The sequence below is a fragment of the Bubalus bubalis genome, chromosome 5, assembly GCF_019923935.1.
Source record: "Bubalus bubalis isolate 160015118507 breed Murrah chromosome 5, NDDB_SH_1, whole genome shotgun sequence".
Taxonomy (NCBI): domain Eukaryota; kingdom Metazoa; phylum Chordata; class Mammalia; order Artiodactyla; family Bovidae; genus Bubalus; species Bubalus bubalis.
In genome coordinates, this window is record NC_059161.1 from 107,548,380 (window position 1) to 107,620,468 (window position 72,089).

The window sequence follows — 72,089 nt, forward strand, 5'->3', positions numbered from 1 at the left end:
TTCTGATGGTCCCTGAGGGTCCTACTCCCTTATATTGGGAAAAGATCTTTCCCTGCCTTTGAAATCTTGCAGCTATTGCGGTCCTGATAGAAGATGCTTTAAAACTCTCTTTTTGGGGCAAACTAACTATTTTTACCAGCCACCAAGTGAAACAACTCCTGAATGGGAAAGGTCATTTATGAGTGTCTGATCAAAGAATCCTCAGATATCAAGTACTGCTGATGGAAAGTCCAGGCTTCATTATATCCCCTTGTGAGGTTCTTAACCCAGCTACTCTCTTGCCTAGCCCTGAGGACTCTTTCCCCTTTCACTCTTGTCTAAAAACCTTGGACCGCTGGACAAAACCCTGAGAAAGGTTGTCAGAAGATCCTCTGACCAGTCCTGAGGAAATCTGGTACACTAATGGAAGCAGCTTTGTCATGGATGGAAAAAGAAGAGCCGGATATGTAGTAGTCTCATATTTTGAGACCATAGAGGCTAAACCTTTGCCACCAGGTACTTCAGCTCAATTAGCTGAGCTCATAGCCCTAACTCGAGCTTTAGAGCTGGGAAAAGGAAAAAGAGTAGCCATTTACACTGACTCCAAGTATGTCTTTCTGTTGCTACATGCACATGCTACTATTTGGAAAGAAAGAGGCCACTTGACCACCCAAGGGTCCCCAATCAAATATGATGATCAAATCCTTAGGCTCTTGGATGCAGTCCATCTGCCCACTGAGGTTTCAATCTCCCACTGTAAAAGACACCAAAAAGGGAGCACGGAAGTGGCATGAGGGAACCAAGCAGCCGATCAGGCAGCTAAGAGAGCAGCATCACAGAACAATGACCTAATACGGGTTGCCACCTTAGTTACACAGACTAATTTGCCGAAACTCCTTCATATACTGAAGGTGAGACTCTTAAAGCTAAGAGTAAGGGCTTTCAAGAGGATCATATGGGGTGGTGCCAAAAGGAGGGCCTCCTTTTTCTGCCTGGGAACCTCCGATGGAAGTTGGTTAACTCCTTACATGCCACCACTCATTTAAGGGAGAAGGCCCTCCAAAGATTACTAAAAAGGTCCTTCAGAGGAACAGGCCTCCAAACAACTATAAGGCAAGTGATCTCCTCTTGTCCCACTTGCCAATTAAACAACCCCCGAGAAGCTCAAAGACCCTAGCTGCCTCAGCCCATCCAATGACATGGGACCTACCCAGGAGAGGACTGGCAGATGGACTTCACCCAGATGCCAGTTTCTCAAGGGTATAAATACCTATTAGTCATGATAGATACATTCACAGGATGGATTGAAGGTTTTCCCACCCAGACTGAAAAGGAAGGAGTTGGTAAAAAAAAAAAAACTGCTCCATTAAATCATTCCGAGATTTGGTCTGCCCAAGTCATTACAAAGTGACAATGGGACATCATTTACTTCTAAGGTCACTCAAGGGGTATTTAAAACATTGGGTGCTACTTATTATCTCCACTGTGCCCGGAGGCCTCAGTCTTCAGGAAAAGTAGAAAGAGCCAACCAATTCTTAAAATCAGAGATAAAAAGATAATCCAGGAGACCTCCATGTGATGGAAGAAAGCTTTAGTAATAGCTCTCCTCCATACCCATATTGCCCCTAAGGAACAGGTTGGTCTTAGTCCTTTGTTTTTGTCAATGACCTCTTCCTAGATCCAGAGGCTCAGACCCTCTGGTGTTATACCATGGCCATTGGGCAATTCCAACAGCATATACACTGTGGGTATCAACCAGGACCCAGAAGATTCTAAAGAGCCACCACTATATGCTCCAGGGACTCAATTCCTAATTAAAGTCTGGAAAGATGGGTCCCTAAAGGTTCAACTCCAGCCCTCATGGAACGGCCCCTACCCTGTATACTTTCTACCTCCACAGCACTCAAGGTACCAGGACATGACTCCTGGATTCACTACTCATGGGTCAAGTTGTAGAAGAAAACAGAAGAGGACTCTCAATACACCTGTCAGCCCTGGGAGATCTCAGATACATATTCAGGGCTACAAATGAGTGCCATTCTAATGAACACCCCCAAAATTAAGTTTCTGGGGATATGATTTCTCAGGATAGCTCTAAAAAGCAAACACAGCTGGCTAGGGGTTGTACTCCAAAATAGACAGGAGATAGATCTCCTGATCCCTGAACAACGAGGGACTTGAGCCATCTTGAACGAGACTTGTTGTTTCTGGGTAAATACCTCCAGCCAAGTTAAGTCTCACAGTCCTCAAGAAAAACATTCAGATTCTACTGGATCTCAAAGAACAAGCTGGAGAGTTTTCAGGGTGGCTACAATCTCTCTTTGGGGGATCCTTTTCTTGGTGAGGGGGATTTGGGGTTGGCTGTTGTCCCTACTAATCCCTGTTATCGCCATATTGATGCTGCTTATGATTGCTCTATGTATTGCAGTCCATGGGGTCGTGAAGAGTCGGACACGACTGAGCGGCTTTACTTTCACTTTTCACTTTCATGCATTGGAGAAGGAAATGGCAACCCACTCCAGTGTTCTTGCCTGGGGAATCCCAGGGATGGGGGAGCCTGGTGGGCTGCCGTCTATGGGGTTGCACAGAGTCGGACATGACTGAAGTGACCTAGCAGCAGCAGCAGCAGCAGCCAGAAGGGCTATTTGTCTAACCCATTTTGTCTCTGCCCAGGTCAACAAGCTACAACATGCAGTGCCAGTTCAACAAGGATATATAAAGCTACACCTGACCAAGGAAAATATCACTCACCCTTAGATGAACACTGCTATAAGGACTCTGAGGCTTGAGATTAGCAAGAGGAGGAGGTCCAATGCCCCTCGCCATCCCAGTTCAGTAGGAAGTAGCCAGAGAGACCTCAACACCCCTATTCCCAAAGAATTGGGCCTCCCATCTCTTGAGGGGAGAAAGTTAGGTAGTTAGAATAGGAAAAAAGAGTCCATAATGGTGGTGGCTAAAAGACAAAGAAAGGAAAAAGTCCATGAAAATAGAACAAAGGTAGGTCTGAAGACTGGAGTTAGAACCTCAGGTAAAACAAACAGCCCTTCTGGCTGCTGCTGCTGCTAAGTCTCTTCAGTTGTGTCTGACTCTGTGCGACCCCAAAGATGGCAGCCCACCAGGCTCATCCGTCCATAGGATTTTCCAGGCAAGAGTACTGGAGTTGGGTGCCATTGCCTTTAGGGCAGGCTCAGGAGGAGGAGAAAAAAACATATAAAAAGAGAAGACAAATTTGAGCCTGGGGCCTCTTTTCTCTTCGTATCTTTTGGATCGGCCTGCCCTCATGCCTCTAGGATGTATTTTCCCTTCCTTGCCAAATAAAACTGATCTGTAACACTGGTCCATCCGTCAGTTCAAATTTTTGCTGTCGTGAGACATAACCAAGGAAATTACAAACTCCCCTGACAAAACAAACTTTTTAATATATGTATAATAATTTGCATTGCCTGGCTGCATCTAAATATCCAGTCTCTATTTTCCTCTTCAGTCCAAAATTACCAAGCTATTTGCTACTTCTCCAAAAGAAAATGCTATCAAAATTTGATGTCTTTGGAGATGTTGTTCCAAGTCTTTGAAATGCAATTCATTTCTATTTCATCTGCTAACGTTCCTCTGCAAAAAGTCTGACCTGATTCCCACAAGATGACTTGTTTCCTTTGTTCTCTAACTTTAGATTATATATACCCTAATGTTACACAGGTTACATTATATTGTGTCCTCTAAGCTCCTTGGACACTGTGGCTATATTTCTGATTTCTGTGTATAATTCGTATGTGCTGGGTTCACAGAAGGAATTCAACAATTGAGGGAAGAAGAATTGCACCCACATGATCAAATTCTATAGATGTTGACATGAAACAGTGTATTTCAAAATTTTCACATGGTTATATTAAAATTCAGTTCAGTCACTCAGTTGGGTTCAACTACTGTGATGCCATGGACTGCAGCATGCCAGGCTTTCCTGTCCATCACCAACTCCCAGAGTTTACTCAAACTCATGTCCATTGAGCCAGTGATGCCATCCAACAATCTCATCCTCTGTCATCGCCTTCTCCTCTTGCCTTCAATCTTTCCCAGAATTAGGGTCTTTTCAAATGAGTCAGCTCTTCACATCCGGTGGCCAAAGTATTGGAGTTTCAGCTTCAACATCAGTCCTTCCAATGAACACTCAGGACTGATTTCCCTCAGGATAGACTGGTTGGATCTCCTTGCAGTCAAAGGGACTTTCAAGAGTCTTCTCCAACACTACCATTCAAAACCATCAATTTTTCAGCTCTCAGCTTTGTTTATAGTCCAACTCTCACATCCATACATGACTACTAAAAAAACTATAGCCTTGACTAGATGGACCTCTGTTGGCAAAGTAATGTCTCTGCTTTTTAATATGCTGTATAGGTTGGTCATAAATTTCCTTCAAAGGAGTAAGTGTCTTTTAATTTCATGGCTGCAGTAACCATCTGCAGTGATTTTGGAGCCCTAAAAATAAAGTCTGACACTGTTTCCACTGTTTCCCCATCTATTTGCCATGAAGTGATGGGATCAGATGCCATGACTTTAGTTTTCTGAATGTTGAGCTTTAAGCCAACTTTTTCACTCTCCTCTTTGACTTTCATCAAGCGGCTCTTTAGTTCTTCTTCACTTTCTGCCATAAGGGTGGTGTCATCTGCATATCTGAGGTGACTGATATTCCTCCCGCCAATCTTGATTCCAGCTTGTGCTTCATCCAGCCCAGAATTTCTCATGATTTACTCTGCATACAAGTTAAATAAGCACAGTGACAATAAAAATATACAGCTTTGATGCACTCCTTTCCCAATTTGGAACCAGTCTGTTGTTCCATGTCCAGTTCTAACTGTTGCTTCCTGACCTGCATACAAATTTCTCAAGAGGCAGGTCAGGTGGTCTGGTATTCCCATCTCTTTCAGAATTTTCCACAGTTTGTTGTGATCCACAAGTCAAAGGCTTTGGCATGGTCAATAAAGCAGAAATAGATGTTTTTCTGGAACTCTCTTGCTTGTTTGATGATCCAGTGGATGTTGGCAATGTGATCTCTGATTCCTCTGCCTTTTCTAAAACCAGCTTGAACATCTGGAATTTCACAGTTCATGTATTGCTGAAGCCAGTGTAAAACGGAGTAGAATAAGAAGTACCAGAAAATATGATCATTTCAAATATATAATGAAATACCTTAAAGTTCACACAAGATGAAACCAAACTAAGAAGCATAGATGTTTAACATTCACTTTTTATTTTATTTATTTATTTATTTTACTTTACAATATTGTATTGGTTTTGCCATACATCAACATGTTGATGTATGACAAAACATTCACTTTTAAATATAGCAATGTGATATTATGATACTGTTTTACATCTAGTCTGTTTCAGTTCAGTTCAGTTCAGTTGCTCAGTTGTATCTGACTCTTTGCAACCCCATGAACCACAGCACACCAGGTCTCCCTGTCCATCACCAACTCCCAGATTCCACCCAAACCCATGTCCATTGAGTCAGTGATTTAAATAATTAAACTACATATTAACAAGCTCTATATTAACTCTGCTGCTTTTGGTAAGTAATCTTTATCAACTCATCTACAGGTAAACTTTATTGATTCATTCAATAAGTGTTTTTTGAATATCAATTCTATATCCTGCATAGTGATAGGAGTTGGGCTGATGATTCAGATAAGACATTGATTCTGCCCCAAAGTTTATTGCAATGACACATAAATACACAGGATTTTAAGAGAGTACTGAAGAGAGATATTTATTGAAAAATGGGCAAGATGTCAAGAAAAACTTCCAATGTGGAAAGAAACATTAAATGGAATGTTAAGCAGAGAAATAAGAATTAGTCCTGAAATCAAAATAGTTAAGGGATTAAGGGAACAGAATTAACAAAAGCACAGAGCTATAGATAAAATAGCTTAGTTTATTCATGGGATAAACATATTGGCTTAAAACATTTTTCCATCCTCTGAAAAAACAATTTTATAATATAAATCATGATAAATATATTCGTATACAGTTGACTCAAAAAAACACAGGTTTGAACTGCTTATGTTGGCTTATATGCAGTTTTTTTTTTTTTTTCCTTTCCTTCCAGTAATAACTTACTAAGGTACTATATGACCTGAGGCTGGTTTATGAGAATGGCAGACTGATTGTAAAGTCACACCTGGATTTTTCAACTTCTCGTGAGTCAGTATCCCTAACCTCTGCCATTGTGCAAGGGTCAACTATACTTTTGTCCAGTGAGTCAAATGTTGAATGCATGTGGCAAAGAGTATAGAGCAGGAATGCTGGAAAATTCCCCATGTACAAATGTAACAAAACCACTTAGAAGCACAAAACAGGAACCATCAGTCAGTCCATTGCATCTAGGCAAGAAGACATTTTAGTTTCATATGCTGTATCAGAACTCCCCCACATTTTCCCCACTTCACTGTCAAGACGAATATAACTTGCCCTTGCAACTGACCTTCTGGGTCCAAGACTATCACCTGAGTGGTTACCATTTTCAGGCAAATGCTTAGATACTTGAGGCCATAAATGACACATTCATAGCACAGTGGACATACCTTCCTTATTATTTTTATGGTTTTACATTTGATGACTCATTTCATCAATTTCTCCCTCTTCTACTGAACCAGCACTATCTAATAGAATTTTTGGAAATAAGCCTGATGTTCAATATTTGCCTTCTCCAATACAGTAACCATTGGCTATGTGTGACTATTGAGTAATTAAAATAACATAAAAAAATGAATTTTAAATTTGGTGTACTTTAGTTATATTTTGAATGGCTCACAAGAATAGTGGCTACCATGTTGGGGAGCTCAGAAGAGCAGTAGACAGCAATCCTTTTATATTTAATTTGCTCACCATTATAATCTCAGCCCCAAATTATTTATAATGTCTTCATAAAACTTGCTATTCAGTTTTCCCATAGATAAAGTGAGAATAATTCCAGTATATATAAAACAAAGGAGGATAAAGCAGAAGAGTACTTAAAATGCTATTTGACACAAAGTAAGTGATATGGGCTTCCCGGGTAGCTCAGCTGGTGAAGAATATGCCTGCAATGCAAGAGATCCTAGTTTGATTCCTGGGTCAGGAAGTTCCCCTGTAAAAGGGATAGCTACCTACTCCAGTATTATTGAGCTTCCCTTGTGGCTCAGATGGTAAAGAATCCATCTGCAATGTGGGAGACCTGGGTTTGATCCCTGGGTTGGGAAGATCCTATAGAGGGGGGCATGGCAACCCACTCCAGTATTCTTGCATGGAGAATCCTCATGGACAGTGGAGCCTTGGGGCTACATTCCATGGGGAAGCAAAGAGCTGGACACAACTGAGTGACGAAGCACAGCACAAGTGCTATATAATTGTTTGCTATATATATATATGCATTAATTTCTATTGTTCAGTTCAGTTCAGTTCAGTCACTCAGTCGTGTCCGACTCTTTGTGACCCCATGAATCACAGCACGCCAGGCCTCCCTGTCCATCACTAACTCCCGGAGTTCACTCAAACTCATGTCCATCGAATCAGTGATTCCATCCAGCCATCTCATCCTCTGTCGTCCCCTTCTCCTCCTGCCCCCAAACCCTCCCAGCATCAGAGTCTTTTCCAATGAGTTAACTCTTCGCACCAGGTGGCCAAAGTACTGGAGTTTCAGCTTTAGCATCATTCCTTCCAAAGAAATCCCAGGGCTGATCTCCTTCAGAATGGACTGGTCGGATCTCCTTGCAGTCCAAGGGACTCTCAAGAGTCTTCCACAACACCACAGTTCAAAAGCATCAATTCTTTGGTGCTCAGCTTTCTTCACAGTCCAACTCTCACATCCATACATGACCACAGGAAAAACCATAGCCTTGACTAGATGGACCTTTGTTGGCAAAGTAATGTCTCTGCTTTTGAATATACTCTCTAGGTTGGTCATAACTTTCCTTCCAAGGAGTAAGCGTCTTTTAATTTCATGGCTGCAGTCACCATCTGCAGTGATTTTGGAGCCCCCCAAAATAAAGTCTGACACTGATTCCACTGTTTCCCCATCTATTGTAGACATATTTAAAAACATGCTGTTTGTATCTCTGAGTTTTTGTCCTAACACTTACTATGGTGTGTTGCATGTCTGCTGAATGAATAAATTATTGACTTTTAAAATAAATGTAATATATCAAATACAATTATTTTATGAATGAACTGAACTACAACTTACTATCCTGATAAGCATGGGAAAATTAATTAATATTTCTGTGTCTCAGCTTCTTAGCTTTTTAAGTATTACATTTTTATTAGGTTTAATTATATCAAATTTCTACCTGATTCAACCTAATATTCAGGGTTTCCCTGGTGGCTCAAATGGTAAAGAATCTGTCTACACTGCAGGAGACCTGGGTTCAATCCCTGGGTCAGAAAGATCCCCTGGAGAAGGGAATGGCTATCCACTCCAGTATTCTTGCCTGGAGATTCCATGGACAGAGTCTGTCAGCCTATAGTCCATGGGGTCTCAAAGAATTGGAAATGACTGAACAATTAACACTTCACTTTTCAACCTAATATTATCTGCCACACTGAGCTATAATGAGAATTGAATGAGTTAGCAAATGTAACAAGATTAATATTAAATGTAGTGCACAGTAAGCACTCAGTAAATTCTGGCTATAAATAGTGGACTTCAGTTCGGTTTAGATCAGTCGCTTAGTCATTTCCAAGTCTTTGCAACCCCATGGACTGCAGCATGTCAGGCTTCCCTGTCCATGACCAACTCCTGGAGTTTACTCAAACTCATGTCCATTGAGTCGGTGATGCCATCCAACCATCTCACCTATGTCGTCCCCTCCTCCTCCTGCCTTCAATCTTTTCCAGCGTCAGGGTCTTTTCAAATGAGTCAGTTCTTCGCATCAGGTGGCCAAAGTATTGGAGTTTCAGCTTCAATATCAGTCCTTCTAATGAATATTCAGGACTGATTTACTTTAGGATGGACTGGTTGGATCTTCTTGCAGTCCAAGGGACTCTCAAGAATCTTCTCCAACACCACAGTTCAAAAGTATCAATTCTTCAGCACTCAGCTTTCTTTATAGTTCAAATTTCACATTCCTTCATGACTACTGGAAAAACCATAGCCTTGACTAGATGGACCTCTGTTGGCAAAGTAATGTCTCTGCTTTTTAATATGCTGTCTAGGTTGGTCATAAATTTCCTTCAAAGGAGTAAGCGTCTTTTAATTTCATGGCTACAGTCACCATCTGCAGTGATTTTGGAGCCCCCCCAAATAAACTCTGTCACTGTTTCCACTGTTTCCCCATCTATTTGCCATGAAGTGATGGGACCAGATGCCATGATCTTAGTTTTCTGGATGTTGAGCTTTAAGTCAACTTTTTCACTCTCCTCTTTCACTTTCATCAAGAAGTTCTTTAGTTCTTCTTCACTTTCTGCCATAAGGGTGGTGTCATCTGCGTATCTGAGGTTATTGTTATTTCTCTCGCCAATCTTGATTCTAGCTTGCGCTTCATCCAGCTCAGAGTTTCTCATGATGTATTCTGCATATAAGTTAAATAAGCACAATAACAATAAAAATATACAGCTTTGATGTACTCCTTTCCCAATTTGGAACCAGTCTGTTGTTCCATGTCCAGTTCTAACTGTTACTTCCTGCCCTGCATACAGATTTCTCAAGAGGCAGGTCAGGTGATCTGGTATTCCCATCTTTTTCAGAATTTTCCATAGTTGATTGTGATCCACACAGTCACAGGCTTTTGACATAGTCAATAAATCAGAAATAGATATGTTTCTGGAACTCTCTTGCTTTTACAATCATCCAATGGATGTTGGCATTTTGATCTCTGGTTCCTCTGCTTTTTCTAAAACTTGTTTGTACATCTGGAAGTTCATGGTTCATGTACTGTTGAAGCCTGGCTTGGAGAATTTTGAGCATTACTTTACAAGCGTGTGAGATGAGTGCAATTGTGCAGTAATTTGAGCATTCTTTGGCGTTGCCTTTCTTTGGGATTGAAATGAAAACTGACCTTTTCCAGTCCTGTGGCCACTGTTGAGTTTTCCAAATTTGCTGGCATATTGAGTGCAGCACTTTCACAGCATCATCTTTCAGGATTTGAAATAGCTCCACTGGAATTCCATCACCTCCACTAGCTTTGTTTGTAGTGATGCTTCCTAAGGCCCACTTGACTTCATATTCTAGGATATCTGGCTCTAGGTGAATGATCACACCATCGTGATTATCTGGGTCATGAAGTTCTTTTTTGTATAGTTCTTCTGTGTATTCTTGCCACCTCTTCTTGATATTTCCTGCTTCTGTTAGGTCTATACCATTTCTGTCCTTTATCGAGCCCATCTTTGCATGAAATATTCCCTTGGTATCTCTAATTTTCTTGAAGAGATCTCTAGTGTTTCCCATTCTATTGTTTTTCCTCTATTTCTTTGCACTGTTTACTAGGAAGGCTTTCTTATCTGTCCTTGCTCTTCTTTGGAACTCTGCATTCAAATGGGTATATCTTTCCTTTTCTCCTTTACTTCACTTCTCTTCTTTTCACAGCTATTTGTAAGGACTTCTCAGACAACCATTTTGCTTCTTTGCATAGTGGACTTATGTACATAAAAATAAAGTGTTTGAAAACTACATAGAGCACCTACAACTAATGGCTGACACATTACCTACTACTGTGCTAATGAGGCATTTACTACTAATAATAGATACAATTACGTATTTCCTCAAACCTCAAGTAAACAGAAAAATATTGAATTCATGGCTTCAAATATTTCAGAAATTATATTCATATAGGAAGTTGTTTTCAAAGACTGCCTAAAGCAATGTCTGCAGTCTTTAATTTCTAGCCGTTAAACTAATGACTGTTCACTGTCTCAACACTGAGAATATTATACACAAGGGAGCTAATGATATGATCAACAACGAATGAAAAAGGCAGATTTTAATTGCTGCTATACTCCAATAGCTCATCCCTGATGAAAGAAAATCTTGAGGGAGTTTCCAATAGCTTCCAACATGTTTTTGATATTATTAATACATCTTATATATTGAATCCTTAGTTGAAAGGATGTCACTTTGGATGTCACTTTGTCAAATCTTGAAGGAGTTTCCAATAACTTCCAACATGTTTTTGATATTATTAATACCTTTTATATATTGAAACCTTACATAAAAGGATGTCACTTTGTCAAGTGTCTCTGGTAGAATTATGAGGAAGCTACAATAAGGAGTCATGACTCTTGATTCATAGTATCCCTATGAACAACTCAGGAATCAAGATTTGAATTTGGACACCGAGTACAAGAGAGCATAGGAACTTTTATCTTGAACAGCTCCTATCTTCATCATTGAGATTTCCCTTAGAGAGTACTTGTTCTAAAGCAGACATACATCCCAGTCTAAGGTTTCCAAGAAAAGGGTGAGTATCTGAACTCCATCTGTTCCAGAATTTTTAAATCTGAGAATATTAAAGGAGTCTAACCTCTTCACATCATTACAGAGATTTCCTGAATATGGTTAATATCTAAAAATGGTTGCTCATTTCTTAATGCCTCTGAAGGCAGACACTGTCTTTTTCATAATTCAACCTATATTATATTCAGACCCACTTAATGGTTAGACAGCCTTGCTATTGAAACAGGTATCTTATGGGCTGCAGTTCTGTCCTTTGAGGTAACATACAATAAATCTAATTCCAATTCATGTTATTAGTTGTGTAGTTACTTGGAGTAGATTATTTTTATCCAAATATTGTTGTCTTGGATAATTACAATTTGAAATTCACCATCATAAAGTATAGCCCCCAGAAATAAGCACAATTCATCAGATGTATTTCTTTTTTCTTGTGTGATTATCACTCCCTTAAATTTGGATATTACGTTCTTTTTAATGAATTTATTGGCAGTTTGAAGCATTTTCTCTTGATCCAGATATTTTGAACACAGATTCGTTAGGCCAGTGCTTCCCAATTTTGAATGTTTTTGAAGACCTGGCTTATTCCTACTTATATCCTTCCAGATTCAGTTTTTTTTTTTTTTTTTTTTTTGAAGCTTTCACTGACCCCTGCCCTGGGTTAGCACCATAGTCACCGTGTTCTGGAGGATCTGTTCAATCATGTATCACATTGTCTAGTCTGCCCCCTCCACTCTCTCTAGACCGTAAAACTCTGAAGAGTAGGGATTCTATCTTATTCGTCTCTATATCCTAAATGTCCACAGCAAATTGTATTTATAGACTATTAAATTCTTTCTAATATCAAAGGCTATCAGATCCACAGGCTAATAGTATCTTCTAGAATCATTATCATGATAAAAGTGTCTGTTATTCTTCTCTATGTTAACATCATCTACAAATTTCATAATGATTTCTTTTATGGTATTATCAGAGTTATTAGTAGAATATTTTTTTCAGTATAGGACTAAGTATACAGTACCATGGAATAATTCTCAAAATAATATCTCAAAGTGCAAGTTCCACTTTTTTAAAATATAAATTTGTATTTAAAAAGGTAAACAGTTTTATCTGCTGTTATCACTAAATTCTAGAAAAATAGCTTAAAAAAAAATCACAATTTGCAGTGTCCTGCTAGCTAAAGACTAAGAGGACCTTACTCTGAAATAAAAATTTTCATAATCAGGACTGAAATTTAGGCCTATGAATGAAAAATGTCAATAACAAGAGGGTGGCAGAAAATAAATGTTCATATCATGATTATAGTTTTTTCAGCTCTTATGCTCTTTGCATCTAGCATATGATTTATGCATGCTTTGATTTTGAGATAGTATATCCAGAAGATATCAGTATTGGGTCAAACCCTTAATTACCATTACCAGTTTTATTTCTTATGGCTATGTCATGTTTTTAGTCTGTACTATTAGGAGATCACTATATTGAACATTTTTTTTTTCTTTTTTAAAAAATTTTATTTTATTTTTTAACTTTACAATATTGTATTGGTTTTGAAATATATCAACATGAATCTGCCACAGGTATACATGTGCTCCCCATCCCTCTGTGTCGTCCCAGTGCACCAGCCCCAAGCATCCAGTATCGTGCATCAAACCTGGACTGGCGACTTGTTTCATATATGATATTATACATGTTCCAATGCCATTCTCCCAAATCATCCCACCCTCTCCCTCTCCCACAGAGTCCAAAAGACTGTTCTATACATCAGTGTCTCTTTTGCAGTCTCATATACAGGGTTACTGTTACCATCTATTGAAAATTTATATATTGAAAAACCACATTTATATTGAAAAACCACAATCAAGGCTAACAAATCAATTGTCTCTGAATTGTTAATAGCTTCTTCATCTATTTAGTGGGAATAATACACTCATAAGGTTGCTGGGACACCATTTATAAAAGGCCTTGGACAGCACATGGTATGCTCTGAATAAATAGTCATCATTTTTGGTACACCAATAATCTCTGATGATATCTCTTGGGTCTCTTTCTTTTGAAGTCATCTCACTCTGCTGGGCATGGAATCATCAGCTTTCTTCCAAACCCATATCCCAGAGATGGAAAAATACAAATATTCTTTCTGCTTTGGTCTATGGGGGAGTGCTGTGGTTTGAAGGTGAGTTTGAAGGTGAGTACAAAGACACCAAAACCACACCCATACTGTTGTTGTAGCCCAAGGATCATGCAAGATCCACATTCTACAGCCCTGATTTCCCAGAACCTAAGCCCAGGATCATAACAGGTCATACAAAGTACTTAGCACATGGTGACTAGTCCATAAGAGATTTTTAGGATGAATGAATTTAGGCTTTAATATTTCACAGTTCTGAATTCTCCTCATTAAGAAACTCACCTTTCCTGGATGTGGAGTTTATGTTTAATGATAGACTTATTTTTAGCCATCCAGTTGCTTTTTAGAGCTACTCTATCTGTATTTTTGAAAAGGTGACCATAGTGAAGGTATTCACTGCAAAGGATCAGTTATTGATACACTGCTGTCAGTACTTTATATTAATTTTTCCACTTACATTAGTTACTGTAAACGGTTGCTCTGATACGACAAAGAGAGATAGAAGGGCAGATATGAGTAGCTAAAAGAAGAGATGGAAAGTGAGACAGAAAGGCCTTATTTTGTATCCTTGATCATGTACTTTTTATATGCCTAACTGTGGGAAAATATCTAACCACTATATTAGTTATCCAGCATGTAAAATAGGCATACTAGTATTTTCTCTGTAGAAGAGTTGGGAGGAATGAAAACAAATCATTGAAAGTTCTTATAATAAAGTTAACAGAAAATTTCTTTGGCTGTATAGGGACTGGGCAATACTGAGACCCACTGGGAGAGTGCTTTGATTTGATACCATAGAACAAACAAAGGAACATTCCATCTTATATTTGTTAATATTTACATGTCCTATGTTACTGAGATGCACTTTGACCACTAATGTAGATTAGGAATAGACAGAGAACTGGAGCTATCTGCTTGAGAAGTCTTGGTTTTTATATTACACATTATTGTGTTATAAGACAATAAATATCCACTTCAATTGTTCATTTCTTCCATAAATTCCCAGAGGAAAATGGCAGCAGGAAATCACTCCTCAGTGACTGAGTTCATCCTTGCTGGGTTAACAGAGCATCCAGGACTCCAGCTGCCCCTTTTCCTCCTCTTCCTAGGAATCTATGTGGTCACGGTGGTGGGAAACCTGGTCATGATCATACTGATTGGGCTCAGTTCTCACCTGCACACCCCCATGTACTATTTCCTCTGCAGCTTGTCCTTCATTGACCTCTGTCAGTCCACTGTCATTACCCCCAAAATGCTGGTGAGCTTTGTGACAGAGAAGAATACTATCTCCTACCCAGCATGTATGATTCAACTCTTCTTCTTCCTTGTTTTTGTTATATCAGAAAGTCATATGTTGGCTGTAATGGCATATGATCGCTATGTTGCCATCTGTAACCCCTTGCTTTACAATGTCACCATGTCTTATCAGCTCTGTTCTTGCATGGTAGTTGGGGTTTATATCATGGGCTTGACTGGTGCCACAGCTCACACAGGCTGCATGCTAAGAGTGTTTTTCTGTGAGGCTGATGTGATCAACCATTACTTCTGTGATCTTTTTCCTCTACTGGAGCTCTCCTGTTCCAGTACTTATATCAATGAGGTGGTAGTTTTGTGTTTCAGTGCATTTAATATCCTCATCCCAATCCTGACCATCCTCAGCTCCTACATCTTCATCATCTTCAACATCCTCCAAATTCACTCCAAGGAGAGCAGATCCAAATCCTTCAGCACATGCAGCTCCCACATTGCAGCTGTTGCTATCTTCTATGGATCTGCAGCGTTCATGTACCTGCAGCCTTCATCAGTCAGCAGCATGGATCATGGGAAAGTGTCCTCTGTGTTTTACACCATTATTGTGCCCATGCTGAATCCCCTGATCTACAGCCTGAGGAATAAAGATGTCAAAATTGCCTTCAATAAAATCCTTGAAAAAAGAAATTTCCTGTGAAAATGAGTGTTTTGCCTTGGCAAAAATTTATAATTTCCTGAGAAAGTTTGGTAAGAAAACAGTCCAGACACAGGAATGTGTGTCCACAAGTAATTAGATGGTTTCTACTATTAATTCTTGATTTTTGGGGATGAAAGTGGCAGGGAGAGGACTGGAGTCATAGTGTTATCATATGGAGAGCAGCACTGTTTGAGGCTGTGCCAGTGTCCACATGTCCATAAAACTCTGTATTACATCTAAACATTAATACAGTATTCAAAGGCCTTCATGTGGATTATTACAAGCATGCAATATGGAACTTTTTTTAGCCAAGACTTATTCATCTTTAAAATTTCTTTTTTTAATTTTAAATTTTTATTTTTTGGCTGTCTTGCGTGACTTGCAATATCTTAGTTCCCCCAACCAAGAAGTAAACTTGGGTACACAACGTTGAAAATGCTGAGTCCTAACCGCAGGACTGCCAGGGAAATTCAAAATTTATTTATCTTAATTCAAGGAATAAATTCATCTAATCAGTACCCTTTGATTTTCTCAATATGTTGTGTCCCTATTGCTGTTTACTAGTAAGACAAATGTCTCTGGAAGTGTGATCTCTATAATAAACAATGTTTAACCATTTGGAATCTATAAAATTCAATCTTTAATTCTTAATTTGTGCACAGAAATGTATTAGGAGGTACAAGGGCATATGATGGGTGATAAGACATAATTCCTATGTCATAGGACACACATATGCTCAACACTATAGTGGACGAGATTGACAGTAATAAACAGCACTGAAGAATTATGTTTATTTTGACATATCTTTATGCAGCATTCCTTACTCCACAGTTCTGAGATCATTCTTCTACTTCCATTTCCCTGACAATCCTGTACTCATTTTCTCTTCTCTCTAAAAAACATACCTTTTTGTACCATTCACATTATAGAATTTTAAGATTTAGAAGTTACATTCTTTTATTATTACAACCTTATGGACCATTTATTCACATAGAAGTTTACAATTGAAAAAATATTTTCTGATTAAGTACCTGGCTATCATGGAAAAGAAACTGAATTATTTTGAGGAAAGCAATAAATTCCCTCTTTACCCTTTGACTCAGTATGAGCTGTTATACCTGGTAAAAATCCCTGGTGTCTTAGATGGTAAAGAGTCTGCCTGCCAATGAGAGATGCAGGTTCAATCCCTGGGTCTGGAAGATCCCCTGGAGGAGGAAATGGCAACCCACTCCAGTATTCTTGCCTGGAAAAGTCCATGGACAGAGGAGCAAAGTGGGGTACAGTCCATCAGGTGACAAAGAGTCAGACATGACTGAATGACTAACACTTTTTTTCTTTTCAAACTGTATTTTCAACATCATTTGTCTCATCTAAAAATGTTAAAGCAATGTTTTCTTTGAAATTACCTTGCCTTCAAACATTCAATAGTAACACTCCTGTGAGATATCACCCTTTATCTTATCTTATAAAACCTAAATTCATAATGTGTGAGGCAAGGTTATGACTCTCTTTGAGAATTAGAGGAAAATTTCTTTTTGACTTACTATGTACTAATCATTCTGAAAGTTCATACTCCACTTTTTAATCCATAAAAACTCTGTGTATACATGTATATCTATCCATATGTGTACATATGTGTATATATATGTCTATGTTTATGTGTAATTGATATGAATATTATAATTCTAAACCAATCTGCATTTTTACTGCTAGGATATGCTTTATAAGGCTTATGTGTGTAATAATTATTTTATTACACTATGGATTAAACAAACAATATTGAATAAATTTTTTCATATGGATGGCTGAAAGATAGGAATGAATATTTCTGAGAATTTTTGTTTGTTTCTGAGCATTCATTTGTGTATTTCTGCTGCTTAATGCTCAGTCATGTCTGACTCTCTGTGACCCCATGGACTGTAGCCTATCTGGCTCGTCTGTCCACGGGATTCTGCAGTCAAGAATACTGGAGTGGGTTGCCATTTCCTCTCCAGGGGATCTTTCTGACTCAGGAATCAAAACTGCATCTCATATATCTCCTGCCTTGGCAGACAGATTCTCTAGCATTACCACTACCTGGGAAGCACCATTTGTGTATTAAAACTATCAAAAAGATTAAAGAAAGATAAAACATGTCTGTATTTACTCTAGTGATATGAGAACTGATAGTAGATATGGATTAAAATATTGGAATAGATAGCAGACAGATTCCAAAGTGGAGATGAAACTTTACTACAAAAATGAGAGGTAAAGGACTTTGAAAAAGAACTACTACAAATGAGACAAAAATTAACAAATATATAGGAATTTTTAGATACCAGTACAGAGGGCACACTGTTTTACTAATGGAAAATAACATGATACAATAAATATATTCTAACACTAGGCACTATGATAACCTTGGATAAAGCTCTCGTACAGAGTGTGTCTTTCATTAATTTTCATACAAGCACATATCAATTTCTAAAAATTACACAGTTCCTTATGTACAATTAGCATTTCAAAATGTCACAGAAGTGAATTTCAGAAAATTACTTTATATCTTCTGCTTTAGTCACAGTTAGGTGTTACTGTGCATTACACACACAGAAGTACATACATACCATGGTACATAATCCTGAAAGTGACACAGGACAGGTTCAGTGGCTCACTGGGGACATAAGCTGCTTTTCAATTGCTGCTCTGCTACAACATCTGGCTTCCATCCATTGTTTGGTCTCAGAGAGTAGTTCCAGATTCATCCTTCATTTCTACCTCTCAGCCATCAGAACTAAAGATAGGGAAGGAGAGAGAATGTCCCCTAACTTGAAGACAACCACCTGGAAGTGACAGACCTCACCTCCTCTTATTTCCCTTCGGTGTGACCCAGCCATATGGTCCAAGGTGGCTGTAAGAGGGGCTAAGAAATACCATATCTATGTAGCCACCTGCCCAACTAAGAATTGGGGCATTTATTATTGAGGAAGAGAGGGTAAATTAGGAATAACTAAATCTCTTCCACTCTTTTGAGTATTTGTATTTAGTCCTAGACAGCTGCATGTTCTCTCTAGAGTTAACATTTGAATTTGGCTTTGGATCTAAAAGAATAATAATATGAACTGTGATTAAAATTATATGTATAATATGCAAAATATATTAATATTTCATAACTATTAGGATCTGCCAGAAGGCTGTTTGTCCTGCTGGGTGGGATAGTTTCTGTAATATCTCGACAATGTGGTTTATTCCTATCACTTCATTCTTGCTGCTTTCCTGTCTTGATATAGCTTCTTGACTCCATACTCCTTTTCTAGTTTTACACACATTTCAGTTATAAACACCTTTTAAGAACAAATGCAAGTTTTTAATTCTCCATGCGTTTCTGACCACTCCACACTATTATCAAGCACTTTTTTGGTTCCTCAAACATGCTGTAATAATGATGTCTTTTATGATACTGCTTATCATTAGAGAATGTTTGTGAGTATTCTATCAAAGTTATCAGAATGTTGAGAACAGTTGTTTTGTGTTACATTGTACCATATTTATTGTTCTAAGTTCTGATAATTGTTGATGAGCAACATTTTCCTATGTGTTTATGGAATATTCTACTCTAGGTTTTACCCTTTTTCATAGCAATTTGGAAAAATACCTTGAAAATCAGATTAAAATCTTATACCCAACAATAAATTAAAACCTTTTAAAATTTGATTGGTCAATATTCAGAAACAGTTCAGTCACTCGGTTGTGTTCAACACTTTGTGGCCCCAGGACTGCAGCACGCCAAGCCTCCCTGTCCATCACCAACTCCCAGAGTTTACTCAAACTCATGTCCATTGAGTCGGTGATGCCATCCAACCATCTCATCCTCTGTCATCCCCTTTTCCTCCCACCTTCAATCTATCCCAGCATCAGGGTCTTATCAAATGAGTCAGTTCTTCACATCAGTTGGCCAAAGTATTGGAGTTTCAGCTTCAACATCAGTCCTTCCAATGGAGACCCAGGACTGATCTCCTTTAGGATGGACTGGTTGGATCTCCTTGCAGTCCAAGAGACTCTCAAGAGTCTTCTCCAACACCACAGTTCAAAAGCATCAATTCTTCAGCACTCAGCTTTCTTTATAGTCCAACTCTCACATCCATACATGACCACAGGAAAAACCATAGCCTTCACTATACAGACCTCTGTTGGCAAAGTAATGTCTCTGCTTTTGAATATGCTGTCTAACAGGCTCATAACTTTCCTTCCAAGGAGTAAGCGTCTCTTAACTTCATGGCTGCAGTCAGCTCTGCAGTGATTTTGGAGCCCCCCAGAATAAAGTCTGTCACTGTTTCCACTGTTTCCCCATCTCTATTTGCCAGGAAATGATGGGACCAGATGCCATGATCTTAGTTTTCTGAATGTTGAGCTTTAAGCCAACTTTTTCACTCTACTCTTTCACTTTCATCGAGAGGCTATTTAGTTCTTTTTTGCTTTCTGCCATAAGAGTAATGTTATCTGCATATCTGAGGTGATTGGTATTTCTTCCAGCAATCTTGATTCCAGCTTGTTTTTCTTCTAGCCCAGCATTTCTCATGATTTAGTTTGCATGTAAGTTATATAAACAGGGTGACAATATATAGCTTTGACATACTCCTTTCCCTATTAAGGGAGAAGGCAATGGCACCCCACTCTGGCACTCTTGCCTGGAAAATCCCATGGATGGAGGAGCCTGGTGGGTTGCAGTCCATGGGGTCGCTAAGAGTCGGACACGACTGAGCGACTTCACTTTCACTTTTCACTTTCATGCATTGGAGAAGGAAATGGCAACCCACTCCAGTGTTCTTGCCTGGAGAATCCCAGGGATGGTGGAGCCTGGTGGGCTGCCGTCTATGGGGTTGCACGGAGTCAGACACAACTGAAGTGACTTAGCAGCAGCAGTTTCCCTATAGGGACCAGTCTGTTTTTCCATGTCCAGTTCTAACTGTTGCTTCTTGACCTGCATATAGATTTCTCAAGAGGCAGTTCAGGTGGTCTGGTATTCCCACCTCTTTAAGATTTTTCATAGTTTGTTGTGATCCACACAGTCAAAGGGTTTGGCATAGTTAATAAAGCAGAAATAGATGTTTTTCTGGAACTCTCTTGCTTTTTCGATGATCCAATGGATGTTGGCAATTTGATCTCTGGTTCCTCTGATTTTTCTAAAACCAGCTTGAACATCTGGAAATTCACAGTTTATGTGCTGTTGAAGCCTGGCTTGGAGAATTTTAAGCATTACTTTGCAAGTGTGTGAGAAGAGTGCATTTATGCAGTAGTTTGAACATTCTTTGGCATTGCCTTTCTTTGGGATTGGAATGAAAAGTGAAATTTTCCAGTCCTGTGGCCACTGCTGAGTTTTCCAAATTTGCTGGCATATTGAGTGCAGCACTTTCACAGTATCATCTTTCAGGATTTGAAATAGCTCAACTGGAATTCCATCACCTCCACTAGCTTTGTTTGTAGTGATGCTTCCTAACGCCCACTTGACTTCCCATTCCAGGATGTCTGGCTCTAGGTGAGTGATAGCATCATGATTATCTGGGTCATGAAGATTTTTTTGTACAGTTCTTCTGTGTATTTTTGCCACCTCTTCTTAAAATCTTCTGCTTCTGTTAGATCCATACCATTTCTGTCCTTTATTGAGCCCATCTTTGCATGAAACATTCCCTTGGTCTCTAATTTTCTTGAAGAGATCTCTAATCTTTCCTATTCTATTGTTTTCCTCTATTTCTTTGCATTGATCACTGAGGAAGGCTTTCTTATCTCTCCTTGCTATTCTTTGGAGCTCTGCATTCAAATGGGCATATATTTTCTTTTTTCTTTTACTTTTCACTTCTCTTCTTTTCACAACTATTTGTAAGGCCTCCTCAGACAGCCATTTTGCTTTTTTGCATTTCTTTTTCTTGGGGATGTTCTTGCTCCCTGTCTCTGGTACAATGTCATGAACCTCTGTCCATAGTTCATCAAGCACTCTGTTTATCAGATCTAGTCCTTTAAATCTATTTCTCACTTTCACTGTATAATTGTAAGGGATTTGATTTAAGTCATATCTGAATGGTCTAGTGTTTTTCCCTACTTTCTTCAATTTAATCTGAATTTGGCAATAAGGAATTAATGATCTGAGGCATAGTCAGCCCCCAGTCTTGTTTTTGCTGACTGTATAGAGCTTCTCCATCTTTGGCTGCAAAGAATATAATCAATCTGATTTCGGTGTTGACCATCTGGTGATGTCCATGTGTAGAGTTTTCTCTTGTTTTGTTAGAACACCCTCTTCCAGCTGTCCTTGGCTGAATAAAATTATGACCAACACTTACTTATTTACTCACTTTGATGGAGGTAGTGTGAGAATTTTGTTCACTTATATGGAGTCTGTATTAATGTATCACCTACTTACCTCTTGAGAAACTTATATGCAGGTCAGGAAGCAACGGTTAGAACTGGACATGGAACAACAGACTGGTTCCAAATAGGAAAAGGAGTATGTCAAGGCTGTATATTGTCACCATGCTTATTTAACTTACATGCAGAGTACATTATGAGAAACACTGGGCTGGAAGAAGCACAAGCTGGAATCAAGATTGCTGGGAGAAATATCAATAACCTCAGATATGCAGATGACACTACCCTTATGGCAGAAAGTGAAGAGGAACTAAAAAGCCTCTTGATGAAAATGAAAGAGGAGAGTGAAAAAGTTGGCTTAAAGCTCAACATTCAGAAAACGAAGATCATGGCATCCGGTCCCATCACTTTATGGGAAATAGATGGGGAAACAGTGGAAACAGTGACAGGCTTTATTTTTTTGGGCTCCAAAATCACTGCAGATGGTGACTGCAGCCATGAACTTAAAAGACGCTTACTCCTTGGAAGGAAAGTTATAACCAACCTAGATAGCATATTGAAAAGCAGAGACATTGCCAACAAAAGTCCATCTAGTCAAGGCTATGCTTTTTCCAGTAGTCATGTATGGATGTGAAAGTTGGACTGTGAAGAAAGCTGAGCACCGAAGAACTGATGCTTTTGAACTGTGGTGTTGGAGAAGACTCTTGAGAGTCCTTTGGACTGAAAGAAGATGCAACCAGTCCATTCTAAAGGAGATCAGCCCTGGGATTTCTTTGGAAGGAATGATGCTAAAGCTGAAACTGCAATACTTTGGCCACCTTATGTGAAGAGTTGACTCATTGGAAAAGACTCTGATGCTGAGAGGGATTGTGGGCAGAAGGAGAAGGGGACGACAGAGGATTAAATGGCTGGATGGCATCACCGACTCGATGGACATGAGTTTGGGTGAACTCTGGGGGTTGATGATGGACAGGGAGGCCTGGCGTGCTGCAATTCATGGGGTCGCAGAGTCGGACACGACTGCGCGACTGAACTGAACTGAACTGAAGCATCTTTCAAATGATTTTATTAAAAACTCTTGTTTATTGATACTTGCTGTATGTAATGCACCATACAAAACACTGTATTGAGTAAACACTCTAGTGCAGAAGTAAAATCAGTACATAACCCATAATAATTGATACAGATTTATGTACTAAGTATAACATAAGAAATATATTCATGGGCACATATAAAATCTTATTAACTGGGGCTTCCACTGTTAAAGTCCTTAACTAAAGGGTCTTTAAAGTCAATTACATTTTATAAGATAAAGGGAGTAGAGTGAGAAGAGCTAAAGGACTTTGTTGATTCAAAAATGTGAGCCTATTATGCTGTTTTGTGAAATAATTAAATCATGTGAAACCTATTGGGACATTATAAAGAAAACTTTTTTTGTCAGATGTTATGAATCTTGGAATGACAAAGAATTTGGCTTGACTTTATTTGGAGACCATGGAAAATATTCATAATTAAAAAATTTAATATTTAGCAAAATATTTCAAATCTCTGTATTACCATATGTGTTAATGTAGAAAGGAGCAACAAGAAGATATGCTAAGGAAAAGAAAACTTAAAACTCTTGCCATGATTAAAGAATAAAAATGTTGGCCAAATAAAGCATATTATAGAGAGAAGCTGAATAGATTAACAGTAAAATAACATTGACATTTTCTTACTAAAAGCTAGGGACTGGGCTAAGCTCTTCATAAGAATCATTTTACTTAATTTTCACATGAAACAGATTTTTTTCTTTTTCAGTGTTGGAGAGCAGACCTGATCATCTGAAGGTCATGTGGCAAGTATGGGATTCAGGGAGGTTTCAATGCACTAATGCTAACAGTATCAGGGCTTACATGTGTGTGTTCAGTCGCTAAGTCATGTCCAACTCTTTGTGACCTCATAGACTATAGCCCACCGGACTCTTCTGTCCATGGGATTCTCCAGGCAAGAATACTGGAGTGTTTTGCCATTTCCTACTTCAGGGGATCTTCCCAACACAGGGATCAAACCCGAGTCTCCTGTGTCTCCTGCATTGCAAGCAGATTCTTATAAAAATTCTAAAATCATGAAACAGTGAAACTGAGATGTTAAAGATTATTTAATACAAGCATCAAGTGTTTATTGTTATTAAAAATGCCTGCTAAGTAACTAGTTATTCAGTATGAAATCAACATTTTTACTGTAAGATCTGGGTATTTTGATGGTTGGAGTGTTTGTTTTGCTGTGAAACCAAATATTTCTCCAACAGTTTCAAGCAGTAATTTTTCTTCACTCTTCTGATGTTACATAAAATAAACCCAATAACTCTTAAATAAAGCAATATGTTGAACTATAAGATAACTATCAGGTGTCACATAAGTATTTTTCTGGAAAAGCATCCTCAGTTATTTCAGCATTCTAATATGGAAAATATTTGATCATTTTTCTGAAATTTTCCAATTTTTTTCTGTCACATAAAGCATTTCATCTTGAACTGAACACATGAATCCAACCATTGCTTGAGTTTTAAGTAAGATTATGAATTTTCATTTTATAGAATCTGCTCATTATCTGTACAATTGTAAACTAAGAGTGAGTTGATTTTTAAACAAAGAACACCTCCCACAGTTAACAAATGCTGAATTTAAATTAAAATTTCTAATTGTATTTTTGTGTACTCTACTAATCCACATGTCTATCATCTTTGAATTTCATAGTGAACATCTGCAAAATACATGATTGTATTGATAAAAAAAGACCAGAATAAATGAGACCGAATATTTGTCTTCAAAAATGCATCTTGTATTTTGGGAGAATATAAATAGTTTCTCACCCTTTCCATTAACCATGAAGTTCAAATTGCATGGAATAAATTTTATACATTGATTCCCCTGGTCACAGTGGTGGAATACATGACCTATATTGAGGTCATTATATTCTGAACCATAAGATTGACAAAATTAGAATAAAGGAGGAAGGTTCCTGAGTCTGGAAATGCCACTGAGGTATAAGTATGAAGTCTGCCATGAAGTTAAGTTTCTGCCTTCTGGAATCAAAGTCCTGGGAGAAGGAAGTTGGAACATTAAAGCCATAGATCTCAGGTGAAATGATATAGTTTCCCATTCCTTTAGATATTCTGGGTTATGATTCTAATAAGGAAAATAGTTGAGAATAATACAATTACTTTTCATAGATTTATGAATCATCTGTTAATTTATTAGAGAAAGCACACACTACTCATATATTCCAAGTGAAATAAACCAATACAATATTGTAAAGTTAAAAAATAAAACAAAATTAAAAAAAATCCTAAAAGATGAAAAAAAAAATACAATGCCATTTTACATGAATATTATTAAGACATACATAAAGAACATGGGAAGAAAGAAAAAGTCCTCAGAGGTCTCAATAGTACTGTTCACTCTGATTTTAAAAATCTATGGGTTGGTGTTTTCTCTTAAAATGTTATGAAGTATCTTAATTATAAATTTCATGAAGTTTGTATATTTTTCCTCTGATTAAACTAGGATCATTGTTTGTCTCAGAGGAGCGGGAGAGACTCAGGAGAGCCCTGCATCATGAGTCTCTTTTTATGAGGGATCAAACAATGACCCTCCGAGAATTGCTCTCCCCAGTACCCACTCACAGGAGCACACGTGCCCACAGACACTCACACACATGCACACATGTGCATAAAATCTACTCATTTTCTCTTTCAACATAGGACTGATTGAGAAGATAATGGGCCCTGGAAATCACTCCTCAGTGACTGAGTTCATACTTGCTGGGCTCACAGAACATCCACAACTCCAGCTGCCCCTTTTCCTCCTCTTCCTAGGAATCTACATGGTCATGGTGGTGGGGAACCTGGGCGTGATCACACTGACTCTGCTCAGTTCTCACCTGCACACCCCCATGTACTTTCTTCACCAACTTGTCCTTTATTGATCTCTGTCAGTCCACTGTCATTACCCCCAAAACGCTGGTGAACTTTATGACAGAGAAGAATATTATCTCTTATCCTGAATGCATGACTCAACTTTATTTCTTCATTTTTTTGCTATTGCAGAGTGTCACATGTTGGCTGTGATGGCCTATGACCGCTATGTTGCCATCTGCAACCCCTTGCTTTACAATGTCACCATGTCTTATTACATCTGCTTCTGCCTCACAGTGGGAGTTTATATTTTGGGCATCACTGGATCCACAATTCATGCAGGATTTATGTTGGGACTCCTTTTCTGCAAGAACAATGTGGTTAACCATTATTTCTATGATCTCTTCCCACTCTTGGAGCTATCCTGTTCCAGCATCTATGTTAATGAATTATTGGTTATATTCTTAAGTGCATTTAACATTTTGATTCCTGCCTTAGTTATTTTGCTTCCTACATCTTCATCATCTCCAACATCCTCCAAATCCACTCCAAGGAGGGCAGGTCCAAAGCCTTCAGCACCTGCAGCTCTCACATCTCAGCTGTTGCTATTTTCTATGGATCTATTGCATTCCTGTACCTGAAGCCATCATCAGTCAGCTCTACAGACCAAGAGAAAGTGTCCTCTGTGTTTTATATCATTATTTTGCCTATGCTAAACCCCCTTATCTACCCCCTACAAAATAGGGATGTCAAATTTGCACTGAAAAAAATTCTAGACTGTGCAAAACATATGTGAACAGAGCCAATATCATGATGGCATATTAGTCATTTGGACTGCCAAGAAATCCCAATTCATAATTATCTAGAATATATTTAATAGAAAAAACTCTATTCTTAATTGATCCCTTTATAATAGGTGTTAGTAACTTGTTTTCCAACAAATATATATTATTAGGACTCTAAGAGGTGAATTCTTTGGTGATTAGGTCAGAACTAATAAGTAATAGAGAAGATAATTTGAAATTAATAAAAATTCCAAGATGTTGCAGCTAATGTTCCTAGTTCTCAATCCATTAGGAGACCCATTCAAATTTTCATGTCTGTCTGTTGTTGCTCAGTTACTCAGTCGTGTCCAAGGACTCTTTGTGATCCCAAGGACTGCAGCATGCCAGGCTTCTCTGTCGTTCACCATCTCTGGGAGTTTGCTCAAACTCATGTCCATTGAGTTGGCAGTGCCATCCAACTATTGACCATCTTGTCCTCTGTCATCCCCTTCTCCTTACTTCAATCTCTCCCAGCATCAGGGACTTTTCCGATGAGTTGACTCTTTGCCTCAGGTGGCCAAAGTATGTTTCTCTGAGTTTTCTCCAGTTTTATTTTCATATTATATTTCATTATGTTAAGTATTAGACCTCCTTAGTACGAAGTTTCAAATTTCATGAGGTCTATAACTGTGATTTTGTAATTCTTTTATTCCAGTTTAAATAGCATTGAGTGGTAAAATTCTTTCTAAACTCAACATCCAAAAAACTAAGATCTTGGCTATGGTGCCATCACTTCATGGCAAATAGATGGAGAACAAGTGGAAACAGTGACAAATTTTATTTTCTTGGGCTCCAATATCCACGTGGATGGTGACTGTGGCCACAAAATTAATAGATACTTGTGCCTTGAAAGAAAAGCTATGATTAACCTAGACAGCATATTAAGAAGCATATATAACACATATATCTCTATATTTTCCCTCACCATTTCCCTTTTAGTAGTAGAGGAAAATAAAGTCATCAGTTTCCTGGTGAGTCTTTTAAAAAACTTTTCATGGGGTGTCAGTATCCCGCTGATGCAGACTGCACATTGTAAAGTAAAAAAAAAATTTTTTTTTTGAATATTGCTCTTAATATGTGTCAAGTCTTATGAATAGTCTAAATAAAATTAGCAGAGATCAATGAGAATAAAAAGTTTCAAATCTGACACATAAAGGTTTCCCTTCTGATTTTCTACTTACTCCTCGTGGGCAATTACTTTAGAAAATTTCTTTAGTGTATGTCTTTAAAATTTCCTAAAGTTTTGAACTTTAAATTAGCTTGACAGAGAAGTCCCTGGAGCTCAAACAAAATCTATCATATCCTTGTTTACAATACATAATCTGATAAAAGCAAGGTATCATATCTATTAAACACTGGTGAGTCAATGGGGAAAAGAGAAATTCTGATTATTTCTGAAGAGTTGATACTTGTGAGACAAGATTCTAGTGGGAGATCATTATCATTATTTGTTCCCCATCAGACTCTTAACATGAGTACCAGAGAGTATAAAATCATCATTTATATCAACCAACTTTTACAGAAGGCTGCTGACATGTTCAGAGGTCAGGACCAATGATTCACAATAGAGAATATTAGATCCTGACCCTCAACAACAAGGAGTCATGCAAGGTGAGGACTCAGAACTATCCAGCAGAATCATGAGAATAATTTTTTCCTTCAGAAAAATAGGGAAGAAAAATACAAGGTACTGACATCTTGGAAAGCATCTGTGCTGTGTCTGAATCCCAACTCTTAACTATTAAAATTTAGAGTCCTTTAATTTGGCTCCCTCCCACAGCATTTAGAGATGCTCATAGTTATTTATCTATCTCTACCTGTCATTACTCTAATATTCACACTCCCTCATGAACAGAGATTTCCTGATTCATCTACTTGTTCCTTCTACTAAAATGATGGCAAAGACTTCCTTGTTTACTCACTTCAACTCAGGCAGTGTAAGCATTTCATTGACCTGTGTTTAGTCTCTAACCTATCTCTAAATTTCTTTCAATATTTTTATTAAAAGCACGTGTTTACTGGTATTTGTTGTAAGTCAGGAACTGTGCCAAATACTGTATTGAGTTTACAGTCTAATAGAAAAGAAATATCAATTAAAAAAATAAACTCATAATAAGTATATATACTATTAAGTGTGTACTTAACCACTTCAGTATTCTTGCCTTGAGAACCCCATGAACAGTATGAAAAGGCAAAAAGATAGAACACTGAATGATGAACTCCCCAGGTAAGTAGGTGCCCAATATGCTACTGGAGATCAGTGGAAAAATAACTCCAGAAAGAATGAAGGGATGGAGCCAAAGCAAAAACAATACCCAGCTGTGGATATGACTGGTAATGAAAGTAAAGTCTGAGCATGGCCCTGCCCGTCAGAACAAGAACATTACTTCTGTGATCTCTTTCCACTCTTGGAGCTATCTTGTCCCAGAATCTATGAATAAATAATGAATTATTGGTTCTAGTCTTGAGTGCATTTAACATCCTGACTCCTGCCTTAACCATCCTTACATCCTACATCTTCATCCTCTCCAGCATCGTCCAAATCCAGCCCACTGAGGGCAGGTCCAAAGCTTCAGCACCTGCAGCTCTCACATCTCAGCTGTTGCTGTTTTCTTTGGATCTGCAGCATTCATGTACCTGCAGCCATCATTTGTGAGCTCCATGGATCAAGGAAAAGTGTCCTCTGTGTTTTATACCTGCCTTATTCCCCTGCCAAGTCCTCTGATTTACAGTCTGCAGAAAAAGGATGTCAAATTTGTCCTGAAGAAAGTTCTGGAAAGAGGAAAATGTATATGAATAGAATCAATAGCATGATGTCATAGAAGTCCTTTGGTTTGCTTAGATAAGCAGTGTGTTAGATTTACTTTTCAAATTTTTGGAAATTTATTGATACGTCTCTATATAATTCACCTCCAAAATTCTCCTCCTGGCTACTTCTTTGAACATACATTACAATGATTATATAAGGAGATATACAATAATAAAATTTAAAAAGTTATTGAATATTAATGGAGCTTAGTTTTATTTTTAATGATAGTATATCTAGGAAGAACAACAATGCTTATGATGATTATGGTGAAAATCACCATATTATTGTATGGTGCATACATATGCAATAGTAATGTATATTATCAAGATTTATGAAATATAAAGCACTATGCCCAGTATTTTAAATTTATAGCTGGGTATTTACTACATACCTTCAGGACAAATTCTAGTATTGTTTTCCCTTGGAGAGAAGAAATGGAAGGTTATTTCATTTGTTCATAGGCCACAGTCCCCAACATAATAAATGATAGAGCAGACATAATAAGTGGTACTTTTGCACAAGAAGATTGTGAGTAAGTCCAATGCCTTCCTGAGAATTCCCTTCTATATATCAAGCATCATCACTTTCCTAAAAGACAGTGTTTCTTTCCTCTAGATGTCTTCTATGCTATTTTCAGTTTTATTTCCTTTGAGATAATGAAAATAATAAAAATCTTTCAAACTGTACTGGCCAAAGCAAAAAATGCAAATATGGAGATTTATTGCAGCATTTCACAGTAGAGAGTCATTAAAGAGATTCAAATTATAACTGATATGAACGTATTTATAAAAGCAGCCAAACATTGTCTTACCTTTATACTAATAATGCTATAGCTATTTATAAAGCAACTGTTCATGAAAGCCAAATATCCTGCTGAGTTATATCACTTTCATGTTGTTAATGCTCTTTTGTCCCATAACTTATAGAGTTGCCATTTCATGTTCACATCAGTCACTCAGTCGTGTCCGACTCTTTGCAATCCCATGGACTGCAGCACATTAGGCTTCCCTGTCTATCACCATCTCCTGGAAGCCTCTCAAACTCATGTCTATTGAGTTGGTGATGCCATCAAACCATCTCATTCTCTGTCGTCCCCTTTTCCTCCTTCCTTCAATATTTCCCACCATCAGGGTCTTTTCCAAGGAGTCAGTTGTTTGCATCAGGTGGCCAAAGTATTGGAGTTTCAGCTTCAGTATCAGTCCTTCCAATGAATATTCAGGACTGATTCCCTTTAGAATTGACTGGTTTGATCTCCTTTCAGTCCAAGGGACTGTCAAGAGTCTTCTCCAACACCACAGTTCAAAAGCACCAATTCTTCAGTGCTCAGCTTTCTTTATAGTCCAACTTTCACATCCATACATGACTACTGGAAAAACCAAAGCTTTGACTGCATGGACCTTGGCTGACAAAGTAATGTCTCTGCTTTTTAATATGCTGTCTAGGTTGGTCATAACTTTTCTTCCAAGGAGCAAGTGTCTTTTAATTTCATGGCTGTAGTCACCATCTGCAGTGACTCTGGATCCCAAGAAAATAGTTTCCTACTGTTTCCATTGTTTCCCCATCTATTTGCCATGAAATTAGAGATGGGACCAGATGCCATGATCTTAAGTTTTTTGAACTTTGAGATTTAAGCCAGCTTTTTCACTCTCCTCATCAAGAGACTCTTTAGTTCTTTGCTTTCTGCCATAAGGGTGGTGTCATCTGCATACCTGAAATGATTGGTATTTCTCCCAGTAATCTTGATTCCAGCTTGCGCTTCATCCAGCCCAGCATTTCACATGATGTACTCCACATATAAGTTAAATAAGCAGGGTGCCAATATATAGTCTTGATGTATGTTAATGCTCTTTTGTCCCATAATTCATAGAGTTGCCATTTCATGCTGTGTTTTCTTTAAAACACTTCTTCTTTTCCCTCATATTATTGCTTTTTGATTGTGGGTCTTTATAATGATAAATTCTTTTGTTATTCTAAATAGTTATCTTCTGTCTTTTCCTAGTTTAAACCATCCTATTCATTATTGCCATATCAATGTCCTTTAGATCGTGTGCTGCCTATTCACCTAATATAACAAGTTGCAGTGTTTACTTATAAAATCCTGATATTGGACAAAATATATAATATAACTTTGTTGGTTTTTACTCACTAAGTTCTGTTCAACTCTTTGTAATCCCATGGACTGTAGCCTGCCAGCCTTCTCTGTCCATGGGGTTTCCCAGGCAGGAGTACTGGAGTGGGTTACTATTTCCTTCCCCAGAGGATCTTTCCAGAGGATCTTCCCAATGTATTTGAAGATGCATGTCTCCTGAATTGGCAGGTGGATTCTTTACTGCTGAGCCACCAGGGAAGCCCATAAATATAACTACCTCCCTGTATTTTATTAAACATTCATTCAATATCATAATCATTTTCAAAGAACACTCACATTTATCATTTGACTTAATTTTCATCAGTCATATGGGCTCATTTGCTTAGTCATATCTGACTTTTTGCAGCCCCATGGACTGTAGCCCACCAGGCTCCTCTGTCCATGGAATTTTCCAGGTGAGAATAGTGGGGTGAGGTGCCATTTTTACTTCTGGGGATCTTCCGAAACCCTCATCTCTATCTCCTGCATTGGCAGGGGGATTCTTTACCCCTAGAGCCACCTGGGAAGCCAGTCATATAAAAGAGGGGAGATGGCTACAATCACAGCTCCTGTCGTAGGCATGATTCCTAGCCCAGTGCTTTTCCCAACAAGCACAAATGGATTAACAGAGGACAAATACCAAGGGTCCTGGTGGATAGATCCTTGAACTACCGGGGCTTAGGCTCTTAAATAAAACATTGACTGAGTGACAGGAAGTGGTCTCACTAGAGAAGAAAAGCCTATGCAGACCCACAAAAAACAGGTCATATTCCACATGATATGATAATTCTACCAGGCTTGAAAAGTAAATAGCAGACCATTCATGAATCATATGTGGATCACTGTAAAACGTCACCTGTGTGTGTGTGTGTGTGTGTGTGTGAAGGGAGTTACTAAATGTTTTTTTAAATAGGGAAGTGACAGAGTTTTGAATGTCAGTAAAATCACTCTTAGGTTGTGTAGAGGACGGAGGGAAAGACAAGGCTGAATTCAAGGAAACAAGTCAGCAGCCACTTTTTTTTTTTTTTTTTTTTTTTTTAGTGGAGATTTTTGAAAAACTGACAGAGTGAAGCGTGTTGAAGGTTCAAGAAACCATGAGGATAAATGCAAGTGCCTAGCTTACAATAGTAAATAAAAGAATGGATAACAGTGGAACTCTTATGATGAAGCTCACTAACTCTAGAATAGAAGCCATGGCAGAAATGGGTCACATAAGTCAGCATAAAACTCAAACTCTATGACTCTTTGTCTTTATCTTTGTGTCTGTGTACTCATATATTTATATATACATGATAAATAAATGAATATGTATATATATATTTTTTCTCCTGTCAATACATATACACTGAAAGAATTGAAACAATAACGTCTATGAGTCTCTAAATAATCTTTATGATCATATAATAATTTATAAAGGCCAGTTTATAGTCTTTCTATTTTTGACCTTACCCAAGCCCCAGCTCTCTTTCTCTCTTCTTTTATTCAGCATAATGGAGTAATTGTCAATCACAGACTCCTTTCCTATAAGATATCACCCCAGAAACCTAGAACCCTTAATATCATCCCAGAATCCTGTGGCCATTGCGATTCCAAACTTAAAAGAAACTTTCTGATGTATGTACATGGAGCCCCTGCTTGAATCTGAAAGAATTATAGTGGGAGGGATTAAAAATAAGAGATCATATACAACCTTGTTTCTCAGAGTGTTCCATGTACTGGCAAGGTAAAAACTGCATAATCTCAAGTGGTATATGAGAGTGGCTAAATCAGAATCTACATTTAAACAAGATCACTAGGCTATTCCTGTGCACACTAAATTTTAATTGTTTTTAAAAATATATCTATTCCCAGACAAAGCTTAAGGTTTTGAATCTAAGGTTTTGAATTAATTGATATAGGGTACAACTTGGCTCAGTTCAGTTAAGTTCAGCCGCTCAGTCGTGTCTGACTCTTTGCAACCCCATGGACTGCAGCACGCTAGGCCTCCCTGTCCATCACCAACTCCTGGAGTTTACTCAAACTCATGTCCATTGAGTCAGTGATGCCATCCAACCATCTCATCCTCTATCGTCCCCTTGTTATTGAGGTTTAAAAATATCCCTTGATGATTTAAAATATACAGCCATATTTGAGAAACACTATAAAAGTCAACTGTAAAGTCCTTCGAAAAAGACCAAGCAAATACATTTAACCACATTTCATAAGAACTTCCTGATGTGTGTTTCCAGTTTAACTTTCTTGACTCATGTTGCAATCTAAGATTATTTCCAATTATTCCAGTTTTAGGGAAAAAAATAAAAGTATACAAGAAAAAAGAAGGGACTTGAAACATAGGTCCCTAAAAAGAAAATATTTCATTAAATATACAGTTTAACAAGTAGAATTATTTTAAATGACTACCTGAAAAAAAATCACTGCCAGGAGCCGGCATATTGCATATTGAGTGCAGCACTTTCCACAGCATCATCTTTCAGGATCTGGAACAGCTCAACTGGAATTCTATCACTGCCGGGAGCAGGAGCTCTGCCCATGGCAAAGGTCATGAGGAAGGAGGCTCGGCACACGCAAAGGCGGGATCGAGCCTCAGGAGTCCCCCTGGAAATTCTCGAGCATCTACCCCCAAACCAGAGTCTGCCTACTTTCTGCTTTGTGCTCTCACCTACACCTCTGACTTTAGGGGGGCTGTCCCCCACTACCTCTCTCTGAAAAAAGAGTTAGCTTACAGCTCCAGTTAATAATTCCTGGATGTGACAGTGTTTCAACCTACAAACTCCTTTGGAAATCCTCTAGCCTGCCTGAATAGGTTTTTCCGGCCACATGTGATTGTTCAGAGCCTCCCAACTGTGAGAGGCAGGAGATGTTCTAAACTGTCTAAACACAGATTCATTTGAGTAGTTAAAAGATTGATTAGAAATTGTATTGGTGAAGGGTTTTTCACTTACTGAGCCAATGTTTGCTGCTAAGTCTCCATACTCCTTACCTACTGTGTCCTTGGCAGTGTATTGATTGATATAATGGGTGTATAGAAATGTAAGTAGTAGCCTCAATGTTTGTAACCTTGGACCCTTGAGTTAATTCTTTTCTTGATTGAGCCCACCTCACCTTTGCCCTATAGGAATGCAGCTTTGTCCAATGCTTTTTTGGAGGCTGGTGCCTGACTTTGGAATAATCACCTTTAGAGAAAAATAAGTTTTCTTAAAATGTTAACAGGCCTCCTGGCCAGAAGATGATGTAATTCACCTGAACTTTTGCATATGATAAGTTTGAAAGCCTGGCTTCGATTAGGACCAGGAACTGCTGTCCTTGCATGACTCCACCCCTTCCCCCATTATCCTCTATGCACAACTTAAGGTATAAAAACTACTTTGAAAAATAAAGTGCGGGCCTTGTTCACCGAAACTTGGTCTCCCCATGTTGCTCGCTCTCTCAAATTCTGGCTAAGTCTCCATCTGGAGCGCGGAACCTGCCATGCTTACTAATTATGCCTGGGCTTCTAAGATCCGACCGGGGAGGCCTCAGTGTCTCCTCTCCTTCGGGAGAACGGGAGGACGCCTGCGGCCTACGTAAGTGGTGCAAGCTTCTTGTCTTGAAGTTTTATTGGTCTCCCGCGTAAACCAAGCTACTCAGCCTCTTTTCTCCACTGAATTTTCCTACTGAGCTATTCTCATTCTATTACTCTTTACATCTCTAATTAATATCTAATTGAAGCTATTGTATCCTGATCCTCGCCGACGCCGTCCCCGCTTCAAATACCCTGGATCAGCCGGGGCTGGACCCCAGCAAATCACATATTTGATTAATATTCTGAACTCTTACCCCACTACCTCAAATTCCAGTTTTATATAGATTTGACTTTTGCATCAATTATTTACATTACTTATGTGTACCTGCTAAGTTGCTTCTGACTTTGCAACCCCATAGACTGTAGCCCACCGAACTCCTGTGTCCATGGGATCCTCCAGGCAAGAATGTCTAAGTGGGTTGCGATGCCCTCCTTCATGGGATCTTACCAACCCAGGGATTTAACACATGTCTGTTACATCTCCTGCATTGGCAGGCATATTCTTTTCATTAGTGCCACCTGGGAAGCCCCATGTTACCTCTACATAAGACAAATTAAATATATATATATTTTTGCAATGAAGAAATATTTAATTTTTTAACATTTTAAGCCTTATTAACAATAAGATGACTTGTCAGGGTATGTCCTGATCCTCTAAAACCTGCTATTCACAGTGTTGACACTGAAGGGAAAGCATTGACTAGGAGCTTATAAGAAATAGAATCTCAAATCCCCTTCAGACTTGCTGGATCAGGATCTGCACTAAAAAAAAAAAAAAAAAAAAAAGTCCTCAGGAGACCCTGTGAACTAATCTGTATCATGAATTGTTCAGAATTAACAAAGATTCCCTCTTGAAAGAAAAATTTTAACAGTTTGGGAAATGCCAACTGCAATTGCTTCTTTTCTCAAGAGCTTGTTCCCTGAGAAATGGAAATCCCTGGAGGGTATTTGACTCTATTTTATTTATTGCCTTGAGCATCTAAAACCAGGACAAACCTCCACAGCACAACAGTCATAACTTCTCAGGGGACTGTCCTGAGGATGTTTGCTTCACTGAAGCTGTAGAAACACACACTGAAGACTTAGAATTGGAGATGCTGACCTGCGATGGAGACCAGCTTCAAAAATGGCTCCGACACCAGGGCTGTGCCTGCTCTCCCAGCACTAAGGACAAAAGAATTCTGGGTTCATATTACTCCCAACAAATCATTAATGCTATTTTCCTCTGAAAGCAGAATGCCAAAGTAAAGAAAAACTGATGTTTAGTTTTCCAGGAGTAAAAAAGGTAAGTGTTTTGATTTCAGAGCAATCACCTTGGGAATTCAGGGCAATGTCTCATGATATCTTCATTCATCCATATTATACTCATTTCTTCATAAAATATTTTTTAACTTGCTATGATGTGCCAGATGTGTGCTGTTTACTTGGATGCAGAGGACAGTTTAGTTTGATTTGGCCCATCCTCTGGCTTACAGGTAGCACTTGTGGTAAAGAATCCACCTGCCAATGCAGGAGACAAAAGAGGCATGGATTCTATCCCTGAGTTGGGAAGATCCCTTGGAGAAAAGCATGACAACTCACTCCAGTTTTCTTGCCTGGAGAATCCCATGGACAGAAAGCCTGGAGGGCTACTGTCCATAGTGCCGCAAAGAGTTGGACACAACTGAGGCGACAGCATGCACACATTGGCTTACAGTGCAGCTCAAATCTTAAAACTGTGGCTCAGAAATGAGTTTTCTGAGCATGCAGTGAGAAGGTCCAATTATTTAAAAGGAATTGGTGGTTCCTATTATGACAGCAAATATAAATGAAATTGAAAAAGAAAAAAATATTTACCAGAAAGCAGAGATAAATGAGGTTGCTGCTACTGCTGCTGCAAAGTCGCTTCAGTCGTGTCCGACTCTGTGCGACCCCATAGACGGCAGCCCACCAGGCTCCCCCGTCTCTGGGATTCTCCAGGCAAGAACACTGGAGTGGGTCGCCATTTCCTTCTCCAAAGCATGAAAGTGAAAAGTGAAAGTGAAGTCGCTCAGTCGTGTCCGACTCAGCGACCCCAAGGACTGCAGCCCACCAGGGTCCTCCGTCCAAGGGATTTTCCAGGCAAGAGTGCTGGAGTGGGGTGACATTGCCTTCTCCGAAATGTGGTTGGTAAGGCTATTATTTCATGTGAAAACAAGAGCAAATAAAATACAGATAGTTTGAGAGAATGTAACCCATCTCAGAAAATGAAAATTTAAGTGGGAAGTAAGGTTTCTAAACATAAACAGAACAAAATGTGAGCCGAGTCTGGCAAGAAGTAGGGTACATATTCTCACTATCTTAAATGCGGTGGAGGAAATCTTTTCTCCACTGTCTCTGGAAGTGGATCAAATTCTGAAGTATGGTTGAGTGTATTCAGTCATTAAGAATAAGTGCCTCACTTATTTCTAAGAATTCAAATTGTTATATTTTCCTTTTATTTCACAAAGAGTATATTTTTAGATCTTTCTAATATTGTACATAAGTTCTATTTTCTTCTCTTTAGATTCTTTTGCGATATATGATGATACCTGCTAATTATGCCATTACCTTAAAATATTTTCCAAGTTCAATACATTTTATTTGCTTTCCATTTTGTCAATGCTCCTCCTTAAAAAGAATACCCACTGATAGTTGCTCAGTCATGTCTGACTCTTTTGTGACCCCATGGATTGTAGCCCACCAGGCGCCTCTGTCCATGGGATTCCCAGGCAAGAATGCTGGAGTGGGTTGCCATTCCCTTCTCCAGGGGATCTTTCCACCCAGGGATAGAACCCAGGTCTCCTGCCTTGCAAGCAATTTGTTTACTGTCTGAGCACCATCAGATCAGATCAGATGAGTCCCTCAGTCGTGTCCGACTCTTTGTGACCCCATGAATCACAGCACGCCAGGCCTCCCTGTCCATCACTAACTCCCAGAGTTCACTCAGACTCACGTCCATCGAGTCAGTGATGCCATCCAGCCATCTCATCCTCTGTCGTCCCCTTCTCCTCCTGCCCCCAATCCCTCCCAGCATCAGAGTCTTTTCCACCATGGAAGCCCTCAAATATTTTCCAAATTCAATAGTTCTTATTTGCCTTCCATTTAGTCAATGTTCCTCCTTAAAAAAGAATATCTATAACAAAACCCAGAACTACAGATGTAATTTAAATGTAGCACAGTGCTTCCTAATCTTACGGCACTCTCAGAATATGGTCATATTTGTATGAGGTAGCAGATTAAGTGGACAAGACAAAGTGGCCAATGGTGACCACCTAGGAGTTTATGGATGTCACAGACTCAACCTGACTCCCTCAATGATGAAGACCAAGACCTCAGCACTGTTATAAGCTGTTCATGACATTTTAGTTCCATGGAAGATAAAAAATAAAAATAAAAATGACCTGACAATTTTCAAAATGGTAAATGGCTTGCAATTTCAGTTAAGTAGAACAAAAAGGAAAGAAGAAAATCTGAAAAACTGATAGTTGTTCAACAATTTCAACCTGTTATTAAAAACTTGACCATAAAGGACACCAGGGGCTTCCCTGATAGCTCAGTTGGTAAAGAATCCACTTGCAATGCAGGAGACCCTGGTTCCATTCCTGGCTTGGGAAGATCCACTAGAGAAGGGATAGGCTATCCACTCCAGTATTCTTGCACTTCCCTTGTGACTCAGCTGGTATAGAATCTGTCCACAATTCAGGAGACCTGGGTTTGATCCCTGGGTTGGGAAGATACCCTGGAGAAGGGAAAAGGCTACCCACAGCAGTATTCTGGCCTAGAGAATGACATGGACTGTATAGTTCATAGGGTTGCAAAGAGTTGGACACAACTGAGAGACTTTCATTTACTTTTCAAAGGACACCATAGGTCTAGATTGTGTCAGTGGGAACACATCCAAACATTTAAGGTACTTTTTATATTCCAAGAATAGAAAGAGAACAATCATTTTATAAATCTCTTATGAGGTCAAGAGGTTTTAAAAACAGTTCCAGCAAGAACATTACAAACAAGAAAAATTAGAAATCCATCTTTCTTACGATTATGGAAATTTAATGTTAGCAATTTGAATCTAGCTACACACACACATCCACATACATACACATCATATGGCACACAGAGAAAGTGAATTTATTTTAGACATACACCAATATTTAAATTCAGTGCAAATCAAAACCACAATGAGGTACCATTTTACGCCAGTCAGAATGGCTGCTATCCAAAAGTCTACAAGCAATAAATGCTGGAGAGAGTGTGGAGGAAAGGGAACCCTCTTACACTGTTGGCGGGAATGCAAAATAGTACAGCCACTATGGAGAACAGTGTGGAGATTCCTTAAAAAACTGGAAATAGAACTGGCCATACAACCCAGCAATCCCACTTCTGGGCATACACACTGAGGAAACCAGAAGGGAAAGAGACACGTGTACCCCAGTGTTCATTGCAGCACTGTTTATAATAGCCAGGACATGGAAGCAACCTAGATGCCCATCAGCAGATGAATGGATAAGAAAGCAGTGGTACATATACACAACGGAGTATTACTCAGCCATTAAAAAGAATACATTTGAATCAGTTCTAATGAGGTGGATGAAACTGGAGCCTATTATACAGAGTGAAGTAAACCAGAAAGAAAAACACCAATACAGTATACTAACACATATATATGGAATTTAGAAAGATGGTAATGATAACCCTCTATGCGAGACAGCAAAAGAGACACAGATGTATAGAACAGTATTTTGGACTCTCTGGGAGGGGGGATGATTTGGGAGAATGGCATTAAAACATGTATAATATCATATAAGAAACGAATTTCCAGTCTAGGTTTGATGCAGGATACAGGAAGATTGGGGCTGGTGCACTGGGATGACCCAGAGGGGTGGTATGGGGAGGGAGGTGGGAGGGGGGTTCAGGATGGGGAACATGTGTACACCTTGGTGGATGCATGTTGATGTATGGCAAAACCAATACAATATTGTAAAGTAAAAAATAATAATAATAAAAAAATTTTAAATTCTAAAATTAAATATTTTCTTTATTATTATTATTATTTTTTATTTCTTATAAAAATCTACCTTCAAACATTCAACTTAATGTCTAGAATTTGTATTTAATTTATTAATTTCTAAGACTTATCTCTATCACTTTTTTCTACCTACTCAGTCATATCACTTATACATAAGAGATTTATTTCTTCCTTTCCAATCCTTACTTTATTCTAATTGCCTTATTGAATTTGTTAGTATGTTCAGTAAAATAATGAATAGGAATGGAGACAGTAATTATCTTTGTCACTCTCACAGTACCAGAGGACATATGTCATGTTCCACTATTAAGTTTGTTGCTTGCTATGCCTGTTCTTTAAACAGATTTTAGAACTTATTATCTATTCTGCATTTTCTACAAGGTTATTATTACTATTGGATATTGTTTCCTTTTCTATATTTTAGAAGGAAATCTGTAAAATTACTGTCGTTCCTTTCTTAAATTGAAGACCAGTGAAAACATTTGAAGTGGTATTCTAGCTTGAATAATGAACCTGCATACAAATAATTTTGTGAAGTGCATACAAATAATTTTTAAAAAGTTCTATGTCCCCTTAAGAAGAATACATGTCATTTAATTGCTACATGCAATGGAATTATGCATAAATTACACATTTATACACATTTACAAACCTTGTTGAGATCCTCCTTAATCCTTTCCAATTTTTGTTAGATTTTCTATTTAAATTAATATTATTAATTTATTTTAAAATGTATTTTGGTATATTAATATTTTTTTCACACTCATAGCAAGGTACAACTTTATCAAGATTAAGAATTATGCACCCATTCTAAGAATAAATTTCACCTACAGGAGTTTTGATAGTTGCATACACTGTGCACTGAAAGCAACATCTCAGTAATGACATGAAATGTTTTTAATCATCCTAAAATCTTTTATCACGGCCTTTTCCAGTTATGCTCCCATGCCCCATGCTGTCAGTTATTGGTCTATCTTTATCTCTTTATAGATTAGTCTCCTTTTCTAAAGCTTTATATAAATGGAAATATGCATCTTCTCTTCTATGCATATTGGCTCTTTTTACTCAAGATATTTTCAAGATTAATCTGCATGTATCTGTGATTTGTTGCATTTTATTGGTGAGTAGTATTCTACTCTGTGTGCATACGTATCACAATTCATTTTAGTTGGTTGAGTACTTGCCTTATTTCGTGGTTTTTGTTGTTAATAACAAATACTCTATGCCCATTTTTGTACAAGTCATTATGTAGGGATATGTCTATTTTTATCTTGAGTAAAAACACCAAAGATTAGAGTTATTAAATTATGTGTTATATATTTTTTAAATATAAATTTATTTATTTTAATTGGAGGTTAATTACTTTACAATATTGTATTGGTTTTGCCATACATCAACATGAATCCACCACAGGTATATACGTGTTCCCCATCCTGAACCCCCTTACCTCCTCCCTCCTCGTACCATCCCTCTGGGTCCTCACAGTGCACCAGCCCCAAGCAACCATTATCATGCATCGAACTTGGACTGGCGATTCGTTTCATATATGATATTATACATGTTTCAATGCCATTCTCCCAAATCATCCCACCCCCTCCCCCAAACCCCCACCGAGTCCAAAAGACTGTTCTATACATCTGTGTCTCTTTTGCTGTCTTGCATACAGGGTTATCATTAACATCTTTTTTTTTTTAAATTTTATTTTATTTAACTTTACAATATTGTATTGGTTTTGCCATGTATCAAAATGAATCTGCCACAAGTATACATGTGTTCCCCATCCTGAACCCTCCTCCCTCCTCCCTTAAATTCCATATATATGCATTAGTATACTGTATTGGTGTTTTTCTTTCTGGCTTGTTATCTTGACTTTATAAAAATTGTCAGTTTTCCAAATTCATTGGACAGTTTTATACCTTTTTTAGCTATCTGTATTTGAGACCTCTGGTTGCCTCACATTATCTCAAAACTTTGGGTTGTAAGTTTTCATTTCTGTTTCCTTTCTTCTCTCTTCTTTGTAGATGTGTAGTGTTTTTTCATTCATGTTTTAGTTTAGTTTTCATTTCCCTGATGAATAGTAATTTAGTATCTTTTCATATGCTTATTAATTATTCTTTTATTTTCTGTGATAACATCTGTTCAAATAGTTTTCTTATTTTTTAATTTGCTTGTCTTCATATTATTGTCTTTTCAATATTAATTTATATTTTCAGTAACAGTCTGTAGTCAGTGGCTTGCTTTTAATATTCTAATAATACACTTTGAAGAACAATTTTTAATTTGGATATAACAAAATTGATCAATATTGTACAGTTAGCATATGTTCTAATACATACTAACTATACAATATTATAGTTTAGTGTTTAAACTATAGTTTAAATGATACTTTAGTGTTTTTTCCAGAAGTTTAATAGCTTAGTTTTTTGCTTAGAATTAAGATTCATTTCAATTATATTTTTATTTAGCTGTGAGGTAGAACATTTTAGAGTTTGTTTCTTCTTTTTAATTTTTATTCAAGTGGAAATTATTTTAATATACTTTGATCCATAAACATAATATAATCTGTTTATTATTTAATAGAATAGGGAACTGCATCTATTATTCTATATCCTCTAATTTTGTGACTGTTTTTATACCCTCTTAATGAAAGATAAAAATGTCTTAAACATTATAACTGATTTTTCTATGTATTTTGAAGTGTATGATTATCTCTTATTTTCAATTGATAACATATTATAACAACAATTATTACCATTTTCAGAGTGTTAAACCTTGTTAATTAAATAATGAAGTTATTTTACTTTTCCAGGTTTATCAACTGTAAATGATAGGTCAGTAGAAGAACACATACACTTGGACTTTAAGGCATATTCACTTAAGCACTATATTTCTTATCTCAAATAAAGACAGAGGCATTTGGACCATAAGCAGGTTAAAGGTGAGACAATTCAGGTATCATATATGCACAATGAAAGTTGTCTGTGTTATTTTAATTCAAGAACAATATTAAAAATCTGATGATTTTATGTAGAAACCCAAATTTTTGATTTTCAGAAAAATAATTCTGAAATCTAGTAATAATGTGTCTCTTTTCACCCCTGGCAGAAATCAGTTGCTGGTGAATAAAAGATTTTGCACTTATATGGGATTTGCTCTTTCTAGGTTGATGCTCAATCAGCTTCTGTCATTTTTAATAGGTCTTCTAAGTTTTCAAGTCTGCAAACCACACTTTAGGAAAAAACATTTAAAGATAAATGAAATGTTCAAACTAAGGAGTAATCACTCAAAAACCTAAACTGATAATCAGCCAGAGGTCTGACATACTTTTAAATTAGATAATTTAATACCTTTAATATAAAGGTGCAAAAACATTTAATTAAGAAAGTATTACTTAGGTAAACTTATCCAGAGTTAAAATTATTCACAGAAACCAAGAGAAAATTCAAATGATTAATTTTCTATGTAATTTGCCATTAATAGGGGGCATAGAAAAATCATGAATCCAAAAACTGTCTCTTACTCTCTCCCCTTCAGAAACTACCCAGAGAGAAATGGCTGCAGGAAATCACTCCTCAGTGACGGAGTTCATCCTCGCTGGGCTCACAGAACAGTCACAACTCCAGCTGCCCCTTTTCTTCCTCTTCCTAGGAATCTATGTGGTCACGGTGGTGGGGAACCTGGGCATGATCACACTGATTGGGCTCAGTTCTCACCTGCACACCCCCATGTACTATTTCCTTACCAATTTATCCTATATTGATCTCTGTCATTCCACTGTTGTCACCCCCAAAATGCTTGTGAACTTTGTGACAAAGCAGAACATCATCTCCTATCCTGAATGCATGACTCAGTTGTATTTCTTCATTGTTTTTATTATTGCAGAGTGTCACATGTTGGCTGCAATGGCATATGACCGCTATGCTGCCATCTGTAACCCCTTGGTTTACAATGTCACCATGTCTTATCACATCTGCTTCCGCCTCACAGTGGGAGTTTATATTTTGGCCATCATTGGATCCACAGTCCATACAGGATTTATGTTGAGACTCCTTTTCTGCAAGAACAATGTGGTTAACCATTATTTCTGTGATCTCTTCCCACTCTTTGAGCTATCCTGTTCCAGCATCTATGTCAATGAATTATTGGTCATATTCTTGAGTGCATTTAACCTCCTGACTCCTGCCTTAACTATCCTTGCCTCCTACATTTTTATCCTCTCCAACATCCTCCAAATCCGCTCCAACAAGGGCAGGTCTAAAGCCTTCAGCACCTGCAGTTCCCACCTCTTAGGTATTGCCATTTTCTATGGATCTGCAGCATTTATGTATCTGCAGCCATCATCTGTGAGCTCCATGGACCAAGGGAAAGTGTCCTCTGTGTTTTATACCATCCTTGTGCCCATGCTGAATCCCTTGATCTATAGTCTGCGGAATAAAGATGTCAAGTTTGCTCTGAGGAAAATTCTGGACAGTAGAAAACATTCATGAATTGAATCTGTATCGTGATGTCATAGTAATAATTTGCCGTGAGTTAGATTTGTTATTTAAATATTTATAGCTTCAGTGACACTTCCCCATATAACTCATCTCTAACATTCTTTTCCTGGACACTTCTTCAAAGGTATATTACAAAGATTATGAATGGAGAAATGGAAGAATAAAATAAAATGTTCTTGAGGATTAACAGAGCCTTTGTTTTATTTTTAATAAACTACAATAAAGCAAAACTACAGCAATGATGATGATGAAGAAAATTATAGTAATATATTTTATTATGCTATTATTTGTAGAGATGTGGAAGGACCTAGAATCTGTCCTATAGAGTGAAGTAAAGCAGAAACAGAAAAACAAATATCATTTGTTATAAAGAAAAAACTAACATTGTAAAGAAATTATATTTCAATAAAAATAACAAATAATGAATGATTTATGAAATATAAACACTATACCCTATCTTTGAATGGGTAACTGTTTACCATATTCTCTCATGGCAAGCTCTAGTATAATTGAAGCTTATTTCATTTGAGAAAATGATTGAGTTTTTTTGACAGTTTCAATGTGGAAAAATGATTGAGAAGCACTGTGTCACCCAATTGTAAAACTTTTAAAAATAATTGAACCTAATATATTTAATCATATTTTATAAGTGCTCCCTAATGTGAGTTTCCAATTTATCTTACATCATGCTAAAATCTAAGACTGCCTCCAGTTATTCCAGCTTTGGAAAAAAAGCAAAAGTATATATAAAAAAATATATTTTATGAAATATAATTGCCTAATAAGAAACTATTTCATTAAATATACAATTTAACAAGTAAAATTATTAGTGATATTAATTATTATTATTAGTGAAATTATTATAATAAAAATTATTACTTTTTATTAAAAAACCCCAAATACTACATCAATATTCTGAATCCTTGCCCCATAATTATAAAATTCAATTATATATAGATTTCATTTTTAAATCAATTATCTATATCACCTATTTCTATAAAAATTAAATATATTTACTACATGAAAAATGATATTAATTCATTATTAAAGCTTTCTGGCTTTATTAACAGTAAGATAAATTGTCGGAATATGTCCTGATACTCTAAATCTGCTATTCGCAGTCTGGACCATGAATCCACAGCACTGGTAGGAGCTTGTAAGAAATGCAGAATTTCAGATCCAACTTAGACTGGCTGGATCAGGATCTGCATTTTAACAAAATCCTCAAGATATCCCGTGAACAAATCTTTATCACTAATTGGTAAGTTCAGGATTGACAAATAATACCTTTTGAAAGAAAATGTTGGATAACTGGGGACCCGTCATCTGCAATTGCTTTTCTCAAGAGCCAGTCTCTTTAGAAATGAAAATCCTTGGGGAGTATTTGACTCCATGTTATTTATTGTTTGGTATATCTAAATCCAGTACAAACCTCATAGTATGGTGATCACAAGAGCTCAGGGGAGAACTGAGAAAGGTCAGGATGTTTGCTACCCTGAAGAAACAACACTGAAGGATTAGAATTGGAGATGCTGATGTGTGATGCAGAACAGCTTCAAAATTGACTCTTAATACCAAGGCTGTCAGACCTGCTCTCCCCGCAGTAAAGACAGCAGAATGCTGGGTACCTATCACTCCCCACACTAACACTAGTGCTATTCTTCCCTGAGAACACATTGTGAAGTAGATTTGGCATTGATTTCTAGGAACAAAGAAAGGTGAGTGTGTTAATTTTGTACTTGATATTTGAGACTTCAATTATGAAAGTAATAATCATTAGCATTCAGGCAAATATTCTACAACTTCTTCATTCATATAATTATCAATTTATTCATAAACCATGTTTTTAAACTTGCTGTGATGTGCCAGATGTGGGCTATTTTCTTGGATATAGAGGAGACTAAGTCAGATTTGTTCATCATTTAACTTATAGTGCAGCTGGAGTCTGAAAATGTGCTGTTTAGAAATGAAAGATTCTTGAGCATGTAGTAAGAAAATCTAATCGATTAGAAGGAGTCTAAGGATTTTTGCTTTTCTTGTGGCTCAGGTGGTAAAGAATCTGCTGTACAATGCAGAAGACCTGGGATTAATACTTGGGTTGGGAAGATGCCCTGGAGAAGAAAATGGCAACCCACTCCAGTATTCTTGCCTGGAGAATCCCATGGACAGTGAAGCCTGGTGGGCTAGAGTACAAGGGGTCGCAAAGAGTCAGACATGACTGAGCAGCTCTCACTACTACTACTATGAGGACATTAGATGTAAATGAGATTAGTAAAGAAAAACTGTTTAGCAGATAATAGAGATGAATGAGGTGGTGAGACTTATTTCATGTGAAAACATGAGCAAGTAAAAATCTAGACAAGTTGAGAGAATTTGACTTACTCCAGAAAATGAACAATTTCTGAATTTGAATGTAAGTTTCTGAAACTGGAAGGAATCAGATGTGAACTGAGTTTGTTTGAGTGTATTTAGTGATTAAGAATAGACATTTTGCACTGGGATGACCCAGAGGGATGGTATGGGGAGGGAGGTGAGAGGGGGGCTCAGGATGGGGAACACGTGTACGCCCATGGTAGATTCATGTTGATGTATGGCAAAACCAATACAATATTGTAAAGTAATTAGCCTCCAGTTAAAATAAATAAATTTATATTAAAAAAAAAGAACTCAAAGGTTTAGAATATTTTCCTTATATTCTTTTTTTTTATGGTTATCCCTTTTTTTTATTTAATTTTATTTTTAAACTTTACATAATTGTATTAGTTTTGCCAAATATGAAAATGAATCTGCCACAGGTATACATGTGTTCCCCATCCTGAACCCTCCTCCCTCCTCCCTCCCCATTCCATCCCTCTGGGTCATCCCAGTGCACCAGCCCCAAGCATCCAGTATTGTGCATCGAAGCTGGACTGGCAACTCGTTTCATACATGATATTATACACGTTTCAATGCCATTCTCCCAAATCTTCCCACCCTCTCCCTCTCTCACAGAGTCCATAAGACTGTTCTGTACATCAGTGTCTCTTTTGCTGTCTCGTACACAGGGTTATTGTTACCATCTTTCTAAATTCCATATATATGCGTTAGTATACTGTATTGGTGTTTTTCTTTCTGGTTTACTTCACTCTGTATAATAGGCTCCAGTTTCATCCACCTCATTAGAACTGATTCAAATGTATTCTTTTTAATGGCTGAGTAATACTCCATTGTGTATATATACCACTGCTTTCTTATCCATTCATCTGCTGATGGACATCTAGGTTGCTTCCATGTCCTGGCTATTATAAACAGTGCTGTGATGAACATTGGGGTACACGTGTCTCTTTCCCTTCTGGTTTCCTCAGTGTGTATGCCCAGCAGTGGGATTGCTGGATCATAAGGCAGTTCTATTTCCAGTTTTTTAAGGAATCTGCACACTGTTCTTCATAGTGGCTGTACTAGTTTGCATTCCCACCAACAGTGTAAGAGGGTTCCCTTTTCTCCACACCCTCTCCACCATTTATTACTTGTAGGCTTTTGGATCGCAGCCATTCTGACTGGTGTGAAATGGTACCTCATAGTGGTTTTGATTTGCATTTATCTGATAATGAGTGATGTTGAGCATCTTTTCATGTCTTTGTTAGCCATCTGTATGTCTTCTTTGGAGAAATGTCTATTTAGTTCTTTGGCCCATTTTTTGATTGGGTCATTTATTTTTCTGGAGTTGAGCTGTAGGACTTGTTTGTATATTCTCGAGATTAGTTGTTTGTCAGTTGCTTCATTTGCTATTATCTTCTCCCATTCTGAAGGCTGTCTTTTCACCTTGCTAATAGTTTCCTTTGATGTGCAGAAGCTTTTAATGTTAATTAGGTCCCATTTGTTTATTTTTGCTTTTATTTTCAATATTCTGGGAGGTGGGTCATAGAGGATCCTGCTGTGATGTATGTCAGAGAGTGTTTTGCCTATGTTCTCCTCTAGGAGTTTTATAGTTTCTGGTCTTACATTGAGATCTTTAATCCATTTTGAGTTTATTTTTGTGTATGGTGTTAGAAAGTGTTCTAGTTTCATTCTTTTACAAGTGGTTGACCAGATTTCCCAGCACCACTTGTTAAAGAGATTGTCTTTAATCCATTGTATATTCTTGCCTCCTTTGTCAAAGATAAGGTGTCCATATGTGCGTGGATTTATCTCTGGGCTTTCTATTTTGTTCCATTGATCTATATTTCTGTCTTTGTGCCAGTACCATACTGTCTTGATGACTGTGGCTTTGCAGTAGAGCCTGAAGTCAGGTAGGTTGATTCTTCCAGTTCCATTCTTCTTTCTCAAGATCGCTTTGGCTATTCGAGGTTTTTTGTATTTACATACAAATTGTGAAATTATTTGTTCTAGCTCTGTGAAGAATGCTGTTGGTAGCTTGATAGGGATTGCATTGAATCTATAGATTGCTTTGGGTAGATCTTTCAAATGCCATATATAAAATGTCATTTGTCTCTTTAGAGTCCCTTGAGATATATGATGAAATCTGTTAATTATCCCAACACCCTCAAATATATTTCAAATTTTACACAGTCTTTATTTGCTTTTTATCTTGTCAATATCTCTCCTTAAAAAGAATATCCATAACTAAACTCCAAACTCCAGAAATAATTAAAGTGTAGCACAGTGCTTCTTAACCTAATTGCACACATAGAAAATGGTAATATTTGTGTGAATTGACAGGTTAAGTGAATCAGGCTGCTTGTGACTATGGTGATCAGTTTAACATATGATGAAGTATTGGTTCATTCACACTTCCTCATATTTGTGGCTTTGTAGTTCCATGGAACTAGTATTAGAAAATAATGTTATTGGATTTGTTACTGATCATACTCTAGACATTGTGTTTCTCCAAGTGCAATCTGAAACTAATATCATTATTAACCAGTCACTTACTTTGTGAGTTTTATTGAGTTAAAAAAGAATTGATCCCTTATTCTTTTCAAGTGAATGGCACCCAAAGCTATGTCCAGTATACAAAGAATTAGGTTTTTTAAAATCTAAATTTTAAACATAAATACACTTTGCTTTGCTAAATTTCAATTTGTTTGTTTCAACTGTTTTCAGTGTTTCTACTCATTTTTCCAGTTGCTGTCACCATCAGGGTCTAGGTTGTACAAACTTGGAAGGTTTTGCTGATCACAGAGTGTGCACTAATCAGGGGGCATTGGCAAAGTTAAAGCCCAAGCTTCACTGAGAAAAGAAAAATTTGAGAGAAAGAGAGTTTGAGTGCCAACTGCTCTTTTCTAATTGTACTCCTTCCTATCCCCATTAAAAGTCAAATAAGCTAAAGGCCAGTAAGAAGTACCTTTGTCATTTTTAATGTTCAGTGGTTTCATCTTATATTCTGATAAATGACTTAAATCCAACATATATATCATTGTTATATACATCTAGATAGCATATTCAAAAGCAGAGACATTACTTTGCCAACAAAAGTCCATCTAGTCAAGGCTATGGCTTTTCCAGTGGTCATGTATGGATGTGAGAGTTGGACTGTGAAGAATGCTGAGTGCCGAAGAATTGATACTTTTGAACTGTGGTGTTGGAGAAGACTCTTGAGAGTCCCTTGCACTGCAAGGAAATCCAACCAATCCATTCTAAAGGAGATCAGTCCTGGGGTGTTCTTTGGAAGAAATGATGCTAAAGCTGAAACTCCAGTACTTTGGTCACCTCATGCGAAGAGTTACTCATTGGAAAAGACCCTGATGCTGGGAGGGATTGGGGACAGGAGGAGAAGGGAATGACAGAGGATGAGATGGCTGGATGGCATCACCGACTTGATGGACCTGAGTTTGGATGAACTCCGGGAGTTGGTGATAGACAGGGAGGCCTGGCATGCTGCAATTCATGGGGTCACAAAGCGTAGGACACGACTGAGCAGCTGAACTGAACTGATATACACCTAATTCTTACATTAGGTGTATAAATGGAACTTGGATCAGGACTAATAAATAACAGAAGACGTTTTGAAACAAAAGTTACAAAACATTCAGCTACCTTGCTCTGAATCCATTAGGAGACTGCTCAAATTTGCATGCCCCTCTGAGTCTTCACTCCAATTTTATTTTCATACTATGCTTCTTTATAATGAATATTCAGTTCAGTACAGTTCAGTTCAGTCGCTCAATCATGTCCGACTCTTTACAACCCCATGAATTGCAGCACGCCAGGCCTCCCTGTCTATCACCAACTCCTGGAGTTCATCCAAACTCAGGTCCATCAAGTCGGTGATGCCATCCAGCCATCTCATCCTCTGTCATTCCCTTCTCCTCCTGTCCCCAATCCCTCCTAGCATCAGGGTCTTTTCCAATGAGTCAGCTCTTTGCATGAGGTGGCCAAAGTACTGGAGTTTCAGCTTTAGCATCAGTCCTTCCAATGAACACCCAGGACTGGTCTCCTTTAGGATGGACTGGTTGGATCTCCCTGCAGTCCAAGGGACTCTAAAGAGTCTTCTCCAACACCACAGTTCAAAAGCATCAATTCTTCAGTGCTCAGCTTTCTTCACAGTCCAATTCTCACATTCATATATGACCACTGGAAACACAGTAACGTTGACTAGACGGACCTTTGTTGGCAAAGTAATGTCTCTGCTTTTGAATATGCTATCTAGGTTGGTCATAACTTTCCTTCCAAGGAGTAAGCGTCTTTTAATTTCATGGCTGCAATCACCATCTGCAGTGATCTTGGAGCCCCCCAAAATAAAGTCTTATACTGTTTCCACTGTTTCCTCATCTATTTCCCATGAAATGATGGGACCAGATGCCATGATCTTAGTTTTCTGAATGTTGAGCTTTAAGCCAACTTTTTCACTCTCCTCTTTCACTTTCATCAAGAGGCTTTTTAGTTCCTCTTCACTTTCTGCCATAAGGATGGTGTCATCTGCATATCTGAGGTTATTGATATTTCTCTGGGCAATCTTGATTCCAGCTTCTGCTTCTTCCAGCCCAGCATTTCTCATGATGTACTCTGCATATAAGTTAAATAAGCAGGGTGACAATGTACAGCCTTGACGTACTCCTTTTCCTATTTGGAGCCAGTCTGTTGTTCCATTTCCAGTTCTAACTGCTGCTTCCTCACCTGCATATAGGTGTCTCAAGAGACAGGTCAGGTGGTCTGGTATTCCCATCTCTTTCAGAATTTTCCACAGTTTATTGTTATCTGCATAGTCAAAGGCTTTGGCATAGTCAGTAAAGCAGAAATAGATGTTTTTCTGGAACTCTTGCTTTTTCGATGATCCAGCAGATGTTGGCAATTTGATCTCTGGTTCCTCTGCCTTTCCTAAAAGCAGCTTGAATATCTGGAAATTCACAGTTCACGTATTGCTGAAGCCTAACTTGGAGAATCTTGAGCATTACTTTACTAGCATGTGAGATGAGTGCAATTGTGTGGTAGTTTGAGCATTCTTTGGCATTACCTTTCTTTGGGACTGGAATGAAAACTGACCTTTTCCAGTCCTGTGGCCACTGCTGAGTTTTCCAAATTTGCTAGCATATTGTGGGCAGCAATTTCACAGCATCATCTTTCAGGATTTGAAATAGCTTAACTGGAATTCCATCACCTCCACTAGCTTTGTTCATAGTGATGCTTTCTAAGGCCCACTTGACTTCACATTCCAGGATGTCTGGCTCTAGGTGAGTAATCATACCATGTTTATTATCTTGGTCATGAAGATCTTTTTTGTACAGTTCTTCTGTGTATTCTTGCCACCTCTTCTTAATATCTTCTGCTTCTGTTAGGTCCATACCATTTCTGGCCTTTATTGAGCCCATCTTTGCATGAAATGTTCCCTTGGTATCCATAATTTTCTTGAAGAGATCTCTAGTCTTTCCCAGTCTGTTGTTTTCCTCTATTTCTTTGCATTGAGCTCTGAGGAAGGCTGTCTTATCTCTTTGCTGTTCTTTGGAATTCTGCATTCAGATGCTTATATCTTTCCTTTTCTCCTTTGCTTTTCGCTTCTTTTTTTTTTTCACAGCTATTTGTAAGGCCTCCTCAAACAGCCGTTTTTCTTTTTTGCATAGACCTCTTTAATATCAAGTTTTGAATTTCATGAGGTTCGTAACTGTGTTTTTTCAATTTTTATACTCTTGACTAAACTTCATTTTGTAGTAAAGTGCTGTTTCAGCACTTTTTGCTAAATTATTGAAGAAAGAATGAAGGAAGGAGGTAGAGAAAGAAGGATGAAAACAAGGAAAGGGAAGAAAGGAGTAAAACAAATAAAAACATAAAAGGAAAAGAAAGGAGAAAAAATTTTCTCAAGTTCTCCACCTAAAACATGCTGTTACATGAACTTTGTGTCACTCACTAGTACCCCAAGCTGGCTAATCATCAGAATTACATTGGAGGCTTTGTTGGTTTATTTGTTTTATACTATTTTGATTATCAGATATTAATATCTTTAAAATATTCCAAGATTCTAAAAACTTTTAAGAACATTTTTAAAGATAAAGATCAACTAAGAAAAACATTTTTTAAAAAATATAAGCATCAACTATTAGACTAAAAAGGAGGCAGTGTTAAAGATTTAACTAAAGTTCAGTTCAGGTGCTCAATCATGTCCGACTCTTTGCGACCCCATGAACTGCAGCATTCCAGGCCTCCCTGTCCATCACCAACTCCTGGAGTTTACTCACACTCATGTCCATTGAGTCAGTAATGCCATCCAGCCATTTCATCCTCTGTTGTCCCCTTGTCTTCCTGCCTTCAATCTTTCCCAGCATCAGGGTCTTTTCCAATGAGACAGTTCTTTGAATCAAGTAGCCAAAGTATTGGAGTTTCAGCTTCAGCATCAGTCTTTCCAATGAATATTCGGGACTGATTTCCTTTAGGATGGACTGGTTGGATCTCCTTGCAGTCCAAGGGACTCTCAAGAGTCTTCTCCAACACCACAGTTCAAAAGCATTCTTCAGCACTCAGCTTTCTTTATAGTCCAAGTCTCACATCCATACATGACTACTGGAAAAGCCATAGCTTTGAATGGATGGACCTTTCTTAGCAAAGACATGTCTCTGCTTTTTAATATGCTGTCTAGGTTGGCCATAAATTTTCTTCCATGGAGCAAGTGTCTTTTAATTTCATGGCTGCAGTCACCATCTGCAGTGATTTTGGAGCGCTCCCCCCACCCCGAAATAAAGTCTGTCACTGTTTCCACTGTTTCCCCATGTATTTGCCATGATGTGATGGACCAGATAGCCTGATCTTGGTTTTCTGAATGTTGAGTTTTAAGTCACTTTTTCACTTCCTTTTTCATTTTCATCAAGAAACTCTTTAGTTCTTCTTCTCTTTCTGCCATAAGGGTGGTGACATCTGCATATCTGAAAGTGAAAGTGAAGTAGCTCAGTTGTGTCCAACTCTTTGCGAATGCATGGACTGTAGCCTACCAGGCTTTTCCGTCCATGGGATTTTCCAGGCAAGAATACTGGAGTGGGTTGCCATTTCCTTCTCCAAGGGATCTTCCCTACCCAGGGATCGAACCAGAGTCTCCTGCATTGCAGGCAGATGCTTTGCCATCTGAGCTACCAGGGAATTGGAGGTTATTAATATTTCTCTGGAAATCTTGATTCCAGCTTGTGCTTCATCCAGCCCAGTTTTTCTCATGATGTACTCTGCATATAAGTTAAATAAGCAGGGTGACAATATACAGCCTTGACATACTCCTTTCCCAATTTAGAACCATTCTGTTGTTCCATGTCCAGTTCTAACTGCTGTTTCCTGACCTGCATACAGTTTTTTCAAGAGGCAGGTCAGGTGGTCTGCTATTCCCATCTCTTTCAGAATTTTCCACAGCTTATGGTGATCCACACAGTCAAAGGCGTTGACATAGTCAATAACGCAGAAGTAGATGTTTTTCTCGAACTCTCTTGCTTTTTCAACAATCCAACGGTTGTTGGCAGTTTGATTTCTGGTTCCTTTGCCTTTTCTAAATCCAGCTTGAATATCTGGAAGTTCACGATTCATGTACTGTTGAAGCCTGGCCTGGAGAATTTTGAGCATTGCTTTGGTAGCATCTGAGATGAGTTCAATTGTGTTGTAGTTTGAGCAGACTTTGATATTGCCTTACTTTGGGATTGGAACAAAAACTGACATGGATGTCACCAGATGGTCAATAACAAAATCAGACTGATGGAGCCAAAGATGGAGAGGCTGTATACAGTCAGCAAAAACAAGACTGGGAGCTGACTGTGGCTCAGATCATGAACTCCTTATTGACAAATTCAGACTTAAATTGAAGAAAGTAGGGAAAACCCTAGACCATTCAAGTATGATCTAAATCAAATCCCTTATGATTATACAGTGGAAGTGACAAATAGATTCAAGGGATTAAATTTGTTAGTGTGCCTGAGAACTATGGATGGAGGTTCATGATGTTGTACAGGAGGCAGTGATCAAGACCATCTCCCAGAAAAAGAAATGCAAAAAGGCAAAATGGCTGTCTGAGAAGGCCTTAAAAATAGCTGTGAATAGATGAGAAGTGAAAAGCAAAGGAGAAAAGAAAGATATAACCATTTGAATGTAGAGTTCCAAAGAATAGCAAGGAGAGATAAGAAAGCCTTCCTCAGCGATCAATGCAAAGATATAGAGGAAAACAATAGAATGAGAAAGACTAGAGATCTCTTTAAGAAAATTAGAGATACCAAGGGAACATTTCATGCAAAGATGGGCACAATAAAGGACAGAAATGGTATGGACCTAACAGAAGCAGAAGATATTAACAAGAGGTGGCAACAATACACAGAAGAACTATGCAAAAAATATCATCATGACCCAGATAATCACAATGGTATGATCACTCACCTAGAGCCAGACATCCTGGAATGCGAAGTCAAGTGGGCCTTAGGAAGCATCACTACAAACACAGCTAGTGGAAGTGATGGAGTTCCAGTTGAGCTATTTCAAATCCTGAAAGATGATGCTGTGAAATTGCTGCACTCAATATGCCAGCAAGTTAATTAAAGTAATAACATAGATAATAAAATAGAAATTTGATAAAATGTTCATGGTTGATAATTCTGGAAGTACCAAGATTTATGAATTATTTAAAGCTGCAGAGGCAATCTTTTGAAGAACAGCTGCTACTGCTAAGTCACTTCAGTCATGTCCAACTCTGTGCGACCCCATAGACGGCAGCCCACTAGGCCCCGCTGTCCCTGGAATTCTCCAGGCAAGAACACTGGAGTGGGTTGCCATTTCTTCCTCCAATGCATGAAAGTGAAAGAATAGACAGAAACAAAAATCATTTCAGAGCTTTTCTACAGAGATTAATATATCCCTGAAGTAAAGAATGTTAAGGATGATGATTCAGGACTTGTGGTTTTAATTATAATATATTTACATTTTTACACTCATTATTTTTATAAATATTGTATTCTGTCTATGTGACTGTGATGCTCAACCATATTGGTGAATCCCTGACTCAACAGATATTCTTTGTGTTCAGATATGTTCTTTTACATCTGCATTGGAGAAGGAAACGGCAACCCACTCTAGTGTTCTTGCCTGGAGAATCCCAGGGACGGGGGAGCCTGGTGGGCTGCCGTCTATGGGGTCACACAGAGTCGGACACGACTGAAGTGACTTAGACATAAAGTGACCAGCCCACGGAATTTCATCTTCCTGACAAGCATATCATGAGATCCAGTTCCACTTGACTATGCGAAGTGATGATAAGTTGTGTCTATATTATGCTCATGCTCATAAACTTAAAATCTTGGCCTTGATGTAAAATTCTGCTGACTTGAAATAGGTTGGAATCCAGAAATTTGGAGTAAAGAAGAGTGCTCAAATGAATAGTAGAAATGTTCAATTTGTTTGACTTTAAAAGTCCAGAAATCAGTGTTTCTCTTAAACTTTATGAAATATCTCAATTATAAAATTCTTGAAGTTTATAAAATCTATTCTGATTCAGGAGAAGGCAATGGCACCCCACTCCAGTACTCTTGCCTGGAAAATCCCATGGACGGAGGAGCCTGTTAGGCTGCAATCCATGGGGTCGCTAAGAGTCGGACACGACTGAACGACTTCACTTTCACTTTTCACTTTTCATGCATTGGAGAAGGAAATGGCAACCCACTCCAGTGTTCTTGCCTGGAGAATCCCAGGGAAGGGGGAGCCTGGTGGGCTGCCGTCTATGGGGTCGCACAGAGTCGGACACGACTGAAGTGACTTAGCATAGCATTCTAATTCAACCAGAATCATAGTCGTCCTAGAGTGGCAATACAAGCTAAAGAAATCCCCACATTATGTATGTCCTCTGATTACCAATAAACAACGATCTCAGCAGGATTACTCTCTGCAGTACACACATGCACATACATATGTCCAAAAATATCTCTCTCTGTCTCTCACACACCTTAACAGAAAAGTACACTCATTTTCTCATTTTTAAACCTAGAACCTGCTGAGAAGAAAATGGACCCTGGAAATCACTCCTCAGTGACTGAGTTCATCCTCGCTGGGCTCACAGAGAAACCAGAGCTCCAGATTCCCCTTCTGGTCTTCTTCCTAGGAATCTACTCAGTCACAGTGCTGGGGAACCTGGGCATGATCACACTGATAGGGCTCAGTTCTCACCTGCACACCCCCATGTACTATTTCCTCACCAATTTGTCCTTTATTGACTTCTGTCATTCCACTGTCGTTACCCCCAAAATGCTGGTGAACTTTGTGACAGAGAAAAGTATCATCTCCTACCCTGAATGTATGACTCAGCTCTATTTCTTTATTGCTTTTATTATTGCAGAATGTTATATGTTGGCTGTAATGGCATATGACCGCTATGTTGCCATCTGTAACCCTTTGCTTTACAATGTCATCATGTCTTATAATAGGTGCTTCCAGCTCACAGTGACAGTTTATATTTTGTGCATCATTGAATCTGCAATCCATACAGGCTTTATGTTGAGACTCTATTTCTGCAAGGCCAATGTGATTAACCATTATTTCTGCGATATCTTCCCACTCTTGGAGTTATCCTGTTCTAGCATCTCCATGAATGAATTATTGGCTCTAGTCTTTAGTGCTTTTAATGTCCTGATTCCTGTTTTAACCATCATTGCTTCCTACATTTTCATCCTCTCTACCATCCTTCACATTCACTCCACTAAAGGCAGATCCAAAGCCTTCAGTACATGCAGCTCCCATATCTCAGCTGTTGCTATTTTCTATGGATCTGCAGCATTCATGTACCTGAAGCCTTCATCTGTGAGCTCTATGGACCAAGGGAAAGTGTCCTCTGTGTTTTATACCTGCATTGTAACCATGCTAAACCCTCTGATCTACAGTCTGCGGAATAAGGATGTCAAATTTGCTCTGAAGAAAATTCTAGAGAGTGGAAAATGTAGATGAATAGACACAATGTCATAGTGTCATATCAGAAATATGCCTTTGGTTTGCTGAGATAGGCAATGTTTTAGTTTTATTGTTAAAATTTTTGGAAATTCAGAATAATTTTCTCATATAATACCTTTCCCAAATTCTCTCTGGGCCACTTCCATTGAAACTGTTTTACAGTGACTATGTATGGAGAAATAACAAGAATAAAGTCATAGATTCCTAAGAATTAAAGAAGCTCCAGTTTGATTAAAAAAATACAAACAACCACAACTATGATGATCATCATAAAATAATAGCATACATGATTAAAATAGTATAAAATATCAAGCAGAAAGCCCAGCACTTTAAAGTAGATGACTTCATTTAGCATTTACAGTTTTCTCTCAGGAAAGCCCTAGTGCTATTTTATTCTGAAAGCTGAATAAATTGACACTTATTTAGTTTCAGTAAATGTCCATGTTCCCAAACATAATTAATGACAAGAATCTAGAATGTCTGGCTCCAGGACCCATGATTTTACTCAAAATATAAATACTTGGCCCCAAGTAAAGGTGGGTAAGTCTAAGGCCTTACCAGTAATTTTCTTCTACACTTTAATATACAGTTCCTTATAAGACTGTGCTGCTTTCTTCTCTCCCTCCAATTCTAGTATCACTTTTGTTTCATTTGATATAATGAAGTAATTGAAATATTTCAAACCTGTCCTGATCAAAGGGAAAAAAAAATCAGTTGGAGAGTTACTGCAGAATCTTATGATAGAGTCTTACTAAAGAGATTCAAATTTCTATGCTCAACACCAACAATTTTTATAAAAGTGGCCCAAAACATTTTTTATCTTTATACTAGTAATGCTGTATTATTTATGGAACAGTTACTTATAGTAGCCAAAAAACCATAATTTACAAACAATTACCATTTCATGTCAGTTTCATCTTAGAATCATTTCTTCTTTCCTTTGCTTCTATCACCAGTCCCATCCACAACTGGGTGTTGTTTTTGCTTTGGCTCCATCCCTTCATTCTTTCTGGAGTTATTTCTCCACTGATCTCCAGTACCATATCGGGCACCTACTGACCTGGGGAGCTCATCTTTCAGTGTCCTGTCTTTTTTGCCTTTTCATACTATTCATGGGGTTCTCAAGGCAAGAATACTGAAGTGGTTTGCCATCCCCTTCTCCAGTGGACCACATTCTGTCAGACCTCTCCACCATGACCTGTCCATCTTGGGCAGCTCCACATGGCGTGGCTTAGTTTTATTGACTTAGACAAGGCTGTGGTCCATGTGATCAGATTGGCTAGTTGTCTGTGATTTGGTTTCAGTCTGTCTGCCCCCTGATACCTTCTCTCAGTGCCTACCATCTTCCTTGGGTTTCTCTTACCTTGCATATCTCTTCACGGCTGCTCCAGCAAAACTGCTTATTTAACTTCTATGCAGAGTACATCATGAGAAATGCTGGGCTGGAAGAAGCATAAGCTGGAGTCAAGATTGCTAGGAGAAATATCAGTAATCTCAGATATGCAGAGGAGAAGGCAATGGCAACCCACTCCAGTACTCTTGCCTGGAAAATCCCGTGGGAGGAGCTTCTTAGGCTGCAGTCCATGGGGTCGTTAAGAGTCGGACATGACTGAGTGGCTTCACTTTCACTTTTCACTTTCATGCATTGGAGAAGGAAATGGCAACCCACTCCAGTGTTTCTGCCGGGAGAATCCCAGAGATGGGGGAGCCTGGTGGGCTGCCGTCTGTGGGGTCGCACAGAGTTGGACACGACTGAAGTGACTTAGCAGCAGCAGATATGCAGATGACACCATCCTTATGGCAGAAAGTGAAGAACTAAAAAGCCTCTTGATGTAAGTGAAAGAGGATAGTGAAAAAATTGGCTTAAAGCTCAACATTCAGAAAACTAAGATCATGGCATCTGGTCCCATCACTTCATGGCAAATAGATGGGGAAACAATGGAAACAGTGAGAGACTTTTTTTTTTTTTTTGGGGGTGGGGGGCAGTCTACAAAATCACTGGAGATGGTGACTGCAGCTGTGAAATTAAAAGAAGTTTGCTCCTTGGAAGAAAAGCTATTACCAGCCTAGAAAGCATATTAAAAAGCAGAGACATTACTTTGCCAACAAATGTCTGTCTAGTCGGAGAAGGCAATGGCACCCCACTCCTGTAAAATCCCATGGACAGAGGAGCCTGTGGGCTGCAGTCCATGAAGTCACAAAGAGTCGGACATGACTGAGCGACTTCACTTTCACTTTTCACTTTCATACATTGGAAAAGGAAATGGCAACCCACTCCAGTGTTCTTGCCTGGAGAATCCCAGGGACGGGGGAGCCTTGTGGGCTGCCGTCTATGGGGTCGCACAGAGTTGGACATGACTGAAATGACTTAGCAGCAGCAGTCAAAGGTATGGTTTTTCTAGTAGTCATTTATGGATGTGAGAGTTGGACTATAAAGAAAGCTGAGAGCTGAAGAACTGATGCTTTTGAACAATGGTATTGGAGAACACACTTGAGAGTCCCTTGAACTGCAAGGTGATCCAGTCAGTCAATACTAAAGCAAACCAGTCCTGAATATTCACTGGAAGGACTGATGCTGAAGCTGAAACTCCAATACTTTGGTCACCTGATCTGAAGAACAAACTCATTGCAAAAGTCCCTGAAGGTGGGAAGGATTGAAGGCAGGATGAGAATGGGACCACAGAGGATGAGATGGCTGGATGGCATCACCAACTAGATGGACATGAGTTTGAGTAAGCTCCAGGAGTTGGTCATGGACAGGGAAGACTGGCGTTCTGCCGTCCAGGGTGTCACAAAGAGTTGTACACGAGTCAATGACTGAATGGAACTGAACTGCACTGAACCATTATTTCTGTGATCTTCTGCCCCTCCTCAAGCTCTCCTGCTCTAGCACCTATCTCAGTGAATTACTGGTTTTATGTTTTGGTGCACCTAACATCTCTGTCCCCATCCTGACCATCCTCAGCTCCAACATCTTCATCATTTCCAGCATCATCTACATTTGGTCCACAGAGGGCAGGTCCAAAGCTTTCAACACATGCAGCTCCCACATCTCAGCTGTTGCTATTTTGTATGGATCTCTAACATTCATGTACCTGCATGCATCATCTGTGAGCTCCATGGACTAAGGGAAAGTGTCCTCTGTGTTTTATACCTGCATTGTAACCATGCTTTTTTTTATCCTATTGCTGTGCCCATGCTGAATCCCCTGTTCTCCAGCCTCAGGAATAAAGATGTCAATGTTGTCATGATGAAAATGATTGAGAGAATGTTTTTGTGACCAGACATAACATAAGCATGCTATTTTAGATATAGTCTTTGCTTATTACATTGTTGGATGTTTGGTTCTCTTACTTCAAAATCCTTACCAGAGCTTAAAATCTGAGTTAAGAACCCCTTCATGCTTTGTTCAGTTCAGTTCAGTTCAGTTGCTCAGTCGTGTCCGACTCTGCAACCCCATGAATTGCAGCACACCAGGCCTCCCTGTCCATTACCAACTCCCAGAGTTCACACAAACTCATGTCTATCGAGTCTGTGATGCCATCCAGCCATCTCATCCTCTGTCGTCCCCTTCTCCTCCTGCCCCCAATCCCTCCCAGCATCAGAGTCTTTTCCCATGAGTCAACTCTTTGCATGAGGTGGCCAAAGTATTGGAGTTTCAGCTTTAGCATCATTCCTTCCAAAGAACACCCAGGACTGATCTCCTTTAGAATGGACTGGTTGGATCTCCCTGTAGTCCAAGGGACTCTCAAGAGTCTTCTCCAACACCACAGTTCAAAAGCATCAATTCTTCCGTGCTCAGCTTTTCTTCACAGTCCTACTCTCACATCCATACATGACCACTGGAAAAACCATAGCCTTAACTAGATGGACCTTTGTTGGCAAAGTAATGTCTCTGCTTTTGAATATGCTATCTAGGTTGGTCATAACTTTCCTTCCAAGGAGGAAGCGTCTTTTAATTTCATGGCTGCAATCACCATCTGCAGTGATTTTGGAGCCCCCCCACCTCAAAAAAATAAAGTCTGTCACTGTTTCCATTGTTTCCCCATCTGTTTCCCATGAAGTGATGGGACCAGATGCCATGATCTTCGTTTTCTGAATGTTGAGCTTTAAGCCAACTTTTTCACTCTCCTCTTTCACTTTAATCAAGAGGCTTTTTAGTTCCTCTTCACTTTCTGCCATAAGGGTGGTGTTATCTGCATATCTGAGGTTATTGATCTTTCTCCCAGCAATCTTGATTTGTACCATTGCTCAAACCTGTGTGCTCCTACTATGTCATTTATTGTTTTGGGTGTGTACTTGCCTGCTTATTGTCCAAAATGCACTGTTATGTAATGTTCATGAAGGTTATCCTCGTGCATGTATTTCACTGCCATATCTGCAGGACCTAAGATAGTTCCTGGCACTAGAAAGACCTTGATAATTTTCTTATTTCCTTTTTAAAAATATTTACGGGAAGCTATAAACATCTCATACTATCTTTATCCATTACTTTCTCCAGTTAGCTACATATGACTTTTAAAAGTTAAAATCAATTGAACTTATGTTTGAAGAGTTCTTCAAAGATCTGCAATAAAATTGATGACATCCTAAATTATTTCTATAAAAAATTTAGAAGAATGAAATTGAGTAATTTCTGTATCAAACCCCAGTACAGGTAAGATGACTCATGAACACATGATTTTTTAAGCCATTAAATGAAGTCAACTACCCCAAGTCCTTGAAACAAAACTCTTGGTTTTCAAGCATGTAGCATATATGTATTAAAAAAATAGTATGTATATTTGTTATCTGATGGGGTAACATAGCAAATCTGGAGATATGGTGGTATCTGAAACTCGAATACTCCAGTCTAGATTACCATGGTTTCCCATAAGCATACCAGAAAAGAACATCACCTATATTGACACTGAGAAAATTCTTAGTATGTAGAATTTTACCATATGTAAATTTAATTTCTAGATAAAGAGAAAAGATGATGACCTATATTGTTGCAGAGTTGTGGATCTTCCTAGATTGTCACCTTGAACCAGAACATGATTTTTTATTACTCTATATCTTAAGCAAACAATATCTAGTAAATTTTTTTTCACATTATTTGACAGATCTGTATATTATTCCTCAATATTTCTTTTGTTTATATACTTGGAAAAGTCATTAACTTATTCTACTTGTTACGAGTTTTCATGGGGTTATGACAGTAACCAATTGAAACCTTCCTGCAGCACACATGTTAAAATATTTAAAGTACTACTGTTTTATAAATGCATCATGACATCTAAATACAGTTATTATAGGTCTATGAGAAAAAAATGTTCAAATATTGCACGCAAAATTTTTTTTCTGATTTTTTATTTATCTCTTGTGTGAAATCTCTTTAGAGTGTTCCTTTAATGCAGGTCATAAAAATTTCCTAAAATTTTGAATTCTTAGCTTGACGTGAAATTCACCAGAGCTCTAATAAGATTTATCACAATATTTCTTCCAACCTATAATCTAACAAAAACAATAAATTACAATGATATTACACTATTAAATACTTTAGAGTCAATGGGAGAAAAGGGAAGAGCTAATTGTAACTTTTCCTGACAGTTGATACTTGACAGTTGATTCTAATTGGAGATCATTAACATTACTTGTTCCTCATCTGACTCTTAGCATCAATACTCAGAGTATAAATCACAATTCATATCAATCTACCTTTGCAGAGGGCTATTGATTTCAACAAGTCAGGACCAGTGACTCAAAATTATTACAACAGAGTCTTCTAGGTTATGACTCTACAACAACAAGGAGTCCTGCAAGGTTAGTACTCAGAACTATCCATCAGCATCACCAGAACCATTTTTCCCTTCAGAGAAATAGAGTAGACGAATACACAGCACTGATGTTTTGGGGAGCAAGAGGGTTGTATCTGAATCCCAGTCCTGGACTTTAAAAAGTTAGATCTTCTGTTCTAGCTCCCTCTCAGTGCACTAATAGATGCAAGTAGCTATTTTTCTGTCTCTATCTGTCCTTACTCTAATATCAACACTCCCTGAGGAGCAAAGGTTCCCTTACCATCTTTCTGTGCCCACTGGATAAATGTATGGCCAGTATTTCTTTGTTTACTCACTTCAGCTCAGGCAGTGTGAGAGCTTCCTTCACTTGAGTTGGAGTCTATGTTAATTTATCGCTACAAATCCTTTCAATAATTTTATTAAAAATCATATTTATTGATAGCTGTATGCAAGGCATTGTGCCAAGCATTGCATTGAGTTTACAGTCTAGAACAGAAGAAAAGCCAAGAAGTAACTCATAATAATTGATAAAGAATTAAGCATGTTCTAAGTGTAGACATAAGAAGGGTATTCCTCAGCACATAGAAAATGGTCTTATTAACTGGGGTTTCCATTATTAAAACCCTTAACTGAAGGACCCTAACTATTGAATAGATTTCATCAGATACACGGTGGGAATGTGTGAGAGAAGATAAAGAATACGATGAGTCATAAAAGGAATTCTATCAAATGCTGTTTTGTGTCATTGTTAAATCATGTGATACCTGGTGGGATATAAAAATAAAAGATTTTGTTGGGTGAAATAAATCATTGAATGACAGACATTTATTCAAACTTTATTTGGCAACCTTGGAAAATATTGTATTTAAGAGGTTAAGATTTAATAATAATTTCAAATTTCTGTATCATGATATGTATTTAGGTAGAAAGGAGAAACAAAAAAATGTCTTAAGGAAAAAAAAATTTAAAATCCCAGCCATCATAGAAGGAATGATAATGCCACTGAGACAAAAGGGGCTGGTGCACTGGGACGACCCAGAGGGATGGCATGGGAAGGGAGGAGGGAGGAGGGTTCAGGATGGGGAACATATGTATGCCTGTGGCAGATTCATTTCGATGTATGGCAGAACCAATACAATATTGTAAAGTTAAAAAATATATATATAATTGAAAGCAACTCAATAGGTTGAAACTAAAATAACATTGACAGAATCCAGTTCTTACCAACTGTATGGGACTGTGCTAAGCACCTCACAGGAATAATTTATCTGAATTTACACAGAAGGTGGATTTTTTTTCAGAGAGTTGGAGAGTAGACATATTATCTCAAGACTCCATAGCAAGAATGGGGTTGAGCTAAGGATTTGATCCTCTATTGTCTAACATAATCAGGATCCATTAGAATGAAGATATTAGAAGTACATTGAATCCAACTACCCATTAGGTGCAGCTGTGACAGTGCACAAGCGTGGCTGAGAGGAGCTACCTTACGTGTGAGGCCACGGGCAGAAGCCGAGAGGACCCCATGCCCAAGGGGCGGCGGCCAAGAGGAGATACCCCACGTCCAAGGTCAGGGGCAGTGGCCGAGAGTGCCAGGCTGCGATGGGGCAGGAATGGCAGAGAGGAGCTACCCAACATCCAAGGTCGGGGCAGTTACCCCGTGCCTGAGTTCAGGAGTGGCAGCCAAGAGTGCCAGGCCGCGACAGCACAGGAGCAGCCAAGAGTAGCTACCCCACGTCCAGGGTCAGGGGCAGTGGCTGAGAGCAGCTACCCCACATCCAGCAGCCAAGAGGAGCTACCCCATACCCAAGGAACGGTGGCTGCTCAGGTGCAGGAGGGCCTAGAGGAGTCACTACACGTTCAAGGTCAGGAGGGGTGGCTGTGAGGAGATACCACTCGCCCAAGGTAAGGAGCAGCGGCTGCACTTTGCTGGAGCAGCCATGAAGAGATACCCCACGTCCAAGGTAAGAGAAACCCAAGTAAGATGGTAGGTGTTGCAAGAGGGCATCAGAGGGCAGACACACTGAAACCATAATCACAGAAAACTAGTCAATCTAATCACACTAGGACCACAGCCTTGTCTAACTCAACGAAACTAAGCCACGCCATGTGGGGACACCCAGGACGGGCGGGTCATGGTGGAGAGGTCTGATAGAATGTGGTCCACTGGAGAAGGGAATGGCAAACCACTTCAGTATTGCCTTGAGAACTCCATGAACAGTATGAAAAGGCAAAATGATAGGACACTGAAAGAGGAACTCCCCAGGTCAGTAAGCTGCCCAATATGCTACTGGAGATCAGTGGAGAAATAACTCCAGAAAGAATGAAGGGATGGAGCCAAAGCAAAAACAATACCCAGATGTGGAAGTGACTGGTGATAGAAGCAAGATCCGATACTGTAAAGAGCAATATTGCATAGGGACCTGGAATATTAGGTCCATGAATCAAGGCAAATTGGAAGTGGTCAAACAGGAGATGGCAAGAGGTAACGTTGAGATTCTAGGAATCAGCGAACTAAAATGGACTGGAATGGGTGAATTTAACTCAAATGACCATTATATCTACTACTGTGGGCAGGAATCCCTTAGAAGAAATGGAGTAGCCATCATGGTCTACAAAAGAGTCTGAAATGCAGTACTTGGATGCAATCTCAAAAACGACAGAATAATCTCTGTTCATTTGAAGGCAAACCATTCAACGTTACAGTAATCCAAGTCGATGCCCCAACCAGTAATGCTGAAGAAGCTGAAATGGAACGGTTATGAAGACCTACAAGACCTTTTAGAACTAACACCCAAAAAAGATGTCCTTTTCATTATAGGGGACTGGAATGCAAAAGTAGGATGTCAAAAAATACCTGGAGTAACAGGCAAATTTGGCCTTGGAACACAGAATGAAGCAGGGCAAAGGCTAATCTAGAGTTTTGCCAAGAGAATGCACTGGTCATAGCAAACACCCTCTTCCAACAACACAAGAGAAGACTCTACACATGGACGTCACCAGATGGTCAACACCGAAATCAGATTGATTATATTCTTTGCAGCCAAAGATGAAGAAGCTCTATACTGTCAGCAAAAACAAGACCAGGAGCTGACTGTGCCTCAGATCATGAACTCCTTATTGCAAATTCAGACTGAAATTGAAGAAAGTAGGGAAAACCACTAGACCATTCAGATATGATCTAAATCAAATCCCTTATGATTATACAGTGAAAGTGAGAAATAGACTTAAGGGACTAGATCTGATAGTCAGAGTGCCTGATGAACTATGGACAGAGGTTTGTAACATTGTACAGGAGACAAGGATCAAGACTATCCCCAAGGAAAAGAAATGCAAAAAAGCAAAATGGCTGTCTGAGGAGGCCTTACAAATAGCTGTGAAAAGAAGAGAAGCAAGAAGCAAAGGAGAAAAGGATAGATATAAACATCTGAATGCAGAGTTCCAAAGAATAGCAAGGAGAGATAAGAAAACCTTGCTCATGCCAGTCCAGGTTCAATGCACGATACTGGATGCTTGGGGATGGTGTTCTGGGACGACCCAGAGGGATGGTATGGAGAGGGAGGATGGAGGAGGGTTCAGGATGGGGAACACGTGTATACCTGTGGTGGATTCATGTTGATATATGGCAAAAACAATACAATATTGCAAAGTTAAAAAATAAAATAAAATTAAAAAAAAAGAAAGAAAGAAAGCCTTCCTCAGCAATCAATGCAAAGAAATAGATGAAACAACAGAATGGGAAAGACTAGAGATCTCTTCAAGAAAATTAGAGATACCAAGGGAACGTTTGATGCAAAGATGGGCTTGATAAAAGATAGACATGGTATGGACCTAATAGAAGCAGAAGATATTAAGAAGAGGTGGCAAGAATACACAGAGGAACTGTACAAAAAAGATCTTCACGATCAAGACAATCACGATGGTGTGATCACTGACTTAGAGCCAGACATCCTGGAATGTGAAGTCAAGTGGGCCTTAGAAAGCATCACTACAAACAAAACTAGTGGAGGTGATGGAATTCCAGTTGAGCTCTTTCAAATCCTGAAAGATGATGCTGTAAAAGTGCTGCACTCAATATGCCAGCAAATTTGGAAAACTCAGCAGTGGCCACAGGACTGGAAAAGGTCAGTTTTCATTCCAATCCCAAAGAAAGGCAATGCCAAAGAATGCTCAAGCTACCGCACAATTGCACTTATCTCACACGCTAGTAAAGTAATGCTCAAAATTCTCCAAGCCAGGCTTCAGCAATATGTGAACCGTGAACTTCCTGATGTTCAAGCTGGTTTTAGAAAAAGCATAGGAACCAGAGATCAAATTGCCAACATCTGTTGGATCATCAAAAAAGCAAGAGAGTTCCAGATAAACATCTATTTCTGCTTTATTGACTATGCCAAAGCCTTTGACTGTGTGGATCACAATAAACTGTGGAAAATTCTGAAAGAGATGGGAATACCAGACCACCTGACCTACCTCTTGAGAAACCTATATGTAGGTCAGGAAGCAGCAGTTAGGACTGAACATGGAACAACAGACTGGTTCCAAATAGGAAAAGGAGTATGTCAGGCTGTGTACTGTCACCTTGCTTTTTTAGCTTATATGCAGAGTACATCATGAGAAACGCTGGGTTGGAAGAAGCACAAGTTGGAATCAAGATTTCCGGGAGAAATATCAATAACCTCAGATATACAGATGATACCACCCTTATGGCAGAAAGTGAAGAGGAACTAGAATGCCTCTTGATGAAAGTGAAAGAGAAGAGTGAAAATGTTGGCTTAAATCTCAACATTCAGAAAACGAAGATCATGGCATCTGGTCCCATCACTTCATGGGAAATAGATGGAGGAACAGTGGAAACAGTGTCAGACTTTATTTTTGGGGGCTCCAAAATCAATGCAGATGGTGACTGCAGCCGTGAAATTAAAAGATGCTTACTCCTTGGAAGGAAAGTTATGACCAACCTAGATAGCATATTCAAAAGCAGAGACATTACTTTGCCAACAAAGGTCCGTCTAGTCAAGGCTATGGTTTTTCCAGTGGTCATGTATGGATGTGAGAGTTGGTCTATGAAGAAAGCTGAGCACTGAAGAATTGATGCTTTTGAACTGTCGTGTTGGAGAAGACTCTTGAGAGTCCCTTGGACTTCAAGGAGGTCCAACCAGTCCATCTTAAGGATATCAGCCCTGGGATTTCTTTGGAAGGAACGATGCTGAAGCTGAAACTCCAGTACTTTGGCCACCTCATGCGAAGAGTTGACTCATTTGTAAAAGACTCTGATGCTGGGAGGGATTGGGGGCAGGAGGAAAAGGGGACGACAGAGGATGAGATGGCTGGATGGCATCACTGACTCGATGGACGTGAGTTTGAGTGAACTCAGGGAGTTGGTGATGGACAGGGAGGCCTGGCATACTGCAATTCATGGGGTCGCAAAGAGTCGGACACGACTGACTGACTGAACTGAACTGACTGAACTGAGAGAATATCTGCTATGTACGTGGTTATTTAGCCTGTGCTCCAACTTTTATGACTGTCAGCTCAGGGTGAGTTTGATGATAGGGATGTTTGTCTTTGCTGTGAAACCAAATATTTCTTCCCATAGTTTGAAGCAGTTAATTTTACCCAATCTCTTGAATGTATACAATAAGTTCAGTACCTCTCATTTCCATATAATGAATGTTTAAATAGCTTTCCTGTGCCACAAGAATTTTTGCTTTGCTATAAAAAAGGTCCTCGATTGTTTTAGCCATCTTAAAATAACTGATTTCTAGATCATATTTATGAAATTCTGCAGCTTTACCTATATCACACACAATTGCTTTTTACCTCATACTGTACACAGTAGTCTATATAATGCTTGAGTGTTATGAATATGAATTTCTTTTTTCTGAACCTACTCATTTTCTTTGCAAATCTAAACAGAAGATACATTGGTCTTTTAAAAAACATATCACTGTTGACTAGTATTGAATTGACACTAAAATTACTTATTTTATTTTGCATGTATTTTATTAATCCACATCTCTATCATCTTTGAATTCTTTTTAGAGCATGTGCAAATACACGATTATATTTTTAAAATGTCGGCATACCAAATGCTTAGTGCTTTGCATAAATCTGTCTTAGTACAATGATGCCCTGATCACAGTGTTGGAGTACATGACTTTTATTTAGGCCATTATACTCTCACCTCTAAGATTATCTAAATTAGAATGAGAAAGAGTAGTTCATGGGGTGGGAAAACCTACTGAGGTATAAACATGAAGTATAAAATGCATACCTCAAGACCCCAGAGCAAGAATGGGATTGAGCTGAGGATTTGATCCTCTATTGTCTAACATAATCACAATTTATTCAGATCAGATCAGATCAGTTGCTCAGTCGTGTCCGACTCTTTGCGACCCCATGAATCACAGCATGCCAGGCCTCCCTGTCCATCACCAACACACGGAGTTCACTCAGACTCACGTCCATCGAGTCAGTGATGCCATCCAGCCATCTCATCCTCTGTCATCCCCGTCTCCTATTGCCCCCAATCCCTCCCAGCATCAGAGTCTTTTCCAATGAGTCAACTCTTCGCATGAGGTGGCCAAAGTACTGGAGTTTCAGCTTTAGCATCATTCCCTCCAAAGAAATCCCAGGGCTGATCTCGATCAGAATGGACTGGTTGGATCTCCTTGCAGTCCAAGGGACTCTCAAGAGTCTTCTCTAACACCACAGTTCAAAAGCATCAGTTCTTTGGCGCTCAGGTTTCTTCACAGTCCAACTCTCACATCCATACATGACCACTGGAAAAACCATAACCTTGACTAGACAAACCTTTCTTTGTTGGCAAAGTAATGTCTCTGCTTTTGAATATGCTATCTAGGTTGGTCATAACTTTCCTTCCAAGGAGTAAGCGTCTTTTAATTTCATGGCTGCAGTCACAATCTGCAGTGATTTTGGAGCCCCCAAAATCTGTTAATCCCAACAGGGTGAATTCAGTCACATAAGAGTAATTTTCAGTCATTCTTCTCTAAGGAAATCTGTTAACTCACAAGAAATGGGTAGCATTAGAAAACAACTCAGTTCTTCTCATAATAGTTCATCCTAAGGTAGAGTGTATAAACTGGCAATGCATGAGCCTAGACCCTACCTAGACCCATTGAGTTTACCTTTACCATTATCATGATACATAGTGAAATGGACTTTCACTTTATCAGAGCTTTTGTAAGCTAATATAACAAAGACATCATAAACAGCCTATAGTGGGAAGACAACAGGCAAAGATGACACTGGAAAAACCAAGGGAGAAGAACTGTTGGTCAGGACAGGGGTGTATTACTTTCCTCTCAACATTTCCTCATTCACCTCAACTCTTCCCTCACCAGGAAAATTGGAGGCAGTGTTCCTAGCAACCTGGTGCTAGCTTCCAATGCAGATTAGTCTTGACTGGTAGGAACCAAGAATTCTGCTTTTAATACAAAATGAAGGCACCAGAATCCTCATGAGGTTAAGTTACTTCCTCTGTTAGAGTGTAAAAAACTACAAAGGTAGAAGACTGAGAGTTCCACCTATTTAGAAGAGACTTCCTGATTGATATACTCGTTGAGCCCCTGAATGACTCTGAATATTCTCTGACCAACCCCCTGAAGAGATTTTGCCACAAACTTCACTTGAGTCTCAGAAGTACACAAAATGGGAGAGAACAGGCATATTTGCATCCCTGGATTTCCATCTCAAAACAAGGATTATATGTTGTAAATTGAATTCAGAAACTTACCCTCCTTAGTTCAGAAAACCTCAGGGCTGGCTCTCTTATCAGTGGTCTCTACCCAGTTGATATTGAAAATTCATTTTCAGATTCTTGAGGCTTAATTCCTTTGATTCTAAGGGAGATAGCCTAGACTTATGTCGACATATTCCTTGGAAATTTTTCTTAACTAATATAAAATCTGACAATTATTTTCAGTCCTTTCAAGCAACAGAGGAAAAAAAAAAAGCCTTTTTATTATTATACTTGCTACCTGATTAAACACAGAAGATTTAATGTGTGTTTAATGATGTGATGCATTTGGTTAAAAATAGGCTAGAAGCTTGTTCAGTCTTTTCTTCAGGGTGTAGATTATATGTATAAATGGGAATAAGGCAATTATATGTCTTGGATCATGACCTGTCTTTTGTTTCTTGGGGGCTCACTGCTTTACTCCTTTTCATTTTAGGTATTGTACATCCCTCAGTGTAAATCTGAAGTAAATTCTCATCTCCTCATTACACTCATCTCTGAAGGAAAAGCTACTAAATTATTTAATTCCCTCTTTATTCCCATTTCCCAAATGTATATATTTTCTGTAAGGCTCTTATTTCCAGGTTTCCTTATGTCTTTATCTGAAAATTTTCAAGTGTTGCAGCTACTCA

The 72,089-nt window shown here is 38.5% G+C and overlaps 3 protein-coding genes and 1 pseudogene across 3 annotated transcripts; all 4 read left to right on the forward strand.

Moving 5' to 3' along the window:
• The first annotated feature begins 14,511 nt into the window (after window positions 1–14,511).
• Window positions 14,512–15,474, forward strand: LOC112584991 (olfactory receptor 150-like). Its single transcript, XM_025285201.2, has one exon. It carries the CDS (start codon window positions 14,539–14,541, stop codon window positions 15,472–15,474), a length of 936 nt encoding a protein of 311 aa, XP_025140986.2. The 5' UTR covers window positions 14,512–14,538.
• Window positions 15,475–25,572: 10,098 nt separating this feature from the next.
• On the forward strand, window positions 25,573–26,522 carry LOC123464533 (annotated as a pseudogene).
• Window positions 26,523–43,587: 17,065 nt separating this feature from the next.
• Window positions 43,588–44,547, forward strand: LOC102399660 (putative olfactory receptor 8G2). The gene has a single exon (XM_045165623.1). It carries the CDS (start codon window positions 43,612–43,614, stop codon window positions 44,545–44,547), a length of 936 nt encoding a protein of 311 aa, XP_045021558.1. The 5' UTR covers window positions 43,588–43,611.
• A 12,432-nt stretch (window positions 44,548–56,979) lies between these two features.
• Window positions 56,980–57,915, forward strand: LOC102399330. Its single transcript, XM_006056090.3, has one exon. It carries the CDS (start codon window positions 56,980–56,982, stop codon window positions 57,913–57,915), a length of 936 nt encoding a protein of 311 aa, XP_006056152.3.
• The last annotated feature ends 14,174 nt before the right edge of the window (window positions 57,916–72,089 follow it).

Excerpts from the sequence above, each read along its gene's own strand:
- LOC112584991 (XM_025285201.2), top strand. The coding sequence starts at position 14,539 with ATGGCAGCAGGAAATCACTCCTCAGTGACTGAGTTCATCCTTGCTGGG.
- LOC102399660 (XM_045165623.1), top strand. The coding sequence starts at position 43,612 with ATGGCTGCAGGAAATCACTCCTCAGTGACGGAGTTCATCCTCGCTGGG.
- LOC102399330 (XM_006056090.3), top strand. The coding sequence starts at position 56,980 with ATGGACCCTGGAAATCACTCCTCAGTGACTGAGTTCATCCTCGCTGGG.